At 41.9% G+C, this 72,089-nt stretch overlaps 2 protein-coding genes, 1 long non-coding RNA gene and 1 pseudogene across 8 annotated transcripts; 2 read left to right on the top strand and 2 right to left on the bottom strand.

Annotated features, from left to right (window-relative positions):
* Window positions 1-1,506: 1,506 nt before the first annotated feature.
* On the bottom strand, window positions 1,507-15,110 carry LOC129814072 (helicase POLQ-like; annotated as a pseudogene).
* Window positions 15,111-15,250: 140 nt separating this feature from the next.
* LOC129814077 (uncharacterized) lies at window positions 15,251-16,992 on the top strand. The gene is made up of 2 exons (XR_008753228.1): window positions 15,251-16,592; window positions 16,854-16,992. It is a non-coding gene; the product is annotated as an uncharacterized LOC129814077 (long non-coding RNA).
* A 71-nt stretch (window positions 16,993-17,063) lies between these two features.
* On the bottom strand, window positions 17,064-20,785 carry LOC129814000 (BRCA1-A complex subunit Abraxas 1). Its single transcript, XM_055866718.1, has 9 exons — window positions 20,316-20,785; window positions 20,065-20,155; window positions 19,948-19,984; window positions 19,740-19,806; window positions 19,360-19,556; window positions 18,254-18,373; window positions 18,062-18,146; window positions 17,841-17,949; window positions 17,064-17,757 (listed from the first exon to the last, which is right to left on the bottom strand). Exons 1-9 carry the CDS (start codon window positions 20,400-20,402, stop codon window positions 17,336-17,338), a joined length of 1,215 nt encoding a protein of 404 aa, XP_055722693.1. The 5' UTR covers window positions 20,403-20,785; the 3' UTR covers window positions 17,064-17,335.
* LOC129813952 (glycerol-3-phosphate acyltransferase 3-like) lies at window positions 20,083-31,769 on the top strand. Of its 6 annotated transcripts, none has more exons than XM_055866626.1 (14): window positions 20,083-20,172; window positions 21,912-22,106; window positions 22,321-22,519; window positions 22,906-22,978; window positions 24,735-25,029; window positions 25,221-25,295; window positions 25,472-25,561; window positions 25,668-25,761; window positions 25,880-25,995; window positions 26,232-26,287; window positions 26,579-26,664; window positions 27,050-27,178; window positions 27,366-27,445; window positions 30,139-31,769. In XM_055866626.1, the coding sequence occupies exons 3-14, from the start codon at window positions 22,352-22,354 to the stop codon at window positions 30,269-30,271; spliced, it is 1,395 nt and encodes a 464-aa protein (XP_055722601.1). In that variant the 5' UTR covers window positions 20,083-20,172; window positions 21,912-22,106; window positions 22,321-22,351; the 3' UTR covers window positions 30,272-31,769. The 6 variants fall into 6 exon arrangements, with proteins under 6 accessions (XP_055722601.1, XP_055722617.1, XP_055722609.1 ...); XM_055866642.1 differs by having other exon boundaries at window positions 21,912-22,028; window positions 22,319-22,519; XM_055866634.1 differs by having other exon boundaries at window positions 21,912-22,022.
* The last annotated feature ends 40,320 nt before the right edge of the window (window positions 31,770-72,089 follow it).

Below are 72,089 nucleotides of genomic sequence, written 5' to 3' on the forward strand. Positions count from 1 at the left end.
GGCTCGGGTGGTTGTTGTCCTGATGATCTTTTTGGCCTTCCTGTGACATCGGGTGCTGTAGATGTTCTGGAGGACAGGTAGTTTGCCCCCGGTGTTGCGTTGTGCAAACCGCACCACCCTCTGGAGAGCCTTGCAGTTGTGGGTCGTGCAGTTGCCATACCAGGTGGTGATACAGCCTGGGAGGATGCTCTCAATTGTGCATCTGTAAAAGTTTGTGAGGGTTTTAGCTGACAAACCAAATTTCTTCAGCCTCCGGTTGAAGAGGCGCTGTTGCTCCTTTTTCACCACACTATCTGTGTGGGTGGACCATTTCAGTTTGTCAGTGATGTGTACTCCGATGAACTTAACTTTCCACCTTCTCCACTGCTGTCCCATCGATGTGGATAGGGGGGTGCTCCCTCTGCCGTTTCCTTAAGTCCATGATCATCTCCTTTGTTTTGTTGACATTGAGTGAGAGGTTGTTTTCCAGGCACCACACTCCCAGAGCCCTCACCTCCTCCCTGTAGGCTGTCTTGTCATCGTTGGTAATCAAGCCTACTACTGCTGTGTCGTCTGCAAACTTAATAGAACATATCTACCGCTTCTTAGACTTGCTTTCACTGAGAATGACAGATCTATAACTCACATTTCTCTGAATTTTGTCAGGTCGCCCAAAAAGTTTCATACTGCAGCGTTAACAGAAAACGGTGAATGCAAAAGTGCAAAGTGGCTGTTTTCCAACTGGCCTATTTAGCATTCTCTTTTCATTTTCAAAGTGTATGCAAATATTGATTACTGGAGGTGTACACCAGGAGAGAGAAACAACACCACCATGCAGTGACGCATCCTAGCCATGATTTTAGACAGGGTTTGAACCTGGTGTCTTGTAAATCAGAACATATTAACCTGCTAAGCCATAGCCTAGGCAATTTAGCTTGGGGAGCCAATGAAATTTGTCTGGTCTCAGGCAATTACATGTGCGTGTCATCGGAACCTGCAAGTAAGTAGGGGCGGTCTCAATACACTGTAGGCTGCCTACTTTCCTATAAGGGAGCACTATTAATGCCCCGGGTGAAGCGGATTAACTCTGATGCATTCGTTTTAGAATCAAGATGCTTCCCAGACGTAGTGCCCCGCTTTAGCCAACGGCAGTCGGCTCAAAACAAAAGTGACGTAGGTTAAGCACGTGGAGTAATGAGTAGAATTCTGTGTTCACATGAAAAAGTGATTGCTTTTGTTAAAAAGCTTTTATCTTCATTTCCAATGAAAACTAGCACTAGAAGAACTCCCTATATGTCCGACTACTCACTGATCTTGGGTCAAGCACGTGGGAGCCTGTAGATAAATTATGGCAACGCTGTAATAGAATGTAATATTTCCCATCCCATCACTGGTGATCATTGATCACTGAGCTTGAATTCTTTCATGGTTTTGATGCACTGTTTCACATGAGCATCTTATTCATCTCTATGGGATGGAATTATTACTCTATTTTGAAGAAATCTACCACATTATCACAAAAAAATAGAGATTCACATTATGTTTTAATAGCACTCCGATAAACAATATGTTACACCAAACAATATTAACACACCAGGCCAAAAAAAAGTAATGTTTACTAAATAAATCCACCCCAGCAACATATTTACAAAGAGGGGAGATCAAGAGGCATCATTAACAAGTCATCCACCTCCTCCTGAAGTGCATCGGCTTTCTCATTCAGCAGCATCTGAAACAAAGGAAGACCACAAAAAAGCACAATGATTACAGAGTAAATGCTCAACACGTCTCATCACAATCCCATTTTCTACGATATTCAATGTTTTTATTTATTCTGTATGGATTTAGGATGTAAACAGCGCAATTGTGTGTGTGTGTGTGTGTGTGTGTGTGTGCGTGCTAAGCATTTGACAACAGTCATACTTTTGCAGAAGCAACAATCTGATTGGAGAACCTCTTCAAGAAACAAGCCAAAGTCTTGACAAGAACGTTTGGGTCAGCATTGGCCAGATGAGCCAGTGTCTTATATCCAGCGTTGTACAGCTGCTTGGCTCTTCCCTGTCAAAAGCAGATAAAGGGTTACAGCATGCAAAATACTACTGGAACAATGCCTGAATAACTTGGCTAGGACAATTGCTCTTATAATTGGATACCTAAGATGTGGATATGTTTTTGTGGGCCTTTTGTTGACAGGTAAGTAGGACATTGTCACCATTTTGAGGATGGTATAATGCCAATAAAATGAATAGAGATTTTTTTTAAAGTCTGACCTCCATGACTCCCGCTACCTCCATGAGAGGGATGAGCTCGGCCTGGACACAGTAGGTTAGCCTGCGGGTCAGCTCAGTCAGGAGAGCATTGAAGGGCCAGAACTCCTCCAGCTCCTGATAACAGAGAGAGGACACAGTGAGATCAGTGGGGTCAAAATGGAAGGCAAAGAAAAGAAAAAACTTAAGAGCTATTCTTAGTACTGAGAAGTGTTTGCAGTAACCCCAAGCTCTGTTACACTGAAGTGAAATCTCAATGTTCTTATGATAATCATGCATACGATATGGATCCATTTTCAAAGTGCCTCTATGAAAACACTGACACGAGGGACAAATAGTTATATTTAGCTTGCCTGGTCCCAAATGACATTAACTGAGTATACCAAACATCAGAATGGCGCCGGAGGGCATGACTGCCGTTTTACAGGCTCCTAACCAATTGTGCTATTTTGCCTGTTTTTTCGTGTTGTTTGTAACTTATTTTGTATATAAATGTTTCTGCCACCGTCTCTTATGACCGAAAAGAGCTTCTGGATATCAGAACAGCGACTACTCACATCGAACTGGAGAAAGATTTTTTCTTTAATGAGTCAGACGCGAAGGATTTACTGCTGATACCAGACCAGGCCCAAATTCATTGTTCGCAAAAAGAAGAGATGCCGATACAGAGGACGCAGATCCGGGTGCTTTGTGAGAATTTGGCGGCAAGTGGGTAATCCGCCTCTACCACCTGTCCTATTGGCCGCAGTGCAAATATTGGAGAATAAAATGGAGGAGCACCGTTCGAGACTATCCTACCAACAGGACATTTCACCGAGTTGTGGCTGAATGACGTCATAGATAATCTACAGTTGGATGGGTTTTCTGTGCATCGGCAAGACAGAACAGCTACCTCCAGTAAGACAAGGGGTGGTGGTCTGTCTATTTGTCAATAACAGTTGGTGCGCAAAATCTAATATTAAAAGAAGTCTCAAGGTTTTGCTTGCCTGAGGTAAGATTATCTCATGATAAGCTGTAGACCACACTAAATACCAAGAGAGTTCATCTAGATTTTTCGTAGCTGTCCATTTACCATCAAACCAATGCTGGCACTAAGACTGCATTCAACAAGATGCAAGCACGCCGACGAACCATCAAATAGGCAAAGCGTCAATACAGGACTAAGATTGAATCCTACAACACCGAGTCTGACGCTCATCGGATGTGGCAGGGCTTGCAAACTAAAAAAAACTCAGCACTGTCAACTGTGTTTATTTTCAACAAACTTAATGTGTAAATATTTGTATGAACATAACAAGATTCAACAACTGAGACAAACTGAACAAGTTCCACAGACATGTGACTAACAGAAATGGATTAATGTGTCCCTGAACAAAGGGGGAGGTCAAAATCAAAAGTAACACTCAGTATTGGTGTGGCCACCAGCTGCATTAAGTACTGCACCAGATTTGCCAGTTCTTGCTGTGAGATGTTACCCCACTCTTCCATCAAGGCACCTGCAAGTTCCCGGACATTTCTGGGGGGGGGGGGGGGGGATGGCCCTAGCCCTCATCTTCCGATCCGAAAGGTCCCAGACGTGCTCAATGGGATTGAGATCCGGGCTCTTCGCTGGCCATGGCAGGCCACTGACATTCCTGTCTTGCAGGAAATCACGCACAGGACGAGCAGTATGGCTGGTGGCAGTCATGCTGGAGGGTCATGTCAGGATGAGCCTGCAGGAAGGGTACCACATGAGGGAGGAGGATGTCTTCCCTGTAACGCACTGTGTTGAGATTGCCTGCAATGACAACAAGCTCAGTCCGATGATGCTGTGACACAACGCCCCAGACCATGACAGACCCTCCACCTCCAAATCAATCCCACTCCGGAGTACAGGCCTTGTGTAACGCTCATTCCTTCGATAAACGCGAATCCGACCATCACCCCTGGTGACACAAAACTGTGACTCGTCAGTGAAGAGCACTTTTTGCCAGTCCTGTCTGGTCCAGCAACTGTGGGTTTGTACCCATAGGCGACATTGTTGCCGGGGATGTCTGGTGAGGACCTGCCTTTACAACAGGCCTACAAGCCCTGAGTCCAGCCTCTCTCAGCCTATTGCGGACAGTCTGAGCACTGATGGAGGGATTGTGCGTTCCTGGTGTAACTCGGGCAGTTGTTGTTGCCATCATGTACCTGTCCTGCAGGTGTGATGTTCAGATGTACCAATCCTGTGCAGGTGTTGCTACACGTGGTCTGCCACTGCGAGGACGATCAGCTGTCCGTCCTGTCTACCTGTAGCGCTGTCTTAGGCGTCTCACAGTACGGACATTGCAATTTATTGCCCTGGCCACATCTGAAGTCCTCATGCCTCCTTGCAGCATGCCTAAGGCACGTTCACGTAGATGAGCAAGGACCATGGGCATCTTTCTTTTGGTGTTTTTCTGAGTCACTGGAAAGGCCTCTTCAGTGTCTTAAGTTTTCATAACTGTGACCTTAATTGCATACCGTCTGTAAGCTGTTAGTGTCTTAACGACATTTCCACAGGTGCATGTTAATTAATTGTTTAAGGTTCATTGAACAAGATTTGGAAACAGTGTTTAAACCCTTTACAATGAACATATGTGAAGTTATTTGGATTTTTATGAATTATCATTGAAAGGCAGGGTCCTGAAAAAAGGGATGTTACTTTTTTTGCTGAGTTTATTACAGACTACAAAAGGAAGCCCAGCTGCGAGCTGCTCAGTGACACGAATCTACCAGACAAGCTAAATTGCTTCTATGCACGCTTCGATGCAAGCAAAATTGAAGCATGCATTAGAGCACCAGCTGTTCCGGACGAATGTGTGATCATGCTCTCCATAGCTCATGTGAGTAAGACCTTTAAACAGGTCAACATTCACAAGGATGCAGGGCCAGACGGATTACCAGGACGTGTACCCAGTGCATGCGCTGACCAACTGGCAAGGTTTGTCACTGATATATTCAACCTGTCCCTGTCTGAGTCTGTTATACCTACAGTTGAAGTCAGAAGTTTACATACACCTTAGCCAAATACATTTAAACTTAGTTTTTCACAATTCCTGACTTTTAATCCTAGTAAAAATTCCCTGTCTTAGGTCAGTTAGGATCACCACTTTATTTTAAGAATGTGAAATGTCAGAATAATAGTAGAAAGCTTGAATTTCTTTCATCACATTCCCAGTGGGTCAGAAGTTTACATACACTCAATTAGTATTTGGTAACATTGCCTTTAAATGATGACCTGTAAACCTAGGGAAATATTACACTATTGTTATAACAGCATTTAAGATATCGAATATTCTTACCATCACATTCTGGCCAGCAGCCTTTCTAGCAACGAAACTCAGGCACTCCAACTGCTGCTCACTTTTTTTGCTCTGCAGCGGACAACTTTGTGAACTGGAATTTATGAGCAAAAACAAAAAAAAGATTTTACACAATAATTGTTATTCTAAACACTAGGGCTGTTACAATACCAGATATTCAGCGGTGTTGTGGCAAGGAAACAAAACATGAAGCGGACCAAATTTCCTGAGGAAAACAGTCCTAATGTTGGAAACAAGCTGGCTTATGTTGTTGTCACCCAGAATCAAAAGTTTATTTTCCAAGCTATAGCACACAAGATTTTACATACAGTAGGTTATGAAACCAACGAGTTTAGACTGCTTTGTGTTTTCCTTTGCGGTTTAAAATCAGGTATCGTAGTTTCGCCATACTGGTATCGTAAAAAGCCTACTAAATACTGCAGAAGAGAAACAATGACACAAAACAACATGTATTTCATTATTTCATAGATATTGTCAAACACAGCCAAAAATGCATAAAAAAAAAAAAATGTATGAGGTATTTTACCTACCAATCTCCATCTAATGTAGAAAACCAAGAAGCACATTGAAAAAATATATACACTACTGTTGAAAAGTGTGGGGTCACTTAGAAATGTCCTCGTTTTGAAAGAAAAGCAAATATTTTGTCCATTATAATAACATCAAATTGATCAGAAATACAGTGTGGACATTGTTAATGTTGTAAATGACTATTGTAGCTGGAAACGGCTGATTTTTTATGGAATATCTACATTGGCGTACAGAGGCCCATTCTCAGCAACCATCACTCCTGTGTTCCAATGGCACGTTGTGTTAGCTAATCCAAGTGTATCATTTTAAAAGGCTAATTGATCATTAGAAAACCCTTTTGCAATTACTTTAGCACAGCTGAAAACAGTTGTTCTGATTAATTAAAGAAGCAATAAAACTGGCCTTCTTTAGACTAGTTGAGTATCTGGAGCATCAGCATTTGTGGGTTCGATTACAGGCTCAAAATGGCCAGAAACAAATACCTTTCTTCTGAAACTCGTCAGTCTATTCTTGTTCTGAGAAATGAAGGCTATTCCATGTGAGAACTTGCCAAGAAACTTTAGATCTTGTACAACGCTGTGTACTACTCCCTTCACAGGACAGAGCAAACTGGCACTAACCAGAATAGAAAGAGGAGTGGGAGGCCCCGTTGCACAACTGAGCAAGAGGACAAGTACATTAGAGTGTCTAGTTTGAGAAACAGACACCTCACAAGTCCTCAACTGGCAGCTTCATTAAATAGTACCCGCAAAACACCCGTCTCAACGTCAACAGTGAAGAGGCAACTCAGGGATGCTGGCCTTCTTGGCAGAGTTCCTCTGTCTAGTGTCTGTGTTCTTTTACCCATCTGAATCTTTTCTTTTTATTGGCCAGTCTGAGATATGGCTTTTTCTTTGCAACTCAGCTTAGAAGGGCAGCATCCCGGAGTCGCCTCTTCACTGTTGACGTTGAGACTGGTGTTTTGCGGGTACTATTTAATGTACGAATATCCTACCAACAGAACATCAAAAACTGTAATATCCTAGGTGTCACGGAATCTTGTCTGAATGACGACATGGATATTCAGCTAGCGGGATACACGCTGCACCGGCAAGATAGAACAGCACACTCCGGTAAGAGGGGGGGGGGTCTGTGCATATTTGTAAACAACAGCTGGTGCATGAAATCTAAGGAAGTCTCTAGATTTTGCTCGCCTGAAGTAGAGTATATTGTGATAAATTGCAGGCCACACTACTTGCCAAGAGTTTTCAGCTATACTTTTCGTGGCTGTTTATTTACCACCACAGACAGATGCTGGCACTAAGACCAAACTCAGTCAGCTGTATAAGGAAATAAGCTAACAGGAAACCACTCACCCAATGGCGGCACTCCTAGTGGCCGGAGACTTTAATGCAGGGAAACTTAAATCAGTTCTACCAAATTTCCATCAACATGTTAAATGTGCAACCAGAGGGAAAAAATTCTAGATCACCTGTACTCCACACACAGAGACGCGTACAAAGCTCTCCCTCGCCCTCCATTTGGTAAATCCGACAACAACTCTATCCTCCTGATTCCTGTTTACAAGCAAAAATTAAAGCTGGAAGCACCAGTGACTCGGTCTATAAAAAAGTGGTCAGATGAAGCAGATGCTAAACTACAGGACTGTTTTTTTTTTTTATCACAGACTGGAACATGTTCCGGGATTCTTCTGATTAAAGAGTACACCACATTAGTCACATTAAAGGCATTAAAGAGTATACCACATCAGTCACTGGCTTTATCAATAGGTGCATTGAGGACGTCGTCCCCACAGTGACCGTACGTACATACCCCAACCAGAAGCCATGGATTACAGGCAACATTCACACTGAGCTAAAGGGTAGAGCTGCCGCTTTCACGGTGCGGGACTCTAACCCGGAAGCTTACAAGAAATCCTGCTATGCCCTGCGACGAACCATCAAACAGGCAAAGCGTCAATACAGGGCTAAGATTGAATCATACTACACCTGCTCCGACGCTCGTCTTATGTGGCAGGGCTTGCAAACTATTACAGACTACAAAGGGAAGCACAGCCGCGAGCTGCCCAGTGACACGAGCCTACCAGACGAGCTAAATCACACCTATGCTCGCTTTGAGGCAAGCAACACTGAGGCATGCATGAGAGCATCAGCTGTTCCAGGCGACTGTGTGATCACGCTCTCCGTAGCCGACGTGAGTAAGACCTTTAAACAGGTCAACATACACAAGGCTGTGGGGCCAGACAGATTACCAGGACATATGCTGACCAACTGGCAGGTGTCTTCACTGACATTTTCAACATGTCCCTGATTAAGTCTGTAATACCAACATGTTTCAAGCAGACCACCATAGTCCCTGTGCCCAAGAACAAAGGTAACCTGCCTAAATGACTACAGACCCGTAGCACTCACATCTGTAGCCATGAAGTTCTTTGAAAGGTTGGTAATGGCTCACATCAACACTATTACTCCAGAAACCCTAGACCCACTCCAATTTGCATACCGCCCAAACAGATCCACAGATGATGCAATCTCTATTGCACTCCACACTGCCCTTTCCCACATAGAAAAAAGAACACTTATGTGAGAATGCTAATCATTGACTGTTGTTTTATTTCTTTATCTACCTATTGTTCACCTAATACATTTTTTGCACTATTGGTTAGAGCCTGTAAGTAAGCATTTCACTGTAAGGTCCTGTTGTACTCGGCACACGTGACAAATAAACTTTGATTTGATTTCTCACATGGAATAGCCTTCATTTCTAAGAACAAGAATAGACTGACAAGTTTCAGAAGAAAGTCCTTTGTTTCTGGCCATTTTGAGCCAGTAATCGAACCCACAAATGCTGACTCTCCAGATACTCAACTAGTCTAAAGAAGGCCAGTTTTATTTCTTCTTTAAAATCAGAACAACAGTTTTCAGCTGTGCTCACAATTGCAAAAGGGTTTTCTAATGATCAATTACCTTTAAAATTTATAAACTTGGATTAGCTAACACAACGTGCCATTGGAACACAGGAGTGATGGTTGCTGATAATGGACCTCTGTACGCCTATGTAGATATTCCATAATTTGGAAATCTGCCGTTTCCAGCTTCAATAATCATTTACAACATTAACAATGTCTACACTGTATTTCTGATACATTTTGTTATTTTATTGGACCAAAAATGCTTTTCTTTCAAAAATAAGGACATTTCTAAGTGACCCCACACTTTTGAACGGTAGCGTATATATTATTATAAATAAAGAATTAAGAAGCACATAAAGGCTCTAACCTGTCTGAAGTAGATCATCCAATCAGGCCTGCACTGGGAGACCATGTCATAGGGTGTTACCAGGTAGACCAGGTGAAGGAAACTATCCAGCATCAGGCTCTCCAGGCCTTTAGACAGGTCTCTATACAGGACCCCAGAGTAGGTCAGATCCACTGAGCCTGAGGAGGAGAGGGCAGACACACTTAAGACTGTAGGATTGATTCATAGAAAAAACATGTCTCTGTAACAGGATTGAAATGGATTCCTAAGCATGAAACACACCGAGAAGCTCACTGTCAATAGACTGGTGATAGGTACTTATCACACTGGGAGGCCGTTCCTTCTCTCACTAAAACAAAAGAGGTACCTGCTGCTTGCCGAGTGAAGAAAATATAATTTCTACTTGTACAATCGCAATGCTCGTCAGTGGCCAACAACTTGACTTTGAGCTAAAACAAAAGCATGAAACCCCATGTGTGGGAGCAAATAGCAGTGACAACAAAAAGGAAAAAGAGGGCATTTTCTCCATACATCCATGGATGAGCCAGTCACACTTCATATGCGATGTAGGCTATGGGATGGTAGCTAGCTAAATGCACAGACGCAATGCATGCAACACTAAATACTTCCTCCAAGCTAGCTAACCAATGTAGCTTGTATTGATATTATAATTATTTAAAAACAGCTGTGGCCATCTGGCTAGTATCAACAAGGGCTTTCTACAAAATAGCAAGATTAGCACAGCTAGCTAGCTAGCTAACAATGTCCTGGTATGGGAATAGAAATGGAATTAACACCAGCTCTGGAGTGTTTGAGAGTAGTTCACCTTTGTAAGTAGCTCTTGCTAGCTTGGTGACCTGCAGAGTCCTATCCTGTGGCTCTGTGGACACAGTGACAAGGCCTTTCTCTTTCAACAGCTCAACACACTCCTGTGTCACCTCCCACAGGCTCCTGTCCAAGCACACCTGTTTCTTCTGGACAGACAACAACGTACCATCCATGAAGTCTATGACCTGCTCTAAGCTGTTCGTGATCTGAAGGGAGACAAAGAAAACAAACACAAAAACCATATAATCAATTCATTAATTAAGACCAAGTTCTTTGCTAAAAAGATACATTTAAAAAGGAAACTGGATTTTTCTGGAATTCACTTATGGATATTCTTCAAGACTGATAGGATGAGACTCAGAACACCCTTTACGTTATCATGCATTAGGTTGCTTTTACAGATCTCCATTGGTGCGGACACAAGCTTTTTGACCTGAAAATACAAAAAGGTGGACAGGAACAATGCATTAGATGAGTCTGTCAGAACATGCAAACATAAGGACCTGATGTAGTACTACATGCACATGTTTACAGTTGTTGCTCTTTACCATGACTTTGTCCTTGTCCTGTAGGATGAGGATGCTCTCTCTGTGAGTGTCTATCCCGGCCCGTCTAGCCCTCCCCACCATCTGCTTGTACTGGCTCCTCTTCAGGAAGTCTACTGCCATGTATGGAGAACGCAGAATCACCCTGGTTCAAACACACAATGATGGATCCAATTAAGTCTATAAGAACTGTCATTATCTAACACAGAGATGCAACTTATGTTATGACATGTCGCATGTGAGAACAGCTGTTCCTAGTAGCCTTAGTAGCAATAAAGTAGTCTGAGACAGGTTAGCTTCTTTGCTTTGGCTTACCTCCGAGTAGGTAGGTTGATCCCTGCAGCCAGCGTGGAGGTGCAGGTGAGGAGACAGAGAACCCCAGCAGAGTAAACCTCTTTCACCAGCTTCCTCTCCTCACTGGTCAACCCACTGTGGTGATAGGCCAGGCCGTACGGCACTGTCTTCTTGAGCACCGGACACAGGGAGCCGTTCCCACTACTCCTTAGCTCCCCCAGCAACACAGCCTTCTCTGCCTGCTTGCACTGGATAAAGTCCCTGGAGAATTGAAGAAGAAGTGGCATGTTGGATCAATCACAATCTACACAATCACAGCCACTGGACAGGCTTACCATTATTTGGAATACAGAGGGGAGGGATACAAAGATATGTCTCTTACTTTTTCAGGTATTTGCAGATCATCTCAGCCATGTTCTCACAATTTTTCTTGGTGGGACAGAAGACAATGCACGACTGGCTTGGAATGACCTCAGTTACCAAGGGAACAATATGATCCTGATCGATCTTCTGCATTGCACTGGAGTACTGGAAAACAGAAGGATTAGTCAGGTGTTAAGACTTCAAATACAATGTGTCAGCCTTCAACAGCCGACTGCCTGGTACTAGAGACAAGTATATATTTCATTACAAACCGGGTAGTTAGAGCCCTGAATGATGATTGGCTGAAAGCCGTGGTATATCAGATTGCTAACTCATTCTCCTCTTTATACAGCTGTCCTTATCATATCCTCACGTTTACTGCATTGATATCATAGTCTAACATCTTTCAACGGGTAAGACAAAGCATTTATTTTTACTGCTCTAATTATGTTTGTAACCAGTTTATAATAGTAATAAGGCACCTCGGTGTTTGTGGTATATTACCAATATACCACGGCTAAGGGCTGTAACCAGGCACTCCGTGTCATAAGAACAGCCATTAGCCGTAGTATATTGGCCATATACCACACCCCCCTCAGGCCATATAAAATATGACTCTTCAAAATAAAATGGATGAACATACCTTAAAGTTTAGGAGCCGAGAGAACCTGAAGCAATCCTCCTCTTTTGGGTCCACCTCATATATGCTGTCCTTCAGTTTAACATACTCCTTCAGCTCGACCTGAAACAGACACCATGGCTATCAGTGGCCTACAATCATAGAGACAAAGCAGTGCACAACCCGCAGTCTAACTTGTATCCATTTTAAGTAAGGTTTCAAAGAATATATATGTTGGTGATTTTCATGTTGCATGTAGACTCTCACAAACAAGAAGTAGGCATACCACAGAGGATAAAATGGCATTGCGTATATCAAGCCTATGGTTAGGAAATTACAAACCGGTCTGAAGTCATTAGTGTAGTTATCTGCGCTCAGAAACCCCTGAAGATCTTGGATATTGCCCAGAGTAGCACTCATTCCAATGATCTGAGTTGACTCTGTGTAAAGAGAAAATACATTTTTCAAAAGATCTCCAATATCCATGAACATGATAAGAGTAAGAATAGCAGTCACAATTACTGCTGACATAGAGCACTTTGGCTAGTCATCTCAATGATAGCTCCTCTGCTACCATCACCCAACATGTGGAGCTAATAAAAACAGGAATAATTAGACACTACTGTACAATATAATTGATTGCATCAAATACACAATGCATCAGAGGATTCATTTTTTGTGTTTAGTGAGTGGATATTCTATATTTGCCAATGATAATGTCTTAGATGTTTATGTAATAAGATATTTGCATACCTCGTCAACAACCACCAGCCCCACATTGTCCAGTCTGTTGGCCTCTATGAGGGAGTTGACCAGGCTGTGGGCCTTCTCAATGGTGGCGATGTACAGGGACCTCTTTCCCCTTCTCTTCACTGTAGGGAACCTGCCCTTACTGCCAGCATACTCCTCCACCATGAAGTCCAGCTCCAGGCCAAAACTGGCCAACCCTTGAACCTTGAAATGCATGCAATACAGCACTCAGATTTTCCATTGACATGAGTTTTGTGACAATTTCCTAACCCAAATGTGACCTTGAATACTAAAATGTTGGATTATAATCCCTGTGTAGCTGGATGAAATGGGAATTATAGATAATTTGTAAACATAATATAATGACCACAATACCTTCTCCTGCACTAGAGATATGTATTGCAGAATGAAAATGGCATCCCTCTTTCTGCATAGAAGCTCTTTGAGGATGAGAATCTCAGCCACCAGTCTTCCCACCTCTGGTGGGCAGAGAGTAGATGAGGTTTCTCCTCTGCTGAACTGAGTCCAGGTTTAGACAGTTCTTCTGCCATTCTGAAATAGAAGAGAGCATTGATTATGATCCTCTGTAATATGAAGCAGGGCAAGAAATCCAATTACTCAAGACAACCACACACTTTTAAAACATGGTAAAACATGGTAAAATTGACACAGAACTATAGTGAGGACATGCAATTAGACAGGGAAAAGGGGTCGAAAGCTATTCACCATATAAATCTTTGATTCCTTGAGATTACATATCAGCGCCTTCACGTTGGTGGGAAGACCGAAGAAAGGCCCAAGGTCCATTTTCTCCATGGAGACAGATTCCATAGCCTGCATGGCAACACTGATCTCCTCTGTAACTACGGCCTCCTTCTGCATTGCAGTCCGTGAGACACTAGAAGGAGCTGCTGCATTAACCAGCATGGCTCTCTTCAGATGATCTGACATGCTCTTCCTCGCCTTGGGGACCACACCTGCATTGTGCCTCTCATTTCCATCTTCAGTGCTGACAGACTCAGGACGTCTCGTAGGCATGGACGTTTTGTCCCCATCTGGACAGCAGATCCGCTCTGCTGTTTGGAGAGTCCTGTTGAAAGGCGAGTTGTGAGCTTTGCATGTCTCTGAAAAAGTCATTACTTCAGGATTGAGTCTGTCATTGAGTCATCACGTGATTTTTTCAGATAGTTGTCGGTTGAAGACTTCAGTGAGGTGAAGTCAGGGTACTCATGCTGCAGAACCACAGGGCATTGGTAGCTGGTTGCATGGTCAATGTCATACCATCTCATGTTCTGCTCCTCTCTATCCAGCTTGGCCAGGAAAGAACTGTCACCCACATTGCTGTCATAGTCCCCAAATAAATCCTCAGTGTCACTACAGTACTGCAAAAGAAATGTAAAACTGTTAATACATGTGTAACGCATTACTAGACAATATATGATCAGACCACAAACAGTGTACTGTACGATTGTTATGTTAGCTACCCACCTCACTGAACTTTGCATCCATAGATTGGCCCATAGCCCTGGGATGCTCCATTTCGCCTGTGCTGTTGTCAGGACATTGTCGTCCAGAAGCACTGGGTCTTTTCCTTACGGGCGTGAGATGACTTCTGAGCCCATCTCTGGACCTCTTCCTCGAGGACACTCGTTTTACTTTAATCTCGGCACTCATTGTCAAACCTGACTCTGTCTGACACCTAGCCTAAGCATATCAGTCATGTTGGCATGCTAGTTAAGTAAGTAACGTTGCATTCAATACAAACATGGTGGCTGACAGGTTGAGGTCCCCAATTACTTGGTAAATTAGTCAACTTGGGTGAGTGAGTTAACAAACTAGCTTTAAAAAATGTTTTACTAACTAACGTTGATTAACGTTAGATAACGAAATGTTAGCCAGAAAACTCTACGTCTTTCGTTACTTTACGTTAACTGAACGTAGCTAAATTAAATTGTTAGACACGGTTAAAGCTTAGCTTACTACCAAACGACTCAAAAAAGTACTGTATATACAGAGGAGAACTTATTTAAATTAGTTAAATGGCTACGGTACAGAGAATGCAATTTTAAACGGTTAGTGCTATCATGGATCCTTGGGGCGTCCATACCCGATTTTTAAACCCTATTCTACCCCAACCCGAAACCCTTACCTTAACCGTTTTAAATGTCAACTTCAATTGGGTGACGTTAGAGTTGGATCCGTTTAGATTTGTCTAATGCTTTACTAGTAAACATGAGTTTATTTAACGGATTAGCCCATCTGAGACGAGTAAATATATCAATCTAACTTCAAATTGAGTCCAGTGGAGTAAACAGACTGTATTTATTACGACCTATTGACAGTGATACAATTAGTTCATATTTGCAGTAACGTATTTTTATATTTTATATTCATTATATTTGTTATAAGGAATTATTAAGATGTGTTATATGGAAATTTAACAAACTATCACTTTGAAAATCCATTCATTTTGGGAAGAACTACTGATCATGCACCAACATTTAAACTTGAACCGGATGTGACGTCAATGTTGTTTTCTTCACAACAGCAGGTCACAAATGCTCGCTGTCCGAAGCGTTCGATCTTTAATTAAACATTTCGCGGCTTGGAGGCACATATAAGAATGCAGTTTTATTATTGTGTATACATTTCATTGCTAGGGATAAAAGCACAATCATACTGACGTTTGTAATGATTAAGATAACCTAGTATTAGCTAGCCAAATGGCTAACCTCTAACTGTAGCTATGCCATCCATTGTTAGCTAACGTTAACTAGCCACATGTGTCCTATAAACTAGCTAACTATCCAGCATCCTACCCGTTCACTTACAGCTACATTAGGGTCGGACATAATTCCCGTGTAGATTAAGAAACCACAGAGCCAGTGCTGTAATATTTGGGATGAGACTATTCGGAGTACAACGCATTTGTCATCCCTGGATTGATGTACATTCTCAAACCATATATTTTGCCAGTTCCGCGGTGTCTTAATCTATACAGGAATGCTGTCCGACCCTATGCAAAACAAACGGGTCGGATCCGCTGGCCAATAAACTAGCTAGCTGGCCAGAGTAAACTCTATATTTGATGTAAGCTAATGTCCTCTTTACTTTTTTTCGCAGAACAATGTCTCAGAAGTATCCCAGGCTCGTCTAATGTAGTCCAGAAGAAGGATGAAATTGTGAACGATTTAATATGCATATGTAACGTTACTATTAGCTAGCTATCCATCTAGTAAGAGTGCACAAAGAAAAACTATATGGATGGAATAATTGGATTTCGGATGACATTTGAAAATGCAAATATAACTTGATTCTTAGGTACTCTTAGTACTCAAGGAGTGACATTCCACATGACGAACATTACTGTTTTAAACAGGATTTGATCTATGGCAACTACATTGTTGGATGGATTCACATAAACATGTACATAAAGTTATCTCCCCAGCCATTATGGATGGAGAATCCATATGAACAACCACAGAAGGGCTGCATTCTGTGACATCAGTGGACTTCCAAGAATGTTCAGGTCTGTCAGACTACAGTACCTAATACTGTACTGATGAGCAGAGATGCAATTGAGCAATGTTTAATTATAAAATGCATACATTTCCTCCAAACTTCTTTCCAATAGCTGCTGTCCCTGTTTATAAACCGCCACACAGGAAGAATTTACAGTAGGCACGTAACATGTGAGAACTTGGTCAGATTAAGCTAAACATGTTCATATCACATCACCAGGCTGTCATGCCATATTAACAAGGTGTTTATTCCTTTCCAGGTCTGTGGTAAGAAACAGGGAGATTTCCAAAGCCATAAAGTTCATTCTATGGGTAAGTCATCAAATCACTAATTTTATTGACTAGTCTTGGGACAGAATATCATATGATCCAATACTCTTGGGTGAGCAGCATTAAGCCTTGAGGTTGCTCTGTGATAGTTTATCTTTGTAAATGTCAATGCACCATCTATCACAACTTACCAGAGGGTACAGATGACATTGTGTGCTACAGACCTGTCTATGGCTCAAAATGACCATGTTTTGATCATTTAGACCTTTTTGTAATAAATACTGATAATATTTTCCTCCGCAGGATTCATGTCTGGACCCACATTATGAAAGATCCAAACACTTTCGACAACCAGCACTTGGAGTAACTGTCAGCCTGTCTTGGGGAACTAGTGTAGGATAGATACTGTAATAATTGTATTAAAATAATTCTTAATGTGGAATATTGCTTGTTAATCTAGTCTTTGAGCTGATATGCTTGGGTTGAGCCATGAAACCAATAATCGTAACTCACTACACGTGAAAATAATTTAATGCAATTATGTACAAGTTCAATAACAGCTTGAATATTTAAAAAAATGTTGATAAACACTAAAGTTATTATAATCAAGAATTTGGACAGTCACTTCTAAATAAAACATGTTGCCCCTAAAAATAAGCTAAGTGAAGGCATCCCTGCAAACATATCAAGTTTTCAGTTATTGATAGAGGACTGTTACAGGGGAATGTCACAGAATTTCCTATAATCCATAAACAGTGACCATTCTTGAGTGGTCCATTGGGTCCTCAGAAGACCGGGGAGTTGGATATATCTAAATTATTTCCGTTCTGATTGGGTGGGATCAAATCCTCCTCGGTCTCTGACCCACTGACTGACAAAGACTCCTCAGTCTCCTCCAGCATGCCTTTCCTCCTCTTGGGCACCTCAGATGATTCACGAAGGGGACGTTTTCTCCAGGATGTACCTCCGCCTCTCCCAAGCCTCCCCTTCCGGGCTTTAGGGAGTGTATGACTCAGGATCAAAGGCAGTGTTGTGGCGATGTCTATGCCATGGTCAGTCCTGCAGCAGAACTCAGGCAATGGAAACCCCTGGAAGTTTAGAGCCTGCGTTTGGAGTAGAGATTCCCCAGGAAATAGTGTTTTGATGACCTCGCAGAGCAGCACATTCTCCTGGGGCTGTGCCGGGGTGGAGGCTCCATCTGCTGAGACTGGAAACACAAACGTAAATAAAATGTTTAATACACACAAGAATAAATCAAGACTGATTCATCAATAGAAACAAAGGTTATACTTTCTCTCAGCTCTTGTTTCCCATCATTGACCATCCTTCTTAGATCAGAAACGTCTGCAAGCAGCTTCTCGACCAATCGTTCACTCTCCTCCACTTTCTTACATGCCATCTGTGAAAAGAAATAAACAAATCCCAGGTGACACCATGTTTACCAATGGTTGTACTGTACAGTCTTTTGTACATGTTTTTTTTACATTTCTCTTGCCATCAATTCAAATTACCTTCAGTTCACCCTGCAAGGAGTTGTTCATGTCATTAATCTCATCCACCTCATGCAGAGATCCATCGGAGGAGAAGAATTTAGATCTACACAGGACAAAAAGTGTAAGACTAGTCATACAGGTACCAGACAAACACACATATTACATTTTTCAAAGTCAATAGTGCCCAGTGCTGAGGCCCAGTAGTAGTACCTGTGTTTCCTAACAGCATGGTTGTAGTTGACTGATGAACAAGATGCAGAGAGTCTCCAGTAGTCCTGCTCTTCCAACAAACCCAGGTTGCTGACCAAGACAGGAACACTGCAATACTGACTAATAATAATAACATTTAAAAAAGGGATTTCTTGAAAGGTGCTTTAAATCCAAGGACTGTACAGCAAGAGTAAAAAACAAAAACAAGGATAAAACTACAGTGTACAAGACATTAGGAATACCTGATGATGCCATTTTATTTGTATTTAACTAGGCAAGTAATTTAAGAACAAATTCTTATTTACAAGGAAGGCCAAAACCCTCCCCTAACCCGGACGATGCTGGGCCAATTGTGCGCAGCCCTATGTAGCTCCCGATAACGGCCGGTTGTGACAGCCTGGGAACGAACCAGGGTCTGTAGTGATGCCTCTAGCACTGCTGTGCCACCCAGGAGGCAAATAGACTGACCAGGTGAAAGCCATGATCCGTTATTGATGGCACTTGTTAAATCCACTTCTATCAGTGTAGATGAAGGGGAGGAGACACGTTAAAGATGGATTTTTTTTTGCCTTGAGACAATTGAGAAATGGATTGTGTATGTGTGCCATTCAGAGGGTGAATGGGCAAGACACAAGATTGAAGTGCCTTTGAACAGGGTATGGTAGTTTGTGCCAGTCGCAACAGTTTGAGTGTCAAGAACTGCAACACTGCTGGGTTTTCCTCACAACAATTTCCAGTGTGTATTAAGAATATTCCATCACCCAAAGGACATCCAGCCAACTATGTGAAGCATTGGAATCAACATGGGCCAGCATCTGTGGAACGCTTGACACCTTGTAGAGTCCATGCCCCGACTAATTGAGGTTGTTCCCGAGAGCAAAGGGGGTGCAACTCAATATTAGGAAGGTGTTCCAAATGTTTTGTACTCGGCGTAGAATACATTTTATTTTTTTAACTGCTTAAGCTAGAGCTGAGTAAGGGCTGAGCTAAGCAGAAAACCATACTGAACAGATCGGTTTTTAGTGAAGGCAGTGACAGACTACTCACAGTGCAACACCGTTTGATTCAAAACAGCGTGAAGGCCATCAAAATGTGAATGTACTGACCTGCCATGTGATCTGTAGACTGCATACTCCAGTTTGTGAGTGGAGCCTGATGTTGTGATCTCACTGGGTGTCAGTAGCAGAAAGATCAGCTCGTGATTCGAGAGTGCTCTCTTCAGGTTCTCGTGGACTACTTGCTCTCTGAAGGTAATTTGTTGATCTGTGTTTCTCCGCTGTTTATACCAACCAATCACATTCTCCTGGATAGGAAAGTCAAATAGAAGAAAGAGGGTGAATAAAAGTGTGCTTTGTTTGCTATCAAACAAGATAGGAAAGAAACGCAAACAACTTGCCTAATGGCACAGGATCCTTTACTTCCTGGACTTAGTTGCAATACCACCATCTGTGACATCAATATTAACACGCTATCTTCTTCCACTTACCTCCTTATAGTTGGATAAAATGTGCATTATTTCATCCTGGTTCACCTCCCCTATTCTATTATAGAAGCTAAGGGAGGTGGAGAGAAATAGATTTGTTTAAGTGACATGCTTCCAGAAATAATCTATGATAGTAAGTGATATACTGTTGAAATAGTTACACACACAGCTGAATCACAATTTTAAGAAACCTTTAGTCACTGCAGTTTACCTATTGAGCTTGCGACATGATATGTGTTTCTGAATGTCTGGAACAGAAAGCAGGGTGAGACAGTCAGTACACACCAAGATTATGTTATAAAATGTAGGTACACAGCTGATGACTCACTTATTGTATGCTCAAACTGTATGTTGTCGATTTGAGAGTCAGTGATGTTGCTTCGCTCTTCAGCTTTGGTCTCCCCGAGAATGAGACCTTCCTGCAAAATGTTATGAGGTAACGTTACATACATGTGTACGGTCAGTTTAATAAAATAACTAGTATCTGAATGAGTAAGCTATTTGGTCAGACGTATCTGTTGTGGTGTTAGCCAACTAGCTAACGTAGCTAGTTAGCTAGCGATCTAGCCAACTACTTACCACATCAGAATCACTGTTCAAGTGCTGAAACATCAATGAACCAAGAACAAATCCGGAGACGCGAATATAAGAGTTTGAATCCTCCATGCTTCTTTTTGTCAGAAAGACAACATCAAAAGTGTTACCACACAAACATAAGGAGTAACCCAGACACGTCACAGGGGCTATAAAGCTGAAGCATCCGTTTAGAACGTTTTCTCGCCACCAAATATGGTAGTGAGAGGAAGTTCAGTCGCGGGTAGCGGGAGAGGATGTAACTACGTGAAACTGGACTGACATTCTGCTAATTTTATCATCGATGAAACATCTGATCTCCAATACATTGTTCTGTTCCCAAAACGAAAATATGTTACGAACACAGTGCACTAAGTTGAATAGACTTGACGCTTTGCCAAAGTTTTAAAAATGGCGTTGTTTAGAAGGAGTGCAATGTCGAATTGCGTTAATGCACACGCGCATTTCATAGAGAAGACGTTCCCTAACTGAAATATGCAAATATATGCCAATAGGATCTCGCTAGCTCGTGCTTAGCTTTGCCCACCTCCTTGCTTGTTCTGCCCACTATGCTTAATTTCCTTCCACTGTAAACGTCACAGATAAACTATCTCGGGTTAGTTATAAATATATTTGGTGTTACGATTGCGTAAAAACAGCGCTACCTGCAATGGCAGGCGCATCACTTTTTCTGCGCAGCTGAATATGCACGAAAGCTGAACTTTTTTCGAGCAACTCGCCAGTGCGGGGAGTAGTTTTATTATTTCCACTAGTTACCACAGCCATAAAGTCAAAATGGCTATATCGTAAAAATTCATGTAAAAAAATGCTTTTGGTCTTAATTTATGGTTAGGGTTAGGCATAAGGTTAGCTGTTTGGTTAATGTTAGAGTTCGGTTTAAAATCACTTTTTTAGGAAGATACAGTGGTGTAAATTACTTAAGTAAAAACACTTGAAAGTACTACCTAAGTCGTTTTTTTTGTGTATCTGTACTTAAGTTTACTATTTATGTTTGACTACTTTTACTTTTACATTACTACATTCCTAAATACAAGTATGCAGTTTTTACTCCATACATTTTCCATTACACCCAAAAGTACATTTTGAATGGTTAGCAGGACAGGACAATTGTCTAATTCACACACGTATCAACAACCCTGGTCAACCCTACTGCCTCTGATCTGGCGGACTCACTAACACAAATGCTTAGTTTGTAAATTATGTGTTGGAGAGTGCTCCTGGCTATGCGTAAATTTAAAAAAAAAGAAAAAAAAGAAATCTATGCCATCTGGTTTGCTTTATATAAGGAATTTGAAATGTATTTATACTTTTACTTAAGTATATTTTAGCAATGACATTTACTTTTAATACTTAAGTATATTTAAAACCAAATACTTTTAGACTTTTACGCAAGTATTATTTTACTGGGTGACTTTCAATGTTACTTGAGTTATTTTCTATTAAGGTATCTTTACTTTTACTCAAGTATGAAAATGGGGTATTTTCTTCACCACTGAGAAGATGCATTGTCTTGTAGAAATAGGCGCGGTTTATGACTTTGTGAATGTGGTAACTAGTGACGTCCTGGTTTTATTTTTACAGCAGATCTTGTGCACTGTCCTGTTGCTGACTACACTGTTGGGTTGCAACCTGCAACCACTACCGCTACAGCGAGGTACAGAAGAATGGAAAACTCGCTAAAACAACGAAGAGGTCTTCAGATTACTATTTCTCTTTAATACATTTGGAAACATTTCATGTTCTGCAGTCAAACTCGGATATGGTAGACTCAATAATGTAAGCTATTTCTAGTGGTTCTCTTCTCGGCTATTTCGGCTATTTCGGTGTTCATATCCCGTTTCAGATCCTGTTTACCTAGCTAACTTTACATAGCTAACTACCTAGCTAGGCCCAAGTCAAAAATATGAATTCAGTCTCCTCTATTATAACAACAAAATATAATGCTTATTTGGAATGAATAGCTAATAAACGTTATGTCTCTCTTCTGTAGATAACTTGAACCCTATGTGCCATACCAGTGGATGACAGATCTCTGTGAGGTAGGGATGGATGACCTGTGGAGTGTAACGACTTTGTTGCTGCAGGTGTGGTTCTCCGTGATGATTGGGCTCATCATGATACCTGCTATGTTTGGCCTCTCCCTGGGGGTCACTTCGGTCTACATTCAGATTCTGGTCAAGATATTGGAGGTAACTGCTGGAGGTTCTGGAAGAGCTCAAATTCTGAAATTTCGGGATAGCTCACTATTTCTTATTTTATTCTGAAACATTTTATTGAAGCAGAACTTCATATAGCATTTAATAAAGAACTGTTATTCTGTTTGCGAACAGATGATTTATGAAAAGATACATATTTTTTGTATAAATGCATTAATCGGATATTAATGGATTTATATTCACTACTATATGTAGGATTTTGTGCTCTGTATACTGTATTCATGTTGCCCCCTGATCCCTTAGAACAGACGGACATAGTTAATGTTCAATGCGGGAAACGCGGGGCAGTTGGGCAAGATGCAGTATGTAGAAAGCATTGTGTGTGAGGTCAGCTGAAAATAACTTTGTTCTTTGGGCAGTGGGCCACCCTGCGGATCCAGAGAGGACACAGGGATCGACCCACTTTGCCAGTGCCTGCTCCGCTACCCAATGGTGAGTGACATTACACTCAGTACCCATCGATGAATGAGTTCATGCTGAGGTCTGGAGGGACCCTGTTTGTGTAACTTATTGTGGATGACTATCAAACTGTAGCCTAATCTTTATTTTATTCATTAACTTTTGTACTAAGCAATTGTTTTCTATTGTTCCTTCACTATGCTGAATGATACCATTTGAATCAATACTCTTTAGTTTGTATTTGCCCCTAACTGAAATGTGAATAGCCTTGTGATAATTATTAGACTAATTACACAGTAATAAGGTAATTATACATCCAGTAAGTTGAGTTGAGTTCTGATGGTCTATAGGAGGAGTATATGAATTCAGCAGAACTGCATTTCCAACATCCCATTGGAATATGGAGTCCTTGGTTCTGCTCTTAGAGCATATTGTTCTGTAGTATGAAGGGTTGAATTCAGCTCTTATCTGGAAGGAGTAGAGTAGACCCTGTACATGTGACTGTGTGTCGGTGTGGTGGCATATGATTGGTCAGCTTATGATTGGTCAGCTCAGCTGATGTGGGGTTGCGGAGTGGTCATCACGAGCTTCTATACCCACAATATCATAAATAAAGTCTGCCCATTTCTACAATTTATCTTCTTAAAAGTATATTTTAAAAGTAACCCTAACCTTAACCACACCGCTAACCTTACGCCTAACCCTAACCTTAAATTAAGACCAAAAAGCATTTTTTTGTAGCCAAGTTTTACTTTGTGGCTATGGAATCTGACTTTGGGGATATGGAAGCTAGTGGAAACCGTGCAGAGTGGAGCAGCCGTGTCCCACTCTGATGATGCAATAGAGGATTGCATAACTTCAAGCAGAAAACTGAATCTGTGTGTAGCTTAACCCTCAACCCATGCTGTGAAATACTGTATGCCCCCTTCATCTTCTCTTCCTGGAAATATACTGTACAACGTTTGAAAGACGTCACATCACCGTCTTCAGTGGAGCTATGTTGAGTTAAATTTGCTATTTATTAGACATGTATATCATATTCTATTTTGAACTGCCTTGAAGATTCCAGAAGATCGGATTTATACTGGGGACTTTTTGTGGTGTCTCTATAAGTTGTCTATCTGCAATCCTACCTTATGTTGTTGAATTAACACTCAATCATCTTTTGATCACAGAAACATTGGTATTCTAAATCAGGGTTGACAGGAAACTTAAAAAAGGACAGTTTTTTTGTATGGAAGGACAACAAGGTAAAGTCAATGCAATGTTATTATGCAATAAGATTTAGCAAACCATTCAGCAGCAGAGATGACAAAACCCACCATGCTTTTGTCTAAAACTCTTCTTCTGTGAACATAATACTGAAGCATATATAACTGTATAATCATGACACAAGCAAATTGTTAACCAGTAAGTTATTAGAAAAGTATTCACGTTTTACTGGAACGGTAAAATACAGTACATCAATGCTGAGTACAGAGAAAAGAAATGCAAGCTCAGTGCTCTCAGTGGTACCTGGTACAGATAGGCTAGGCCACAACAGTCCCCCCATCGCATTCCTCATCTGCATTTCCTTCTCTGGGATCTCTTTATACCAATAGAGGAAGATCATAGATAGATACAGTGCCTTAATTAGTAGGTGTATATTTTACTCTTTACATACAATCCTTCTTATACATCCCTCACTCTACAGGCGTATCCATCATATTTAATGTCCTACATCTGAAAATCTCTGACTATGCTACCCACTGAGTGATTTATCTGTGCTGTTCCTCTCTTCTCTTCCCAGGACTCATCCAGAGGGAGGGTGGCTCTATGGAACACGAGATGGGGGAGCTGCGTCGGTATCGTACCCAGTCCATATCGAGGGGAGAGTTTGCGCTGAGCGACTCATTCTACTTCTACAGAAAGGGCCTGGAGAGCATCGTGGATGACCAAGTGACTCAGCGCTTCTCCTCTGAGGAGCTGGTCTCCTGGAACCTCCTGACCCGCACCAACCACAACTTTCACTACATCAGCCTGCGCCTCACCGTCATCTGGGGCCTGGGCGTGATCATACGTTACTGCGTGCTTTTCCCTCTCAGGTGGGTCTGACCACACCTCCCCTTAACTCTATCCATCTCAGACCAATCAACAGTCCATTTGTTCAGTTCAGGTTCTGTCAACTGATGTGGATTTATTGGATAGAGTGCAATTATTACTAATAATATTATTATTATTAAACACAATTTTAATGTTATTTTATTTTTTACATTTGTTTTGATCGTTCTTTCAGGATAACCCTGGCAATCATAGGGTTGAGCTGGCTGGTGATCGGGACAAGTTTGGTGGGGTTTCTACCTAACAGGAGGTAACGATGTACACAACAAAGGTTTTAAAGAATGTTTTAGAACTTTCATAAACTGTGGTGATAGGAACATTGAATGTTTCTATCTCTTATAACAGCTAGCTAGCTCGAGAGTTGATATACAGCTTGAGAGAATAGAATTTCCCTGGCTGTTACCGAACATTGCTCTTGTGTTCTAGAGTGAAGAACTGGCTCAGTGAGTTAGTCCATCTGATGTGCTACAGGATCTGTGCCAGAGGCCTCTCTGCCACCATCCAATACCACAACAAGTTAGTATACAGCCCAACCTACCTAAAATAAACATTTGGGAAGTAATATTAGTATCAATGTTTTCAATGTCATGATGTCATTGAAATAAATACTTATTTTTCACAGAAATAATAAACCACAAAAAGGAGGAATATGCGTAGCAAACCACACCTCACCTATTGACATTGTCATTTTGGCCAATGATGGATGCTACGCTATGGTGGGTAACATGAACATGGCTGTGTCAACATATCACTGATTTTTGATATCGTATACATCACTTTTGGTTCTCAGCAGACTAGAGTTGTCATGCTCACTGTGTCCGGGTTTATTCCCAGGTGGGTCAAAGTCACAGTGGGCTGATGGGGGTCATCCAGAGATCAATGGTGAGGTCCTGCCCCCATGTGTGGTTTGAGAGGTCGGAGATGAGAGACCGACATGCTGTTACCAGTAGGTGAGACAGCAAGTAAATGGGAAAAGATGGCAGGAGACGCATTTAGTATGTCTTTTTCATCTATACATTTACTCAGTTGTCTTCTGTGAAGTGAATAAATCGCTTGCCAATGTCGATTTATTGCTTGTATAACGATATACATTACCATTACTGCCACTCAATCATCTCATACATTGTATTGTTTTCATCGTGATTAGTTTTGTCCTGGTTATTAATCTCCCTCCATCCTCTTCTAGATTGAGGGCTCATGTTGCAGCGAAGAGCAATCTACCCATTTTGATTTTCCCAGAGGGTAAGTCTCTATACTTAATTGTAGTCTTTATACTTTATTGTAGTCCTTATACTATGATTTTATTGTAGTCTTTATATTAGGTGTCTCGTCCACCTTTATCTGCTGTCTGGAAGGTGTAGTTGGGGTCAATTCCATTTAATTTCAGTCAATCCATAAAGTCAACTCGTATACAATTTTTATGATAAAATGTCAGTCTACTTCCTGAATTGACTTGAATTGAAATGCAATTGACTCCAATGCTCCTGGAAGTTTGTGGTTGTGGTGGTCTCGTGACCTTTTTATCTCCTGCAGGAACCTGCATCAACAACACATCGGTCATGATGTTCAAGAAGGGAAGCTTTGAGATTGGAGGGACAATATACCCAGTTGCAATCAAGGTACTCTGCAGTCTTCAGTAAATTGTCCATTGTCTGAATCTCTGAAATGCCTCTCTTGTGTTCTAACCCTGGCTCTGTCATCAATCAGCAGTTACTGTATGACATTAAACATTGTTACATATTGACCTTCACTCGTTATGTGTTGACTTTGTCGGCTATTGTTTTATTTCATTTCCATGTAAAAGCCTTTTGATCAGTGGAGGCTGAAGGGAGAACAGCTCATAATATTGTCCGGAACGGAGCAAATGGAATGGCATCAAACACCTGGAAACCATTCCACTAATTCCGCTTCAGTCATTCACCACGAGCCCATTCTCCCCAATTAAGGTGCCACCAACCTCCTGTGCTTTTGATTAATATACATTTGGATCTCCTTCCCTGTTAGTATGACCCACGCTTTGGAGATGCCTTCTGGAACAGTGCCAAGTACAACATGGTGAGCTACCTACTGAGAATGATGACCAGCTGGGCCATCGTGGTCAATGTGTGGTACCTGCCCCCAATGACCAGACAGGTAGGGTGTCACAGTCTATATACGGTATTACTGCTACTCCCTCCCATGACCAACCTGTCAGACCTTATGTTGTGTTTTATTCCCAAACCTTCATAGAGTGCACACTCCTCTTACCCCCAGGACCATAGACTCCTCTTTATATATATATTTTTTAAATCATATCCTTCTTCATTACCGCTTTGAATAGGAAGGGGAAGATGCTACCAAGTTTGCCAACCGAGTGAAGTCTGCTATCGCACATCAGGGAGGGCTGTTGGACATGGCGTGGTAAGGAAGCCCTCAGCAAACTTTCTTTTTCACTGCTTTATTCTCACTAAAGATCCCTTAAAACATGTCATTCTATCATAATAGAGTTCTCTGATCAAAAGAAAATGTGCTGGGAACTAGAGGTCGACCGATTAATCGGAATGGCCGATTAATTAGGGCCGATTTCAAGTTTTCATAACAATCGAAAATCTGTATTTTTGGTCGCCGATTTAATTTATTTTTATATATATATACCTTTATGTAAATAGGCAAGTCAGTTAAGAACACATTCTTATTTTCAATGACGACCTAGGAACGAACGGTGGGTTAATTGCCTTGTTCAGGGGCAGAACGACAGATTTTCACCTTGTCAGCTCGGGGGACCCAATCTTGCAACCTTACAGTTAACTAGTCCAACGCAATAACGACCTGCCTCTCTCTCGTTGCACTCCATAAGTTACGGGAATGCAGTAAGCCAAGGTAAGTTGCTAGCTAGCATTAAACTTATCTTATAAAAAACAATCAATCATAACCACTAGTTAACTACACATGGATGATGATATTACTAGATATTATCTAGCGTGTCCTGCGTTGCATATAATCTGACTGAGCATACAAGTATCTAAGTATCTGACTGAGCGGTGGTAGGCAGAAGCAGGAGTGTAAACATTCATTCAAACAGCACTTTCGTGCGTTTTGCCAGCAGCTCTTCGTTGTGCGTCAAGCATTGCGCTGTTTATGACTTCAAGCCTATCAACTCCCGAGATGAGGCTGGTGTAACCGAAGTGAAATGGCTAGCTAGTTAGCGCGCGCTAATAGTGTTTCAAACGTCACTCGCTCTGAGCCTTCTAGTAGTTGTTCCCCTTGCTCTGCATGGGTAACACTGCTTCGATGGTGGCTGTTTTCGTTGTGTTGCTGGTTCGAGCCCAGGGAGGAGCGAGGAGAGGGACGGAAGCTATACTGTTACACTTGCAATACTAAAGTACCTATAAGAACATCCAATAGTCAAAGGTTAATGAAATACAAATGGTATAGAGGGAAATAGTCCTATAATTCCTATAATAACTACAACCTAAAACTTCCTACCTGGGAATATTGAAGACTCGTGTTAAAAGGAACCACCAGTTTTCATATGTTCTCATGTTCTGAGCAAGGAACTGAAACGTTAGCTTTCTTACATAGCACATATTGCACTTTTACTTTCTTCTCCAACACTTTGTTTTTGCATTATTTAAACCAAATTGAACATGTTTCATTATTTACTTGAGGCTAAATTGATTTTATTGATGTATTATATTAAGTTAAAATAAGTGTTCATTCAGTATTGTTGTAATTGTCATTATTACAAACCAAAATAAAAAAATCGGCTGATTAATCGGTATCGGCTTTATTGGTCCTCCAATAATCGGTATCGGCGTTGAAAAATCATAATCGGTCGACCTCTACTGTTAATCATACTGTTCTATAATAATGTGTTACTAGTTACAAGCTGGAGACTCTTACCTCCCTCACTAGCTTTAAGCACCAGCTGTCAGAACAGCTCACAGATCACTGCACCTGTACATAGCTCATCTACAAATAGCCCATCTAATCTACCTCATCCCCCATACTGTATTTATTTATTTATCTTGCTCCTTTGCACCCCAGTATCTCAACTTGCACATTCATCCTCTGCAAATCCTACCATTCCAGTGTTTAATTGCTATATTGTAATTACTTTGCCACCATGGCCTATTTATTGCCTTACCTCTCTTATCCTACCTCATTTGCACATGCTGTATATAGATTTTCCTATTGTATTATTGATTGTATGTTTGTTTATTCCATGTGTAACTCTGTGTTGTTGTATGTGTCGAACTGCTTTGCTTTATCTTGGCCAGGTCGCAGTTGCAAATGAGAACTTGTTCTCAACTAGCCTACCTGGTTAAATAAAGGTGAAATAAAAAATAAAATAAACAAGTAGGCCGCAGCTAAAGTCTGAATTGCAGTACACAGCACATGAAAGTAAACATATCTCGAGGTGCTTAAAAAGCTAAACAAACGTCAATAAAAAAAAAATGAATGACATGAGTATAGGTCTAGACTACAATGTTCTGAGTAGGCTACTTCAATGTTCTGAGTAAGCTACTTCAATGTTCTGAGTAGCGTACTTCAAGTTCTGGGTAGGCTACTTCAAACCTCCAACAGATGGAGCGACAGTCAATAGCACAAGGCTTGAACAGAGGGAGGTGCATGTGGTCAACAGGGAGAGCTGAGCAGCCAAATCAGGTCGTCCGGGGGCAGGTACCTGAAGCTGGGTGTCTTGCCTTCCGCGTCTTCTCCGTGCTGTAGGACACTGCCGTTGGTTTTTTATCTTCCCATGCACTCACTCAGGATACAGTATACTCAACTTTGAAGGAATGCTCTTGAGCAATGAATTCCTCACTGCCAACTCAGCACTGCATTGTAGTCTTGGATCAAGGAGACCGTAGAAACATCCCAATGTAGGCCGACCGAATTCAAGTCAAAATAGCTGAAAAGCTGTTTTGCCGTTCATTCTCGGGCAGGAAAACAAGTAAGATTTAATCCAGACTAAATCTATATTCATTTGGCTATTCAAAAACAAAAATAAAAAAAACATACATTTATGAAATATTTACTAAATATACAGGATCTCTCTGCCAAGGCTGCCAAAAGGGCGCCATGGCAACTGTAGAATGTCTGTCTCTCTACAGGGATGGGAGCTTGAAGAGAGACAAGGTGAAAGAAGAATTTAAAGAGCATCAACAGAAGATGTACAGCAGTATGGTTGTGGGAAAGAAAGCTAGAACCTCACAAGAGCCTCACACAGAGAGCACCAAGAGTTAATGACATTGGAATTAACACTGGACAATCTCTGACAGTGGGCGATAACTTCAAAGTATTTTACAAACTACAATGCATACGGACTGGAGTAATTCCAAATCAATGGCCTTTGTTATTGAATACGGATTCATTATTATTGTGTGGTATCAGACTCTGATACGCAACATATAGTGTATCAGTTTTTAATGCATGAAATGCCTCTTTTTTTAAAGAATTGTTTTATAGAAACATAAACATATCAAACTTAACTGCAAGTAGTACTAATCTGTATGATATTAAATGATCTCTGATAATGTTACAGTAATACTACGTTTTCAGATTGCACTTAACTTAACATTATTCAAGAATGTGTTTACGTTGACACAGAGTTTGTACTGGTATTAGTATTCATTTGTGCAATTTTCCTTCTTATGTTACGTTATGCTCCTTACAATGCAACTCCTTACCCTAAATAGCCCCCTACAATATACACTGAGTGTACAAAACATTAAGGACATCTGCTCTTTCCATGACTTAGACTGAACAGGTGAATCCAGGTGAAAACTATGATCCCTTATTGATGTCACTTGTTAAATCCACTTCAAGCAGTGTAGATGAAGTGAAGAAGACAGGTTAAAGAAGCATTTTTAATCCTTGAGACAATTGAGACATGGAATGTGTATGTATGCCATTCAAAGGGTGAATGGGCAAGACAAAATATTTAAGTGCCTTTGAACAGGGTATGGTAGTAGGTGCCAGGTGCACCGGTTTGTGTCAAGAACTATGACGCTGCTGGGTTTTTCAACAGTTTCCCGTGTGTATTAAGAATGGTCCACCACCATAGGGACATCCAGCTAACTTGACACAACTGTGGGAAGCATTGGAGTCAACATGGGCCAGCATCCCTGTGGAACGCTTTTGACATCCTGTAGAGTCCATGCCCCGACAAATTGAGGCTGTTCTGAGGGCAAAAGGGGTGGAGTGGGGGGGACACAACTCAATAATAGGAAGGTGTCCATAATGTTTCTTCACTCAGTGTATACTGTTCACCCATGGTCATGTTTGAAGGTGTTTTGATCAAAGTCCAAAACAAAGACTGGGGGTTTATTGTTAATTATTTACATAATTTAAATGTTATGAAATCTACATTTTGGCCTGGTCCAGAAACAACCACTTGCCCTGCTCTAACCCTTAGCCACTTATGCAGATCTGAGAGGGTAGATGTATAAAGAATATGGAGATGCCTATTTGACATTTCCATGTTAGTCATTTAGCAGATGCTCTTATCCAGAGCGACTTACAGGAGCAGTTAAGGTTAAGTGCCTTGCTCAAGCGCACATCGACAGATTTTTCACATATTCGGCTCGGTTACTGGCCAAACGCTTTTAATCGCTGAGCTACCTGCTGCCTACAGAGGCTAATTAGAGGTTGTCTCTGGACCTATACTGAACAAAAATATAAACGCAACATGTAAAGTGTTTATACAGTGTTTCATGAGCTGAAATAAAATATTCCAGAAATATTCCATAAATACATGAAGCTTATTTCTCTCAAATTTTGTGCACATATTTGTTTACATTCCCGTTAGTGAGCATTTCTGCTGACAGTTGTGGCATATCAAGAAGCTGATTAATCAGCATTATCATTATACAGGTGCACCTTGTGCTGGGGACAATAAAAGGCCACTCTAAAATGTGTAGTTTTGTCAACCAACACAATGCCACAGATGTATGAAGTTTTTAAGGAGCATGCAATTGGCACACCGACTGCAGGAATGTTCACCTGAGCTGTTGCCAGATAATGTAATGTTAATTTCTCTACCATAAGCCGTCTCTAACGTCATTTTAGAGAATTTGGCAGTACGTCCAACCGGCCTCACAACTACAGACCACATATATGGAGTCTTGTGGGTAAGCGGTTTGCTGATGTCACGTTGTGAACAGAGTGCCCCATCGTGGCGGTGAGGTTATGGTATGGGCAGGCATAAGCTACAGACAATGAACACAATTGCATTTTATCAATGACAATTTGAATGCACAGTGATACCGTGACAAGATCCTAAGGCCCATTGTTGTGCCATTCATCCGCCACCATCACCTCATGTTTCAGCGTTGTAATGCACAGCCTTATGTCGCAAGGATCTGTACACAATTCCTAGAAGCTGAAACCTTCCCAGTTCTTTCATTGCCTGCATACTCACCAGACATGTCACCCATTGAGCATGTTTGGGATGCTCTGGATCGATGCGTACGACAGCGTGTTCCAGTTCCCGCCAATATCCAGCAACTTCGCACCGCCATTGAAGAGGAATGGGACAACATTCAACAGGCCACAATTAACAGCCTGATCAACTCTATGCAAAGGAGATGTGTCGCGCTGCACTGACTGGTTTTCTGATCCACACTCCTACTTTTTAAAAAAGATATCTGTGACCAACAGATGCATATCTATATTTTCCAATCATATGAAATCCATAGATTAGTGCCTAATGAACTTATTTAAATTGACTGATTTCATTATATGAATTGTAACTCAGTGAAATTGTTCAAATTGTTGCATGTTACATTTGTAATTTTGTTTAGTAGTTTTCAAATTCTGCTTGTACTGTCGTAAATGAAACACTAGGAGTCAGTGTTTGCAAACAAATAACAATCATGTCACCAACTTACGGTCAACGATCAGACGGATCCACTCACACAAAAATATCTCACTACCTTGACTAAATATCAACACCTCATTTACAATCCAAAAGTTTCAATATAAGAAAGAAAGATATGCTATTAAGTTGAATAGTATGGGGTGTGGGGATAATGTTAGACGGTGGCTGATTAAAACTAGTTTACCATAAAGCTTTGGTTTTACTCATACAAAACACAAACAAACTATATTTGATTTAATTTATTTAAATGTATTTAAATTTATACAAATGTTATATAATGATGACCTAAATATTTACTAAATAAGCTGAGGTCTTGGTGTGTAAAAGTAATACATTGCTGTTCTGTTACTTTGTGAAAGGATGATGGGAATGGTGGTTGACCGCGTGATAATATTACTTATTTTACTAATAGCCTGATACATATAACAATATGACACCTATCATCTAACCAGGTTCACTTTTTTGGGACAAGGTTTCTTGTCTGTGAGAACCTGTATGTGCCCTGTGAGTGAGTTAGGGAGGGGGGAAGAGAGAGTGAGGGGGTTAGATGATCCCAAATAAAAAGGCTGTACAGATAAAAGTGGGTAAGACATTTTTACTGTGCCGGTGCTTTAATAAAGAAAGCAGATACTGTGAAATAGCATGGAGTTATTCTTCCGCACACAGCGAGCTGGAGCCAGCTTAAATTTCACAGCCTCTCCTCCGTCGCAGACCCACACCGAGACCATCTCCCTGCACGGCTCAAGCACCCGGCTATAATAACAATCCCACAACTTAAATTGCTTGAACAGAAATGTTTGTTCTCTTCTAACAGGATTGTGAATTATTAATCGGATCTAAAGACGATTTTATAACCTGATTGTTGAGATGGGACTCTTGGCAAGTGATGCTGCACCACACCATTTACTGTGATGAATGTGTGTGCACATCTTTATATCCAAATTAATGTGATTCGGATAGATTTTGAAGGGACATCATATAGAAAGCATGGGAGTGACCCATGCAGGACCTATATGATTGTAGACTCCATACAACTGCCCAATATGTCTTAATATGTTGATTAGATTTTCTCCATTTCATTTTTACTTTGAAGTGATCTATACAAATGTAATGCAGGTACACTCAGTAAATATGAATACATTGTCAAATTGAATCATTTCCTCCAGAGAATGTAGTTCATGGAGGACATCATTTTAAATCGAAGTTTGTCTGGAACTGAGCATCTTGACCAGTCAGGAGGTTAAATGACTCAAGCTCTGTCTAAGACCTGACATTAGTTAGAGCATAATGTCTTTAAAAACATTCTTCTGCCATCCCTTCTATGCTTCGAGTGGAACTCCTACGCGAATGTAGGGCTATTTTATGTTGAAGAACAATGTGACTCACAGAGAGAAATCAATATAGAGGCATTTGTATTTGTATTTATTATGGATCCCCATTAGTTCCTGCCAAGGCAGCAACCTACTCTTACTGGGTTCCAGCAAAATTAAGGCAGTTATACTGTACAATTTCAAAAACATTACAATACATTTATTACAGAATTCACAACACCGAGAGTAATATCTGGAAAGACTATTCATTCTAGACCCATGATGCACCTCAATGAAAATAGTATTCTTTTTTTTAATCTCTGCCCACCCTAATGTTATTGCATTAAATTCATCACAAACTCCCCCTTAGTGCATTTTGGGTTTAGTCATAAGATGACAGTCGGATACATGGATGGGCAGAGTATTCTGATGAGCTGGAGTGTGTGTCCTACCTCCAGCAGTCATCCGTCGCTTAAATCCCACTTCTTCAGACTGTGTTTCTGACTGAGAGAGATCAGTAATTATTCATCAACAAGACAATTTATTGTTTGCTTATTGTGTGATTTGACTTCATTCTTCATAAGAAGAAGAAGTAAATTACAATGTATTCAATACCTGCTTTATTCCATCGCATACTTAATCAGACTGATAGTTATCAAATATGATATGTTTTGGGGAAAAGTCATTGTATTTATTATTTTTGTTGCACAGCACCAGTGAAAACCTGACTATTTATAAAAATAAAAAAAAGAGATTCCTGCTACAATTGGAATGAAGGATGTCTGTCTGTCTGGCCGATAAATAATACAATGTGACAATCCTTCAGTGTTGTGGACAGTGTGTCTGCTGTTCCTAGGCATGGCTTAGACTGGACCCTAGCTCCAGTCACAGGGTGAGCGTGATGCTGTGACATGTCACATTATAGCCAGGACCAAATCAGGCTGAACACAGGTCAAAGCAAGCCTGTCACATACATACAGACAGTATTTCCAGGGTTTTTGGTTCTTAACAAACAGCACAAAACATAAAGTGTGAAAAAAAAACATCTTCAACAAAGTTGTGCAAAGTTTCAAGGATTTCCATCTCCAGATGTTTTTAGTGTGTTAATGTGTGTGTGTTCATTCCCTCTATACAGTGACTTGGTGGCCAGTAGGGGGAATATATGATTTGCCTACACTAATGAAACAGGCTATAATTGGTCCACATTGATCTATTTGATTGAGCTGCAATGGAGTCTGAAGTTGTTCAAGTGGAAAGCTGATTGATTTGTGGTTAAATTCAAGATCATTTAGTTTGGGAAATAATTATGTTCTTATCTAGTTATCTTCAGATGCTGGAAGGTATCGTTTTGACTAGATTGTATGGTTGACTTGAAGGAATGTTCTCCTTTTCCCTCCACTATTTGCAAATCTATTGGTGAAAATGGCATAAAGGAATATTATTTTGCATAAGATAACTTGTATAGTAATTTAGCAGATGCTCTTGTTCAGAGCAACTTACAGTAGCGAGTGCATACATTTTCATACTTTTTTCATACTGGTCCCCCGTGGGAATCAATCCCACATCCCTGGCATTGCAAGACTCATGCTCTACCAACTGAGCCACACAGGACCACAATGTAGCCATGTTATATGAGGAAAAGGTGTTGCCTTATAACAATATCATAACCATGAATATAACATTTTAATACATCTAACAGTGAAGCAAAGTTTTGTTGTGCCCAGTAATTTTCATCATAATCCTAAAACACAGTTTAGAGAGTCCACAGATTTTTTTCCCTCATTTTGACAAAAAATAAATAAATGCATTGTGTTGGGGGGAAACAGAAAATGGTGAGGTACATGACAAATGTCCTTTGGTGAGGTACATGAAGGTGTGTAATTGCAGACTACACTTTGCCCTCAGCCCTGTGCCTCAAAAGGTATTTCTTCTATTATTGACAGAGTTGGAGCTGGGCTGGCAGTGGCTCCCTGCGTCCACCCCCCTCCCTCTGATTGCTTTTGTTTCCAGGTCACCTCCTATCTATTGCAGCAACTTTTCCAATTTCTTAGGACTTGTTATATGAGGATAAAAGACATGGCCACTAGTTGCTGAAGGCAGACTGAGACCACTCTCTGGAAATGTACATAAACCTATAACGAAACAATACCCCAAAAAACGGATTCAACACTCCTCACTTTCATGCTCACTGAGCAATGGAGATGATCTAATCTAAGAATGGGATTCAATGAAACTCACTGTGGTGCAAGTTCATCAAATAAATAATCGAATAAAAAATGTTGTACATTAATATACAATTATCTTTAGCCTTGATGATTAATTGCATTAAACTTATGAAAGTATGTTTTGTACAAATCAAAGGAGGGGGGGAAATGATGGATGAGGAGGAAGGGTATGATGAATGAAGAAAGCAACAGAACTAAATTGAAAGTGTACTCATCCATTCTCTCTTTCACAACTAATGATAAATTGAGCATGTCACATTGAACAATACATGTTCAGGTTTTAACATCGTCTCCTCCATAGAGCAGTAATGTGGACTGACGGCAAGGCAAGCAGGTAGCTCAATCTGACGGAACTCTTCACACTTCTCAGATGGTTTTCCCATTGCAGGCAGGGCGTAGAGTAAGAGAAACGCTACTTGGCATTGATTTGCAGGGAATATTTGAGTGCCTTTGATGAACGTCATATCCTTTGTGTACGCACAAGAGTTATGGCCTGTGGGAGACCAGTATTCAGAAGTAGATTTAGACCTGATTCAGGATCTGATCCTTAACTACATTTAATTCATCAACATGAATAATATGTATTCATATACAGGTAACTGCCAAAATGATAGAAACACTTGAGTAAATGAGGGAAACAAAGTATATTGAAAGCAGATGCTTCCACACAGGTGTGGTTCCTGAGTTAATTACGTCACATCATGCTTATCATTTATAAAACTGCTGGGCAGAATTAGTTTGTCTACCATGGCTAGGATGACAATGCCCCATCCACAGGGCATGAATGGTCACTGAATGGTTTGATGAGCATGAAAACGATGTAAACCACATGCCATGGCGGTCTCAGTCATCAGATCTCAACCCAATTGAGCACATGGGAGATTCTGGAGCAGCAAGTGAGACAGCGTTTTCCAACACCGTCAACAAAACACCAAATTATGGAATGGTGTCACATTTCCCCAATAGAGTTACAGACACCTGTAGAATCTATGCCAAGGTCCATTGAAGTGTTCTGGCTTGTGGTGGCCCAACACCCTATTAAAGACATGCTCTGGAACTTTGGCGACTCTTCCCTAATGTGAGCCAGCCCCTAAGAATTTGAATTCAACCAATGAGCTTCAGCCCCTTGCAATTTGAGTAACAGCTAGCAAGATGCAAATCATGCACACACAGCAAAGTGAGAGAGAGAGGGCAATGACGTGGTGCACATCTCCTCACATATGTGAAGTTGTACACAATTTACGGGGACCACTTTTGGCTCGTGAGCTCTTTCAAAACTACTGGCTAAAAAGTATGTAATGGTACTGTCACGTTCCTGACCTGTTTTCTGTTGTTTGGTTGTGTTTATTGGTCAGGACGTGAGTTTTGGGTGGGCAGTCTATGTTTTCTGTTTCTATGTTGGTTTTGGGTTGCCTGGTATGGCTCTCAATTAGAGGCAGGTGTTTGACGTTTCCTCTAATTGAGAGTCATATTAAGGTAGGTTGTTCTTACTGTTTGTTTGTGGGTGATTGTCTCCTGTGTCAGTGTCTGTATGTTACGCCACACGGGACTGTTCCGGTTTTTGTTAGTTTGTTCGTTTTATGTAGTCTGTTTTCCTGGTTCATGCGTTCTTCACGTTGTATGTAAGTTCGTGTCCAGGTCTGTCTACATTCGTTTATTTGTTTTGTAATTATTCAAGTGTTCGTCGTGTTCTTCAGTTTTGTTTATTAAATCATTATGTATTCACAACCCGCTGCAGTTTGGTCGAATCACTTCTACAGTACCTGTAACGGGCTTCCTCCTCCTCTTCATACGAAGAGGAGGAGGAAGCCCGTTACAGATACTGTAGAATCTCTTTAAGACACTGTATGTTGGTGTTTACTTTATTAAGGTAGTTACCTATATCTCTAATGTAAACAAGTAGCATATACTGTGTACTTATTCACTTGATTTATGCAATTCCCATTTCCTGTGGAGATTTTGTATTTGTGTGTGTAACTTTCTCTTTCCAGGCTTTTCACAGAAGTCTCAACCTTTCACTTTGTCTTCCCAGAAAAGTTGAAACAAGTCAAAAGAACTGGGTGCTGCCATATTGTTTGCTTTGCTTTGTTAAAAAACTAACTAATTGACACACAGCCAAAGTTACAGATGATCAAATTCCTATTAAGATTGCATCTGGCTTGGCTCCAGGCGACAGCCTATATTGTAAATAATATTGCCATCTGTGAGATGGTGACAGCTGGGAAATTAAGAAGACACGACGAGGATGGAATTAATATGGAGAAAATAAGGATGGTTTCTTGGGATCTCTATAAACATGCAGTAATGCAACTTAAATTACATTACTCTTAGTTATTAATTTTCAAATAAACACAATTTAATAATCATTTGCTAACCATACACATTGCTGCATAGTATGGATATCTCTGCTACAGATAACAAATGAACAAAAGCTATGTCAAGGCTTAGTCCCCAAAAATGAAAATGTTAATCTTTCCATCCCAGCAAATGTGTGAATAACATTTCCCCCTGCTTTAAACAATTATTATAGTCACAGTAAATACATATTTTATTGAGCATATACAGTAGTAAAAGCAGGGATGGACTGACATACCGGACCATTTTTCTCTTTGAGGCCCCCACACCGGACCATTTTTTCCGTGACGCCTCCATTGTTTGTACGATAATTATAATTTTTGAAGAAAAAACAAACAATTAGACAGGCCCATTGGGCAAAAAATGGACCAGCCCATCCAGTTGCGTGAAGCAGTTTCGTGGGGCCCCGCACAAGGATCGAGCAAGCCCCCAGCTCGTGCTAGGGTGTGTACTATGCCAGTGAGCCCATCTGCCATTTATGGCCAGTCCGCCCCTGAGTAAAAGTCCAAACTAACATTTCCCATCATTCCTACAGAATGTGACCTAACATACTGTATGTAGCCTATCCTGATCATAAGGAATCTCTCATAATAGGTCTCTTAGACATTTGGGGGATTCATCTCCATTTTTTTCTCTAGCAGTACCATAATCCACAAATCCACTGCTGTAATTTCATTCTCTAAAGCAGCTCTGCAAATATCAGTTAATCGGAGCATTTTGCAACTTCTAAGCGAAATGTATACTTTTTAATTTATCTGCCTGGGATGGCCCGAGGCCCCAGGACAATGTTGATGGATGATATTTTAATGCTGATGAATGTTATTTGTACTGAACATGGGAAACTATAAATGTTACTTCATTGGCAATGATCGTGCCCTATGCATAAAAGTGTGGCGGGTGTGCGTTGCTCATGAATAATTGCCTTTAGCAGCAGATGTTACTTTGCAGAAACCAATTCCTCGGATAAGATTTGCAAAGATTAATTGTCTACAGCTGTTTCATGGCCCGGTGCAATCTTAATACATTTATGATAAGTTTAAAAGCTCACTAGAGGCAATGGAGGCTCCCATGTGAGACTGCAGAGAGAAAAGGCTGCTTTATTCCTGCATCTGGATTCATATCCTCTGTCATATTCATCATTAGCCTTTATGCAAGCCGATCCAAGGCGCTGTGGGTCATTATTGTGCAAGGTGCAACAGTGTCCTCCCCCTTCCCCCTCTTTTTTATTTCTTTATCCTTCCTCTCTTTCTCACTCATCATCCCATCATATTTCTATTTTTTGTGAGCGAATTATTCAAATTTGTGCAAATGAGTTGTTTCCATTTTTCTCCTCTCCGAGTGGAAATTGAAAGTGACCTGGAGTGACCCACATCTATTACTGGTTCTAAATTGCAGGGGATGTGCCGTCCGTATCACTCTAATGGCACAGGGCTGCGCCAGAGATTCGTTAACGACTGAGATATGACCCTTCCCATGAATAGCACCTGCAGTAGTTAGGAACAATCAGAGTGTTATGGCCCATACTCCAGGCTTTATAAAGCACTATTTGAATATTCCACAGAGAACCCCGGCAATCATGTTCACTATGCCAATCGTGTGTCAGGGGTCGCACTCAACAGGACAGTCATTTAAAAAGGAGAGTTTTAAAGAATCATTTCATGTTTAAAAGTTCTTGACACAACCAGCAGGAACACAGATTGTCTGTGGATTTCATTTGCTCTGTGTTTAACCCTGTGCAGCTAGTACCTCTAAGTCATTGTGTGCTTTTCATTCCACATTAGCTCATATAATAGCATGGCAGGGTTTTCTCTCCCAGATGACACAGCTGCCAATAGATTGTCTGCATCCATTATTTATATGTGAATCCTCAAAACACTGTGACCTGTGAGTTTCATTACTCTCCTGCACTGTGACCTGTGAGTTACATTACTCTCCTGCACTGTGACCTGTGAGTTACATTACTCTCCTGCACTGTGACCTGTGAGTTTCATTACTCTCCTGCACTGTGACCTGTGAGTTACGTTACTCTCCTGCACTGTGACCTGTGAGTTACGTTACTCTCCTGCACTGTGACCTGTGAGTTACATTACTCTCCTGCACTGTGACCTGTGAGTTACGTTACTCTCCTGCACTGTGACCTGTGAGTTACGTTACTCTCCTGCACTGTGACCTGTGAGTTACATTACTCTCCTACACTGTGCCACTATCCACATGTTTATTTATGCCACAGATATAATTCTCTTGATTTCTCTTGATTTCCTCAAAATTATATAACCTCACCTGTACTATACCATATCTCACCTATAGTGTTATTGCATAATGTGCACATTTTGTCACTGTCTGTAGATAATGTATCACAGTCGTGGTTCAGTTAAATCTAGGGCCTATTGTTGATGACCATTTTCAAATAAGAAATGTTTTTACAGGTGTACAACAGTTTGAAATGTAATTGAGGCTTATGTCTAAAGCCCTTTTACCTAACCAAAGAGCCAGTGTGTTTCCAACCTATCAACCCAATGCAGATATTTCAGGTGAGGACATTGTAATGACCCGGATGTTGTTCATGCGAGAGTAATCAGTGTGTGTTAGAGGCTATGTGTAACCTGTAGCGTCTGTCTGTGATGATCTTTGTTAATGCCCTCACCTTCCCCTATAGCACATTTAAGTGCAATAAAAGCCAGCTTAGTATTAATTGACAGGTAATGTCCCGACTTCCACCGAAGGTGGCTCCCCTGCCTGTTTGGGCGGTACTCGGCGGTCGTCATCGGCGGTCTACTAGCCGCCACCGATCCCTTTTTCCTTTTCTGTTAGTTTAGTCTTATTAGTTGCACCTGTTCCTTTTTGTGTTTCTTGATTTTGGTCTATTTAAGCCTGTTAGGCCCGCTTAGGTTTGTGCGGGATTATTTTGTGTTCTCTGTCGATTGTGGATGTGTTTTGTTCTCTGGATCGTTTGCCCTGTGTTCTGGGTTGGTCAGTGTGTATGCACCCTGTGTTTGGCGTGACCGTTTTTTCCGGATAATTAAATTATACAAATCATGGAACCCTCTGCTCTGCGCCTGACTCCTACCTTCCACTCCTAGTAACCCGTGACAGGTAAGCCATGAATAACGCTGGCTAACCTTGGGTATTGCTTCATTTCCACACCAGCTCCTACATCGAACATTACTTAATATACTGCAATAAAACTAAACCTTCAGTTCATACATTTGCATGATTTATATGTGGAATATTAAATTAATTTAGCGTAATAAATATTCAACAACATGAAAACGATGTAGCTGCATAATGTTAATTTATTCTAATATGATGATGGCCATGGGACTTAATTAGTAATTAGCAGTGGTGGAAAGTATTGTCATGCTTGTCATACTTGATTGAAAGTAAAGTTACCTTAATAGAAAATTACTCAAGTAAAAGTGAGTCATCCAGTAAAATACTACTTGAGTAAAAGTCTAAAAGTATTTGTTCTTAAATATACTTAGGTATCAAAAGTAAAAGTATAAATAATTTCAAATTAATCATATTAAGCAAAGCAGACGGCACAATTTTCTTGTTTTTAAAATGTATCGATAGTCAGGGGCACACTGTAACTCTCAGACATAATTTACAAATGAAGCATTTGTGTTTAGTGAGTCCACCAGATCAGAGGCGAAAGGGATGACCAGGGTTGTTCTCTTGATTAGTATGTGAATGTGTCACGATCGTGTGGTGGATTGACGGACCAAAACGCAGCTTTAGGAAAATAAGCCATCTCCTTTTTATTTACGAAGAAGGCAAACGAAACAAAAACACTTAAACACTAAACAAAACAAGAAAACGATCGTGAAGCTAAAACAACGATGTGCACACACTGGCTACAAACGTATCACATAGACAACTACTCACAACAAATGAAAGCCTATGGCTACCCTAAATAAGGCTCCCAATCAGAGACAACCGAAATCAGCTGTCTCTAATTGGGAACTCATTCAGGTAACCATAGACTCTCCTAGACAACTAAACATACATAGACAACGCTAGACACATGTACTCAACACAAACCCATATACTACACCAACAACCCCATTACCATAGAAACACCCAAAACCAACAAAACACAAACATTCCCCATGTCACACCCTGACCTAACTAAAATAATAAAGAAAACAAAAAATACTAAGGCCAGGGCGTGACATAACCCCCCCCTTAAGGTGCGAACTCCGGGCGCACCATAAACCAGTCTAGGGGAGGGTCTGGGTGGGCTTCCATCCACGGTGGCGGCTCCGGCTCTGGTCGTGGTCCCCACGTCACCACAGTCCCTAACCGCCTCCTTAGCTTCCTCCAAAAGACCCCCCTCCACATTAACCACACTGCATTAAGGGGCAGTTCCGTACTAAGGGGCAGTACCAGGGTAAGGGGCAGTACCAGGGTCAGGGGCAGCTCCGAACAAAGGGCCAGTACCAGGGTAAGGGGCAGTACCAGGGTAAGGGGCAGTACCAGGGTAAGGGGCAGTACCAGGGTAATGGGCAGCACCAGGCTGAGGGACTGCAGCACCGGACTGAGGGACTGCAGCTCCGGACTGAGGGACGGCCCATGGCTGGCTGACGGATCTGGCTGCTCATGGCTGGCTGACGGATCTGGCTGCTCATGGCTAGCTGACGGATCTGGCTGCTCATGGCTAGCTGACGGATCTGGCTGCTCATGGCTAGCTGACGGATCTGGCTGCTCATGGCTAGCTGACGGATCTGGCTGCTCATGGCTAGCTGACGGATCTGGCTGCTCATGGCTAGCTGACGGATCTGGCTGCTCATGGCTGGCTGACGGATCTGGCTGCTCATGGCTGGCTGACGGATCTGGCTGCTCATGGCTGGCTGACGGATCTGGCTGCTCATGGCTGGCTGACGGATCTGGCTGCTCATGGCTGGCTGACGGATCTGGCTGCTCATGGCTGGCTGACGGATCTGGCTGCTCATGGCTGGCTGACGGATCTGGCTGCTCATGGCTGGCTGACGGATCTGGCTGCTCATGGCTGGCTGACGGATCTGGCTGCTCATGGCTGGCTGACGGATCTGGCTGCTCATGGCTGGCTGACGGATCTGGCTGCTCATGGCTGGCTGACGGATCTGGCTGCTCATGGCTGGCTGGCGGCTCTGGCTGCTCATGGCTGGCTGGCGGCTCTGGCTGCTCATGGCTGGCTGGCGGCTCTGGCTGCTCATGGCGGGCTGGCGGCTCTGGCTGCTCATGGCGGGCTGGCGGCTCTGGCAGATCCTGTCTGGTTGGCGGCTCTGGCAGATCCTGTCTGGCGGGCGGCTCTAGCGGCTCCTGTCTGGCGGGCGGCTCTAGCGGCTCCTGTCTGGCGGGCGGCTCTAGCGGCTCCTGTCTGGCGGGCGGCTCTGTAGGCTCATGGCAGACGGGCGGCTTTGCAGGCTCATGGCAGACGGGCGGCTTTGCAGGCTCATGGCAGACGGATGGCTCAGACGGCGCTGGGGAGACGGATGGCTCAGATGGCGCTGGGGAGACGGATGGCTCAGATGGCGCTGGGGAGACGGATGGCTCAGATGGCGCTGGGGAGACGGGCAGTTCAGGCATCGCTGTGCAGACGGCAGACTCCTGCCGGCTGAGGCGCACTGTAGGCCTGGTGCGTGGTGCCGGGACTGGTGGCACCGGGCTGGGGACACGCATCTCAGGGCTAGTGCGGGGAGCAGCAACAGGACGCACAGGACTCTGGGGACACACAGGAGGCTTGGTGCGTGGTTTAGGCACTGGTGGTAAAGGGCTGGAGACACGCACCATATAGCTAGTGCGTGGAGGAGGCACTGGTGGTACTGGGTTGGGGCGGGGAGGTGGCGCCGGAAATACCGGACCGTGCAGGCGTACTGGCTCCCTTGAGCGCCGAGCCTGCCCAACCCTACTTGGTTGCATGCTCCCCGTCGCCTGACCAGTGCGGGGAGGTGGAATAACCCGCACCGGCCTATGTAGGCGAACCGGGGACACCATGCGTAAGGCTGGTGCCATGTACGCCGGCCCGAGGAGACGCACTGGTGACCAGATGCGTTGGGCCGGCTTCATGACATACGGCTCAACGCTCAGTCTAGCCCGGCCGATATGTGGAGCTGAAATGTACCGAACCGGGCTATGCACGCGTACAGGAGACACCGTGCGCTCTACTGCGTAACACGGTGTCTGCCCGTACTCTCGCTCTCCACGGTAAGTACAGGGAGTAGGCGCAGGTTTCCTACCTGACTTCGCCACACTCCCTTTAAGGCCCCCCCCAAGAAATTTTTGGGTTGTACTCACGGGCTTCCAGCCTTGTCTCCGTGCTGCCTCCTCATATCGCCTCCTCTCGGCTTTAGCTGCCTCCAGCTCTTCACGAGGACGGCGATGTTCTCCCGGTTGTGCCCACGGCCCCTTACCATCCAGTATCTCCTCCCATGTCCACGAATCCTGTGTAGGTGGGTCCTGTTGCCGCTTTCCATGCCGCTTGGTCCTGTAATGGTGAGTAGTTCTGTCACGATCGTGTGGTGGATTGACGGACCAAAACGCAGCTTTAGGAAAATAAGCCATCTCCTTTTTATTTACGAAGAAGGCAAACGAAACAAAAACACTTAAACACTAAACAAAACAAGAAAACGATCGTGAAGCTAAAACAACGATGTGCACACACTGGCTACAAACGTATCACATAGACAACTACTCACAACAAATGAAAGCCTATGGCTACCCTAAATAAGGCTCCCAATCAGAGACAACCGAAATCAGCTGTCTCTAATTGGGAACTCATTCAGGTAACCATAGACTCTCCTAGACAACTAAACATACATAGACAACGCTAGACACATGTACTCAACACAAACCCATATACTACACCAACAACCCCATTACCATAGAAACACCCAAAACCAACAAAACACAAACATTCCCCATGTCACACCCTGACCTAACTAAAATAATAAAGAAAACAAAAAATACTAAGGCCAGGGCGTGACAGAATGGACCATTTTCCTGTCCTGCTAAGCATTCAAAATGTAACAAGTACTTTTGGGTGTCAGGGAAATGTATGGAGTGAAAAGTACATTATTTTCTTTAGGAATGTAGTGAAGTTAAAAGTTGTCAAAAGTTGTAAAGTACAGATACCTCAAAAAACGGCATACAGTAAGTAGTACTTTAAGGTATATTTTTACTTAAGTACTTTACACCACTGGTAATTGGTTCCTCTTTCTTTCTCCGCTTTCTGTTCATTATCTAAAATAATTAACTCAATGAATGTAATATTTGCCTCTACCTTTTATTATGTTTGCAAGTAAGTAGAACCTGGTGTATGTGCTGAGGATGGATGAAGGTGCTTTACAGTAACTGATGTGTAACATCACGGTAGAGGGCATCATCACCATAATGTGTACACAACAAAGGGTGTGCCGACATGGCCATACTCGTATTCATAAATAGAAAAAACTAAAGTGGTGGCAGGTACCCTAGTGGTTAGAGAGTTGGACTTGTAACCGAAAGGTTGCTAGATCAAATCCCAGAACTGACAAGGTAAAAATCTGTTGTTCTGCCCCTGAACAAGGCAGTTAACCCACTGTTCCTAGGCCATCATTGAAAATAGGAATTTGTTCTTAACTGACTTGCCTTGTTAAATAAAGGTAAAATGACATTCTAAAAAATGTAATATGCCTAAGTAGATGTTAGCTAAATTCCTCCCTGCACATTCTCACTGCAAAAAAAAACCCTTCAGATTAGGAGCAGCGTGCAGAGGGGTGTCTGTGTGTGTGTCCTGAATTTGTAGTGGGCAACCAAGTTTGCTGGCACTCAGTCAGAATGCTCATCAGCATTTCATAATTTTTCCATACCCTTGCCCCGCTTGTTAGATATTATACACATTGATAGCAAACGTCCTCGCCATGTGATTTATCATAATAGCAGACAGCAGCAATCTAAATGATCAGACCGAAAATATGCAAAGAAAACTGATCGGGTGAAATTATTAAACGAGTGGACGGAGAGATACAGATTCAATATATCCATTCAGAACAGCAGAATCAAAGTACAGCCCACCCTTCTCTTTACAGACATTCAAACTAGCCAGTTGATTTATTTAGACCATGTAGAACCTCGCACATGACTGACTGATTGACTGACATGAGAAAGATGCATGCTGGCACCTGATTTTTTTTTTCTTTCCGATCATAAATAATAATACAAAAATACTTGGATTATAATCGTATCCAGAAAATTGTCCATATCCTGTTACGATACTCGTTTTGTCTGACTACTCGGCACATCCCTATACACAAAATGTTTAACCATTTGGTTGCCATTGAGCAAAGCAAGGATGACCAGGGACCTGGAGAATACTAACCCTTTGGTCCTCTACCAGTGATGCCTTGGATAGTTTGACCAGGGACATGGAGAATACTAACCCTTTGGTCCTCTACCAGTGATGCCTTGGATAGTTTGACCAGGGACATGGAGAATACTAACCCTTTGGTCCTCTACCAGTAATGCCTTGGATGGTTTGGCCACCCAAAAGGGGAAAAAAAGAAACAATGTATTATTCCTCTGAGGTGTTGACTATCCTCTCTGTCCTGAGAGAACACAGCTTTCCCAGGTCCCTGTAGTATACAGTTTACCTTCCACTCAACCCCTCTCCTCTCCTCTAATAGATTTATATGAAAAGAGCAAAGTGGGGGCGATGCCACCAGCGTTACGGTGACCCCATACATCACGCCTCGTGTGAGCACATATTAAGTGCTTTTCTCATCCTCGCACCCATTAAAAGTAAATAATCTGCAAAGAATGAGGCATTTGTTAAGGAGGCATCCAATTCCTTTTATACGCCGGGAAGGTGAGCAGGCAGAGGAGGAAGGGAGGCACAGGGGAATGATGATGTTAACTGTTCCAGGGAGAGGATACGCATTCATGTCCAGATCTACTCTGGCTTCTTTCACTGCTATTCATATACTGTAGGTAGAGGACCAAAGGGTTAGTATTCTCCAGGTCCCTGGTCAAACCATCCAAGGCATTATTGGTAGAGGACCAAAGGGTTAGTATTCTCCAGGTCCCTGGCCAAACCATCCAAGGCATTATTGGTAGAGGACCAAAGGGTTAGTATTCTCCAGGTTCCTGGCCAAACCATCCAAGGCATTATTGGTAGAGGACCAAAGGGTTAGTATTCTCCAGGTCCCTGGCCAAACCATCCAAGGCATTATTGGTAGAGGACCAAAGGGTTAGTATTCTCCAGGTCCCTGGCCAATGCATGTGTTTCGTCAGTTGTGGTCACATTCTTGAGAAGGGATTTTTGTGAGAACCAAAAATATCTAAAAGGGGACATTTATTTGCAATTTGCTAATAATATTAACATTAAATAGCTGAATATTATCAACAAGACATCATAGAGGCATTAATACTATCTTATTAATGACTAGGTTCACCTAAACCCTTTATAACTACTTGCCCCACTGCTTCCATTCATTCATCTCTGAACTCTTAACGATCAAAAGTATTAATTCCCACAGTATTCTATTATTAATATCCTGAACAGAGATAAAAGTAATATTAACATAAAGACATAGTCATTACTTTATCCCTGTCACCATTTGTCTTATTTAAATATCAAAAGATAACACTTTATAACAAGAAAAAAAAGACATTAAATTTATTACATTTTTTGTGCCAAATAATCAAAATAATGTTTTGCAGAGAGCTAATCAAAACTTGTAAAGTTCTTTTATAAATCTTCTGAAAGATATGGATCATTTATACCATGAATGTTTTGAAGTCATCTAATTTCTCTTTAGTCCAACCTGAGTGGGCAGAGAAAGCATCCTTAAAACAGTCATCACAGCTGATTTGATCCAATATGAATATGTACAGCAATAAAACGTGTTTTTGCATGAAATCAACAATTTAATTTGTCAACATTTCAATTTTTAATCTGACACTTAATTTAGTCATATTTTACAACAAATTACATTTGTTGGAGCTTCTGATACATAAAGGTCAAATATTATAATGTCTTTGAGGTCCCACGGGTAGCTACGTCAAATTAGAAAATAATACAATTTATTTTATCTTTCTGTTTTAGTTCAGATTTAATTGAGAAAATACTATTGTTTCCTTAGCTGTGTTTGTGTGGAAAGACAACTAGTAAAAATCCAATTTCTTCAACACAATGCCATCTGAGAGGGAAAAAGCTACCAGTAACACACTCACTCTCAGACTTTGATCAGAGCCTTGGCAAAGATGTAAATCTTGTTCTGCTGTATTCTTCAGCTTTAATGTCTAACACACACACAGACTCTCTGTATTGTATGCGCTTTGCGGTTTCCTTATAAATTCGTCTCTCTACAGAAACATTTTTGACAATGTATTTTGCTACACTGTCTGCCCTAATCTTGACTGTCTTTATTATAAATTGCAGGGTTGAGGTCAATTGACGTAATCATTTAATTAGGAACATCTGCTTAAAGAGTTAACTGTTGATTGCTGATTTTGGAATATTAATGTTTTTCCTTTTTATTCTCAAAATCCACATTTTGAGTCTGAAATCGAAAAGGCATACAGACAGACTCCAGACAGTGTACTGTACGCTTTATGAGAAGTGTACTGTACTCTCACAGAGGGGACCTCAACTGGATTGAGAGGCATTTTGGCTGGCTGGTTGGCTGACTGGTTCTCTAGCTGGCTGTCTGACTCGTTGTCTGTATGACTTGCTGGTTGCTCGTCTCTCTGACTGGTTGGTTGTCTGGCTGACTGGTGGGTTGTCTAGCTGGATGACTGGCTGGTTGTCTGGTTTTTGTTGTGTGTAGAGTGAGCTGAACAGTGTTTCATAAGCAGGGGGACTAGAGGGTACTGGGTGGGTGCTACACTTGCTGATGGGGAGAGTGAGGATGAATCACTAGATAAGGGATGGGCATCTTTCAAAAAATCTGAACTCAATGTGAGGGGCCTCAGTGGCTCGCAGGTCTGCGTACCCACATCCATGACCACACATGCAGTCAGTTGCTTCAGTTCTACGTATTTTGCCATGGAGTTTCGAGAAGGTTTTGTAATTTTAAAGCAAGTTTGCTTCAATTCTACACATGTTGGAATTGGGAACAGAGAAGATTTTTCCATTTTATAACTCAGTTCATGCAATTCTACAAATTTTGCCATAAGGTGGAGAGAAATATGTGCAGCTTTTAATATTATATCTGAGTGTGAGTGACTAACAAAATCAATGTGGGCCCCCCGGTTGGTAATTCCACCATGATTACTACAAGTTTAGAAAGCTGGCTAGACAAATTTACCCATCAAAAAAAATTTACTGACATGGGCGAGTCACTGACGTAACAAGAGAAACTGCTGATGCACAAACAAATTTCAAAATTGCACCTTGTGTATTCTACTATTCTAACTGTCAACAATAAGTTGAAACCCTGAGTTCCAAAAATGATACACTTTATTTTCTTTAAAAAAATATATATATTTGTCCGCGGGCCTACAAAAGGGCCGCCAGTTGCCCATCCCTGCACAAGATCATGTGCCGAGCCATGCACTCAGAAAATGAGAATAGAGGCCTCAGCCAACACCACCTTCAATGAAAGGAAGGTGAAAGCCAATGAAACATTACAAGTGCAGAGTAGACTGACTAAACAGCTAAACATATATATTTTTTTAACGGGGTTACTCTCTGGACCCCAGGAGGAGAGCAGGTAGTCTTTAGTTAAGATGATCCCATATCCAACAGCAATTTATAGTCTATTGACTGGAGACAGTGTCTTTTCAGATGTACGGAAATTATCTTACATTTCAGATGAGATGCTTTGCTTGACACCGGATTTTCGGGCCACGGCAAGAGCAAATACTGTATCACATTAGATGTCCGGGAGAGGGAGAGATTATATCACAGTGAGATTCTTGTCTGGACAGACACTGGCTCATATCCGCCCATCTCCAAAACACAATTTGCACCCACCCTCGCTTGCGCTCACACACACACGCGTGCGTGCGCACACACATAAACACAAAATACCACTTGAAGCCAGACAATCCCACTGATTGGTAGGAGAAACAATGCCCTTTGTGACACCTATCATATTGTTAAGGGCCGCTGAGACTTTATGCTCAAGTTGCGTTTCTCATTACCTCTCAGGCAGAGCTGTTTTGACAGGGGGATCCTTGACTGCCACTCAAGTCTATCAATGTCAGGAAAGGGCTTAGCGGCATACCCATATATTTGGATTAAATAGTCAGAGTTATTACGCCGAATGTTATTGACCTTTTAAGATACGACTTTAATAGCTTTTATTTCCCCTCTCTGTCTGTTTGCTTCTGAAACATGAGAGGCTACAGTGCTTATGAAGTCCCTCTCTGTCTGTTTGCTTCTGAAACATGAGAGGCTACAGTGCTTATGAAGTCCCTCTCTGTCTGTTTGCTTCTGAAACATGAGAGGCTACAGTGCTTATGAAGTCCCTCTCTGTCTGTTTGCTTCTGAAACATGAGAGGCTACAGTGCTTATGAAGTCCCTCTCTGTCTGTTTGCTTCTGAAACATGAGAGGCTACAGTGCTTATGAAGTCCCTCTCTGGGTTTTGTTGGAATTGGACTCAAATGCTGTAGATCCCCTCTTCCTTGTGGCTCATTCCAAGGGCTTTGTTGCTGAAAAAGGAGAAATGAAACCGCACCACAGTGGGAAAGAGGAACCGGCGATCAGGATTACACGACAGGCTACTCATTTTCCAGTAGTTAGCCAAGCTAGACAAAGCCTGGCTAGGACCACATCAATGGGTTTTCAATATTGTGCAGTTGAGCCATCTATAAAATAAATATTCAAATTGAAAGTGGTCAACCTCTTTGATCAGGAAAAATATGATTTTAATTCAGTACAACGCTACACCATGAATTCATTGGATTCAAATTAACTTTGTTGCACTGTGGTTTGTTTTGCATTCCTAAAAGGGTGTGTGTGCGTGTGCATTTGTTTGCGTATGAGAGAGAAAAGGTTCTGTGAGGTTAATATCCTGCCCTGTCAGAACTTACATTTTTCATTTCAGGTGTGTTTATCTTAAGTGGATGGTTCTGGAGGATGACTAATATGGGATGGTGATAGTCGCTGTGAACCAAAACACAGAGTACACTATGTGATTTATCATGGCTAACATGAGCTATGTACTATTTCATATAGCCTCTCACTACATCACAGTAAAAGATAGATAAACAAAAACTTTCTCTGAAGTTATTCTGTTCTCAAACTACTCTTACTCCTACAGACTGTTGTTTGATATAATATTTCACAACTGTTAGACTGTTTAAAACTATTTGGTCCCAACGACATGTATCCCTTTTTCACTATCATTTTACAATCACTTCACCTGTGTTCCATACATTCGCCATTTCACCATCTGTCCATCTGTCCATAGCAGAACAATAATATTCACTTGTCTGTCTCTTTTCCACCATTTTACCTGTCCTGACTTCTGTCAAAGCCTGTCCTGTTATTCACTGTCACCAGCCATCAGCTTTTTACAATATCAGGCCCAGGGAAGTCGCAGCTCTTTGTACAAGCACCTACAGTAATTGAATTTGCTGCAGAAATAGTGAGCTGGAAAATGTCATTTTCTCTGTATGAGGGGAGGCAGGAGCAGGTGGGTCATAGCCCCTCCTTCTTAACTTATCTATCCTCTCTTCCATGTCCCACTCTCTCTCCTTTCTCACATATACCCATCCCACTCCATCCTACTCTCTCTCAAAATCTCCTCTGTCCTCCCACTCCATCCTACTCTCTCCCAAAACTTCCTCTGTCATCCCAATCCATTCTACTCCCTCCCAAAACCTCCTCTGTCATCCGCAGGTAACCTAGTGGTTAGAGTGTTGGACCAGTAACTGGAAGGCTGCCGGATCAAATCCCCGAGCTGACAAGGTAAAAATCTGTCGTTCTGCCCCTGAGCAAGGCAGTTAACCCACTGTTCCTTTGGTGCCGAAGACATGGATGTCAATTATGGCAGCCCCCCGCACCTCTCTGATTCAGAGGGGTTGTGTTTAATGCAGAAGACACATTTCAGTTGAATACATTCACTTGGACAACTCAAAATCAAAACTAATTTTATTTGTCACATACACATGGTTAGCAGATGTTAATGCGAGTGTAGCGAAATGCTTGTGCTTCTAGTTCCGACAGTGCAGTAATAACCAACGAGTAATCTAACCTAACAATTTCACAACTACTACCTTATGCACACAGTGTAAAGGAATGAAAGAATATGTACATAAAAATATATGAATGAGTGATGGTACAGAACGGCATAGGCAAGATGCAGTAGATGGTATCGAGTACAGTATATACATATGAGATGAGTAATGTAGTGTGTCACGCCCTGACCTTAGAGAATCCTTTTATGTCTCTATTATGGTTTGGTCAGGGCGTGAGTTGGGGTGGGCATTCTATGTTTTGTGTTCTATGTTTTCTATTTCTGTGTGTTTGGCCGGGTGTGGTTCTCAATCAGAGGCAGCTGTCTATCGTTGTCTCTGATTGAGAACCATACTTAGGTATCCTTTTCCCACCTGGGTAGTTGTTTTCTGTTTTGTGTTGCTGCACCTGACAGGACTGTTTCGTTTTCGTTCATTCTCTTTGTTATTTTGTTTAGTGTTCTGTTTAAATAAAAATAACATGATCACTTACCACGCTGCGCTTTGGTCCACACCTAATTCAACAGACGATCGTTACAGTAGGGTATGTAAACATTATATGAAGTGGCATTGTTTAAAGTGGCTCGTGATACATTTTTCATAATTTTTACATTATTAAAGTGGCTGGAGTTGAGTCAGTATGTTGGCAGCAGCCACTCAATCTTAGTGGTGGCTGTTTAACAGTCTGATGGCCTTGAGATAGAAGCTGTTTTTCACTCTCTCGGTCCCTGTGATGCACCTGTACTGACCTCGCCTTCTGGATGATAGCGGGGTGAACAGGCAGTGGCTCGGGTGGTTGTTGTCCTTGATGATCTTTATGGCCTTCCTGTGACATCGGGTGGTGTAGGTGTCCTGGAGGGCAGGTAGTTTGCCCCCGGTGATGCGTTGTGCAGACCTCACTACCCTCTGGAGAGCCTTACGGTTGTGGGTGGAGCAGTTGTCGTACCAGGCGGTGATACAGCCCGACAGGATGCTCTCGATTGTGCATCTGCAGAAGTTTGTGAGTTCTTTTGGTGACAAGCCGAATTTCTTCAGCCTCCTGAGGTTGAAGAGGCGCTGCTGCGCCTTCTTCACCACGCTGTCTGTGTGGGTGGACCAATTCCGAGGAACTTAAAACTTACTACCCTCTCCACTACTGTCCCGTCGATGTGGATAGGAGGGTGCTCCTTCTGCTGTTTCCTGAAGTCCACGATCATCTCCTTTGTTTTGTTGACGTTGAGTGTGAGGTTATTTTCCTGACACCACACTCCGAGGGCCCTCACCTCCTCCCTGTAGGCCGTCTCGTCGTTGTTGGTAATCAAGCCTAGCACTGTAGTGTCGTCTGCAAACTTGATGATTGAGTTGGAGGCGACGATGGCCATGCAGTCGTGGGTGAACAGGGAGTACAGGAGAGGGCTCAGAACGCACCCTTGTGGGGCCCCAGTGTTGAGGATCAGCGGGGTTGAGATGTTGTTACTGACTAGGTATCTCCATTTCTCTCCCAAAACTCCCTCTGTCCTCACACTACATCCTACTCTCTTCCAAAACCTTCTCTGCCATTCTACTCTTTCCCAAAACCCACTCCATCCTACTCTCCTTTCTTCTTCCAACCTCTCTGTCCTCTTGCCTGCCCCCTCTCTGCCTCTCCCATCCCTCCGAACCCCTCTTCCCTGATATAGAAACCTCTCTGGCAATTTTCACCCAAATACATTCCACAAACAATAGTTTAAAGAATGAGCATTAACAGGGTTGATCACACGAAATGGCCCTTTTAATTTACATCGGGATTCTATGGATCACAGGGGGCGTAGATTAAAGCGTTCAATGAAGCCAGTGATGAGGTATTAACCAGCTAGAGCCCCTCGGGTGCCTGAGGGAGCAGGAGGCTGGCCAGAGCTCTGCCTGCTGTGTACAGTTATTCCCCTGTAATGAAGTGCCTCTATGCGGCGGCACGGAGCAGAGGCAGGAAAAATAGATTGAAGATGATGAGCTCTTCAAAGTCATTTCTCGCTCTCTCATTCCACCTCATGCCCGGCCTGCTCCTCTTGTCCCGAGCTCTCGTCTCCCCAAAATGCCTGGGATTTACTTAGCTAGCTGAACAGACCGATGCAATTTTTATGACCTTATTGCTTTTTTTACCCTGGTAATAGTTTTGAATCAATTTATCAATCTGCAGGAACCATCAGGCATGTTGCCCTCAAAGATCAAGTCCAGGTCATTCCATCAATGCACTCAGGTGCACTGAGATGGAAAGGGAAAGGGGGAAAAATGTTCCTCCCCCACAGACCCCCATCTCTGGTGTCGCCCATATGAGAATGTGCTTCAAAAGGCTTAGCAAACATGCTCTTACCAGTTTAACCCCTCATCCCAAACCCCCACAATCATGCTGTCTTTAAAATCAGTTGGAGGTGAGGTCGGGAGCACTGGGATTTCTTAATATCTGTAGCCTGGGACTGGAAAATAACAAAATAAGGGACCTTCCCACTCCTTCTACTCTGACAAAGAGCATCTCTTTCAATTCTGTTTTTGTATAAATGGGGTTTACCGTGATACTACTAGAATCGCACAAGATAATATTGATTTAAATTCATTCCCATAAATATAGAGGAATTTGAGCACTTTCATTCAATTAGGATGAATTGTCTGAGGGACTGGCTACTGGACACCAAATAGTGGTAGCTCAATAATGTGATAATTGCAACTTGCTTTGTTTTGCATTACTCTAGATTCATTCTCCCTCCCACTGCTTCCAAGATACACTGATATGTTACCTGTAACTATGATATCATGTCTACTATTTTGCTTAACAATATTTTAATGATATTTTAAGTTAAAAAAAATGTAAATACAATTGTTTTTTTGGCAATACATTCAGAGTCAGAGTTTTTGCTAATTCATTTGGTTGTCCGCACATCTTATGTCAACTGCGTCTACGAACATTAACTAGCACATGATGCATATTTATATTTGAAATATTTTATAACTGCTGCAATATGTCCTGCATAAACAAAAACTGTGTGAGCATGTGTGAAACTGTAGCTATATCATGCATGTCTCTGTTCCCTCTACAAGTTCTAGAAGTGTGTTCATACATTGTTGTGTCTGTGGTATGTCTCCATGTGCGTACGTGTGTCCCTGTTTCTCTCTCAGAACCTGTGGAGGACCCTGAGCCACACAGACTGTACTGGGAGAGGCTTCTCAGTCGGGGCGCTCTATATTTAGCCTATCCTTTGAAAGCCATCTGCCCTCCCTGTATCCCTGTCCTTTTGCCTCCCTCACAAAGGACCCATACATCTCAGACCTTCTAGGCAAATCACACACTAATGAGCCTCTTTAAGGCTCTTTGAATTTCTAATGAATAACACTGTGCAGGAAAATAAACACATTGCTATTGATCATGCCACAAAGATTTAGACTAATTTAATAAGTGGACCAGAGCTTGGCTGGGGCTTTGACTGGCCTGTTGTCTGGGCACCCTGTTCCTCGCTCCTCAGCCACACCACGGGGTGCTGCTGTCTCTGTTGTTAATGTACTGATCTGATCATCAGGCTAGATGGTTAGAGACCAAACCCCACTGTTCAGGAAGACTCTCTTTGTGGGAATTGTGATGTATAGCTACAGTATACTATAATGTAGACAAAATAAACCTGCAAGATGAAATGTTTTCTGTGGCATAATTTCTGCTCTGTATTATCATGGGGTAGCGAGGGGTTGGTGTCCCACCCTCTTGAACTGATCTAATACCGATATATATGTATACAGTAACTTAGCTCCCGAGTGGCGCAGTGATCTAAGGCACTGCATTTCAGTGTAAGAGGTGTCACTACAGTCCCTGGTTTGAATCCAGGCTGTGTCACATCTGGCCGTGATTGGGAGTTCCATAGGGCGGCGCACAATTTGCCCAGCGTCATCTGGGTTTGGCCGGGGTAGGCTGTCATTGTAAATAAGAATTTGTTCTTAACTGACTTGCCTAGGTAAATAAAGGTAAAATATATGATCTTGGATACAGTTACCTTTTTGTTTTCTATTGACTGGTGGGCAGTTTGGTATCAAAGGTTGTGAGATACAGTATGATCCTCATTAGCTAGGCCACTGAATTCATCTGGTCCTGAGCTGCTTCCTGAGCTGCATTCTGTAAAACCAAAGGAGCCCAACCACCTTGTGGTCCCTATTAATTCTCTCCTAATATATTGAAATATTATGCAACATGTTTAAGTCATAGATGAGAAAGGTGGAGGCAGGTGATTGATTATTTGATGACACTTGCTGGTAGTTTTTAACTCATCCTTTTAAGGCAGTGGTTCTGGGCCACTGGGGTATTGGGCAGAGGACAGTGGTCATTATGTAGGGCAAAGCCTGATGAATATTGAAAATGTATCTTACATGCAACTGTGCCAAGGATGCTCATAGTAGACCCTGTAGTGGTGAATACTGGAGCTACCAGACATGTAGTTGTAGAGCTGTTTATATTGAAAAATTAAGTAGGCTAGATTTCCAACGGCAACAATCTATTGATAGCGATCAGTTATCAATATATATTTTTCTTGTTACTCCATAGTTACATTTAGACAATTGTATACCATCTCAATTGACTGATAAACATTCTGTATACCTCAGCATGTTATCCACAGTTCATATGATGCAACACGTGAAGGAGTGGAATCACTTGTTTACTGAAGTGGTCATATAATTGAATGTCATCTAGTAAATATGGACCGGCCCTTTGAGGTCCAGTGACTTTGTTGATGGGCTACAGTACATTACAGTATGTCTGATGAGGAGGCTAGTGATGATTGGGTCGGCATCCAAAGCCCTCTTCCTGACCTACACCATTCCCAGAAAGAGGCCCTGTTCTCTGGCCAATATTAGACTAATCGCCCCTCTCTCTCTCTCTTCTTGGAGGTCAGCCTTAAAAAGAGCATTAAGCGAGGAGCTAATGGAATTCAGGGTATAATAATAAAGGGATATGGTGAGACAATTCTATTAACAAGATATAAATCATGTTGAGTGTGAGGTAAGTGTTTTTTAATTGATTGATGGAAACAGAAATCCATAGGTTTTCTGAAGACTAACAGTCATTTACCATAACCTGCACAGTAAAAGAGGCAAAAAGGGAGCAATAAGGAAATTACAGTGTGCTGGGGATAAATTATTCAGAAAAGATAATCATTTTGTGCTGACATTACTAATGTGAAGAAGCATTTCATCTCCCTCCTGTGGAATGGAATAGGGACCGAGGTGAAGGTTTTCATAAAGATGACAACTGCATCCTGAACACTGCTACATGATTATCCACAGAATTAGTACCTTTCTGCTGTAATCAACAGAGTTTGCAGGGATGGAGGAAAAGTGGATTCCCCAAAACAAACACATACTGTAGACCTACATACATATCCCTTCCATGTTCAGATAAAGTGTTTTAATTAGTATCATTAGTACAGTTGTTGAGAAGTGTACGTTTAGAGTTGACTGACAAGGAGACTAATGTTAAGGCAGCAATAATGATAACATGCAAGTCAACAGAAAGAACAGATCTGTCTGAACATCGACACCAGCCATCTTGAATCTTGAATCAACAGATGTCCAATATGTTCAATCACCGACACCTAGACACTTTCATTGGAATAACACGAGTCACACATACACACACAATTGTGAACACCAAAATACCTCATAAACCAATATGTGGTGTCAGCCCAGACCCGTTGTTTCAGTGCACATTATTTGCAGGTCTTCATGTTCCCCTCCTCTCTCTCCCCCTATATTTTACCATGCTCCTTTTCAGAGGGTGAATTAACAAAGGAACAACACTGGTTGCTCAGAATGACAAGAGAAAGCAGCCCCCTGATAACCATCAAGTGGAACAAATTACAAGTGTTACAAAATAAGAAGACAAAGGGGGGTGGTGGGGAGTTGTAGTGTAAGTTAACAAGGTTGTGATCAATAGCAGACAGCAGGACCCTGTCTGTCTGTGCCTGCCTGCCTAGTGTTATCTCCCCTTCATGTTCATTACATTCAGCCTCTTGTTCCCTCAGCCCAGATGCTGACATTGATCGACAGCTCCTATTAAGAGCCTTTCCCTTGCAGCTGGCAAGAGCAGATACATGAAATCAAACAGTTATTGCTTGTCATTGGGCCTGGCAAGTAAAATATGGCCACTAAATAGTTGTTGCCATCAGATGCGGTTTGATACAAGGTTTTAATTTGGGAGACTGCTCCATTACACTGATGCAATTGACACCAGCCTTTTGTTTGGGGGCGATATGATTGTGTACATGATCCCTGGGTTTTGATAGGCTGTTTCCTCAGGGGCTTTGTTTTGCTTTTTATATGTTTTTCTGCCAGTCAGAATACGCTCCCTGCCTGAACAGGGGATGTTATCACCGTCCTTCTTCTCCTCTTCCCCTCCTCTTTCAGCCCTCTGTCCTTGTCCCCTTATCAGGAGGTGTCTCGGTGTAGCAACCCTAAGCTCTCGCCTGGCTACAAGATAAGACATTCCTTACGAGCAGTAGGTATGGTGACACAACAATAGCCGAGGTTGTCAGGCTCAAATTACAGCTCTCGTCTCTTCCTGTGCCAGGACAATATCTAACCTCCCCTTCTTTGAATTACAACCGTGAAATGGGCCCTAAACGCTCATCTAATAAGGATGTATTAGTAACACCCCCCTGCTGTCACACAAACACACACTCCCCCCTAAGACTCTATGCTGAACACGATCACCGTGGCGACGTCAGGACAGGAACAGGACAGCTGTGTGAGGACGGGCAGCGGGTGGTGTGGGTGGTGTCCTGTTCCCTGCTTTGTGTGCTGCATATTAAAAGTTTAATGGAGGCAATTAAATGTGTGCTTACTGGCGAGGAGTTGGCAGAATAGATGTACAATTGAATTAGTAGTTATGATGGGCCACATTTCAAGATTAAGTAAATGCAATTACCTCTGACGTTGTCTCTCTCCTCCCAAAAGGTTAGGCTGCACCATGTGACTTAATTACCCTTGTCACATACACTTTTCCACTGATGTCATTTCACAGCAGCTAGAAGGAAGTGTGGCTAAAGTAGAGAGGCTGGCCTGTCTCCTCTGTTATGTGTGGAGAGTGAAGAGAGCCATTGATATTCCTCTCTGGGCCTTTTTTACATGTGATGCATTGAAGCTGACTCATCCCAATAATAAGAGCTTTGCAAAGACACCTCTGCAGAGAGATTCCTGGGCTTGTCTCTGGCTTTGCAGGTTAACTAAATTACATTATGGGGATAATGCTAAGTTATAGTATTGGACGTACACTGGGACTAGACAGGGCAATATGACGCTGGATGGTCCACATAGTGTCAGACTTCAAATCAATTCAAATTTTATTGGTCACATACACATGGTTAGCAGATGTTAATGTGAGTGAAGCGAAATGTTTGTGCTTCTAGTCCGACAATGCAGTAATATCTAAAAAGTAATCTAACAAATTCACAACGACTAACTTATACACACAAATGTAAGGGGATGGAATAAGAATATGTACATTTAAATATATGGATGCACGATGGCCGTGCGGCATAGGCAAGATGCAATAGATGGTATAAAATACAGTATATTAAGTTGAAGTCAGAAGTTTACATACACTTAGGTTGGCGTCATTAAAACTCGTTTTTCAATCACTCCACAAATTTCTTGTTAACAAACTATAGTTTTGGCAAGTCGGTTAGGACATCTACTTTGTGCATCACACAAGTAATTTTTCCAACAATTGTTTACATAAGGATTATTTCACTTATAATTCACTGTATCACAATTCCAGTGGGTCAGAAGTTTACATACATTAAGTTGACTGTGCCTTCAAACAGCTTGAAAAATTTCAGCAAATGATGTCATGGCTTGAGAAGCCTCTGATAGGCTAATTGACATCATTTGAGTCAATTGGAGGTGTACCAGTGGATGTATTTTAGGGCCTACCTTCAAACTCAGCTATTCTTTCCTTGACATCATGGGAAAATCAAAAGAAATCAGCCAAGACCTCAGAAAAAATATATAGACGTCCACAAGTCTGGTTCATCCTTGGGAGCAATTTCCAAATGCCTGTAGGTACCACGTTCATCTGTACAGACAACAGTACGCAAGTATAAACACCATGGGACCACGCAGCCGTCATACCGCTCAGGAAAGAGACGCGTTCTGTCTCCTAGAGATGAGCGTACTTTGGTTCGAAAAGTGCAAATCAATCCCAGAACAACAGCAAAGGACCTTGTGAAGATGCTGGAGGAAACAGGTACAAAAGTATCTATATCCACAGTAAAATTAGTCCTATATTGACATAACCTGAAAGGCCGCCCAGCAAGGAAGAAGTCACTGCTCCAAAACCGCCTTAAAAAAGCCAGACTACGGTTTGCAACAGCACATGGGGACAAAGATCGTACTTTTTGGAGAAATATCTTCTGGTCTGATGAAACCAAAATAGAAGTGTTTGGCCATAATGACTATCATTATGTTTGGAGGAAAAAGGGGGAGGCTTGCAAACCGAAGAAAACCATCCAAACCGTGAAGCACGGGGGTGGCAGCATCAAGTTGTGGGGGTACCTTGCTGCAGGAGGGAATGGTGCCCTTCACAAAATTATGTAGATATATTGAAGCAACATCTCAAGACATCAGTCAGGAAGTTTAAAGCTTGATCGCAAATGGGTCTTCCAAATGGACAATGACCCCAAGCATACTTCCAAAGTTGTGGCAAAATGGCTTAAGGACAACAAAGTCAAGGTATTGGAGTGGCCATCACAAAGCCCTGACCTCAAACCAATAGAAAATTTTTGGGCAGAACTGAAAAAGCGTGTGCGAGCAAGGAGGCCTACAAACCTGACTCAGTTACACCAGCTCTGTCAGGAGGAATGGGCCAACATTCACCCAACTTATTGTGGGAAGCTTGTGGAAGGCTACACGAAACGTTTGACCCAAGTTAAACCATTTAAAGGCAATGTTACCAAGTACTGATTGAGTGTATGTAAATTTCTGACCCACTGGGAATGTGATGAAAGAAATAAAATCTGAAATAAATCATTCTCTCTACTATTATTCTGAGATTTCACGTTCTTAAAATAAAGTGGTGATCCTAACTGACCTGACAGGGAATTTTTACTAGGATTAAATGTCAGGAATTGTGAAAAACTGAGTTTAAATGTATTTGGCTGAGGTGTATTAAAACTTCCGACTTCAACTGTACATATAAGATGAGTAATGTAGGATATGTAAACATTATTAAAGTGGCATTATTTAAAGTGACTAGTGATACCATTATTAAATCAATTTATTAAAGTGGCCAGTGATTTGAGTCTGTATGTTGGCAGCAGCCTCTCTATGTTAGTGATGGCTGTTTAACTTCTTTGGGATAGGGGGCAGCATTTTCACGTTTGGATGAAAAGCGTGCCCAGAGTAAACTGCCTGCTACTTCGGCCCAGTTGCTAATATATGCATACTATTAGTAGATTTGGATATAAAACACTCTGAAGTTTCTAAAACTGTTTGAATGATGTCTGTGAGTATAACAGAACTCATATGACAGGCAAACCTGAGAAAAATCCAACCAGGAAGTGGGAAATCTGAGGTTTGTAGTTTTTCAACTCATCGCCTATCGAATATACAGTGTCTATGGGGTCATATTGCACTTCCTAAGGCTTCCACTAGATGTCAACAGGCTTTAGATCCTTGTTTGATGCTTATACTGTAAAGGAGGGGGGAATGGGAGCTGAATGAGTCAGAGGTCTGCCAGAGTGGCATGAGCTGACCACGCACGTTCACGTGAGAGCGACCTGCGTTCCATTGCAATTCTAAAGACAAAGGAATTCACCGGTTGGAACATTATTAAAGATTTATGTTAAAAACATCCTAAAGATTGATTCTATACATCGTTTGACATGTTTCTACGGACTGTAACGGAACTTTTTGACTTTTCGCCTGGACCTAGTGATCGCGCGTCATGAATTTGGATTTGTGAACTCAAGTTGCGAACAACAAGGAGGTGTTTGGACATAAATGATGGACTTTATCGAACTAAACAAACATTTATTGTGGAACTGGTATTCCTGGGAGTGCATTCTGATGAAGATCATCAAAGGTAAGTGAATATTTATAATGCTATTTCTGACTTCTGTTGATTCTGCAACATGGCGGGTATATGTTTGGCTTGTTTTGGTCTCTGAACGCCGTACTCAGATTATTGCATGGTTTGCTTTTTCTGTAAAGTTTTTTTGAATTATGACAAAGCGGTTGCATTAAGGAGAAGAATATCTATAATTCTATGCATAATACTTGTATCTTTTATCAAAGTTTATTATGAGTATTTCTGTAAATTGATGTGGCTCTGTGCAAATTCACGGGATGTTTTGGAGGCAAAGCCAAATGTAAACTGAGGTTTTTGGATATAAATATGAACTTGATCGAACAAAACATACATGTATTGTGTAACATGTTGTCCCGGGAGTGTCATCTGATGAAGAATATCAAAGGTTAGTGATTAATTTGATCTATCTTTCTGCGTTTTGTGACTCCCCTCTTTGGTTGGAAAATGGCTGTATGCTTTCTGTGACTAGCTGCTGATCTAACATTATGATATGCTGTGCTTTCACCGAAAAGCCTTTTTGAAATCGGACACTGTGGTTGGATTAACGAGAAGTTTATCTTTAAAATGGTGCCTAATACTTTTATGTTTGAGAACTTTGAATTATGAGATTTCTGTTGATTGAATTTGGCGCCCTGCAATTTCAATGGCTGTTGGCGAGGGGTTCCGCTAGTTCCCAGACAGGTTAACTTCTCTGCGCTACGGATCCCTTTTACCGGATCACTTTCCTAAACAACCGCTGAATTGCAGGGCGCAAAATATTACTAAAAATATTTATAATCATGCAATCACAAGTGAAATATACCAAAACACAGTTTAGCTTGTTGTTAATCCACCTATCGTGTCAGATTTTGAAAATATGCTTTACAGAGAAAGAAATCCAAGCTTTTGTGAGTGTATCAATCAATGCTAGAACAGCTAGCCCCAAAATAGCATGGTCAGAAAAGCAATAAAATTAATCGCTTACCTTTGATAATCTTCGGATGTTTGCACTCACGAGACTCCCAGTTACACAACAAATGTTCTTTTTGTTCGATAAATATTACTTTTATAACAAAATAACGCCATTTGGGTTGCGCGTTATGTTCAGAAAACCAAAGCCTCGTTCCGTTCGCCGAAAATTCCAAAAAGTATCCGTAATGGTCGTAGAAACATGTCAAATGTTTTTTATAATCAATCCTTAGGTTGTTTTTAACAAACATAATCGATAATATTTCAACCGGACCGTAACCTACTCAATAAGAGAGAAAAAGAAAATGGAGAGCTACCCTCTCTTGCACAGGAACTAATCTGAGGACACCTGACTACGTTTGAAAAATCTCGCTAATTTTTCAAAATAAAAGCCTGAAACTATGTTTAAAGCCTGGTTACAGCCTGAGGAAGCCATTGGAAAAGGAATCTGGTTGATACTCTTTAAATGGAAGAAAGACGGGCCAGGAAACACAGATCATTTATTTTTTTAATCACTTCCGGGTTAGATTTTCTCAGGTTTTTGCCTGCAGAATCAGTTTTGTTATACTCACAGATAATATTTTGACAGTTTTGGAAACTTTGGAGTGTTTTCTATCCTAATCTGTAAATTATATGCATATTCTACAATCTGGAGCTGAGAAATAGTCCCTTTACCTTGGGAACGTTATTTTAAAAAAAAATAATAATAATAATCTGACCCCTAGCGTCAAGAGGTTAACAGTCTGATGGCGTTGAGATAGAAGCTGTTTTTCAGTCTCTCGGTCCCAGCTTTGATGCACTTGTACTGACCTCGCCTTCTGGATGATAACGGGGTGAACAGGCAGTGGCTCGGTAGGTTGTTGTCCTTGATGATCTTTTTGGCCTTCCTGTGACATCGGGTGCTGTAGGTGTCCTGGAGGGCTGGTAGTTTGCCCCCGGTGATGCGTTGTGCAGACCACACTACCCTCTGGAGAGCTTTGCGATTGAGGGCGGTGCAGTTGCCGTGCCAGGCGGTGGTACAGCCCGACAGGATGCTCTCGATTGTGCATCTGTAACGGTTTGGGAGGGTTTTCGGTGACAAGCCAAATTTCTTCAGCCTCTTGAGGTTGAAGAGGCTCTGTTGCGCCTTTTTCACCACGCTTTCTGTGTGGGTGGACCATTTCAGTTTGGCCGTAATGTGTACGCCGAGTAACTTAAAACTTTCCACATTCTCCACTACTGTCCCGTCGATGTGGATAGGGGGGTGCTACCACTGCTGTCCACGATCATCTCCTGTGTTTTGGTGACGTTGAGTAAGAGGTTATTTTCCTTACACCACACTCCGAGGGCCCTCACCTCACCCCCTGTAGGATGTCTCGTCGTTGTTGGTAATCAAGCCTACCACTGTAGAGTCGTCTGCAAACTTAATGATTGAGTTGGAGGCGTGCATGGCCACACAGTCATAGGTGAACAGGGAGTACAGGAGAGGGCTAAGAACTCACCCTTGTGGGGCAACACTGTTGAGGATCAGCGGGGTGGAAATTTTGTTTCCTACCTTCACCACCTGGGGGCGACCCGTCAGAAAGTCCAGGACCAAGTGGCACAGGGCAGGGTCGAGACCCAGGGTCCCAAGCTTAATGATACGTTTGGAGGGTACTATGGTGTTGAATGCTGAGCTGTAGTCGATGAACAGCATTCTTACATAGGTATTCCTCTTGTCCAGATGGGATATGGCAGTGTGCAGTGTGATGGCGATTGCATCGTCTGTGGACCTATTGGGGTGGTAAGCAAATTGGAGTGGGTCTAGGCTATCAGGTAGCGTGGAGGTGATATGATCCTTGACTAGTCTCTCAAAGCTCTTCACGATGACAGAAGTGAGTGCTACGGGGCGGTAGTCATTTAGTTCAGTTACCTTAGCTTTCTTGGGAACAGGAACAATGGTGGTCATCTTGAAGCATGTGGGGACAGCAGACTGGGATAAGGTTTGATTGAATATGTCCGTAAACACACTAGCCAACTGGTCTGCGCATGCCCTGAGGACGCGGCTAGGGAGGCCGTCTGGGCAGGCAGCCTTGCGAGGGTTAACACGTTTAAATGTTTTACTCACGTTGGCCATGTTGAAGGAGAGCCCACAGTCTTTGGTAGCAGGCCATGTCGGTGGAACTGTATTGTCCTCAAAGCGCACAAAGAAGTTGTTTAATTTGTTTGGGAGCGAGACATCGATGTCCGCGACGGGGCTGGTTTTCTTGTCATCCATGATTATCTGCAGATCCTGCCACATACGTCTCGTGTTTGAGGCGTTGAATTGTGACTCTACTTTGTCTCTATACTGACGCTTTGCTTGTTTGATTGCCTTGTGGAGGGAATAGCTACACTGTTTGTATTTGCTCATGTTTCCAGTCGCCTTACCATGATTAAATGGAGTGGTTCGCGCTTTCAGTTTTGTGTGAATGGTGCCATCAATCCACGGTTTCTGGTTAGGTAAGGTTTTAATAGTCACAATGGGTACAACATCTCCAATGCACTTCCTAATAAACTCACTCACAGAGTCAGCGTATACGTCGATGTTATTGTCTGAGGCTACCCGGAACATATCCCAGTCCACGTGATTGAAGCAATCTTGATGCGTGGAATCCAATTGGTCAGAGTAGTGTTGGATAGACCTAAGCATGGGTGCAACCTGTTTTAGTTTCTGCCTATAAGAGGGGAGCAACAAGATGGAGTCATGGTCAGATTTGCCAAAGGGAGGGCGGGGCAGGGCCTTGTATGCATCGCGGAAATTAGAGTAGCAGTGGTCCAATGTTTTGTTCGAGCGGGTGCAACAATCAATGTGCTGGTAGAATTTGTGTAACCTTGTTCTCAAATTAGCTTTGTTAAAATCCCCAGCTACAATAAATGCAGCCTCAGGGTATATGGTTTCCAGTTTACATAGAGTCCAGTGAAGTTCTTTCCGGGCCGTTGAGGTATCTGCTTGGGGGGATATACACGGCTGTGACTATAATTGAAGAGAATTCTCTTGGAACATAATGCGGTCAGCATTTCATTGTAAGGTATTCTAAGTCAGGTGAACAAAAGGACTTGAGTTCCTGTATGTTGTTATGATTACACCATGAGTCGTTAATCATGATGCATACACCACCGCCCTTCTTCTTACCAGAGAGATGTTTGATTCTGTCGGCACCACGCATGAAGAAACCCGGTGGGTGTATCGACTCTGACAACATATCCCGAGTGAGCCATATTTCTGTGAAACAGAATGTTAAAATCTTTGATGTCTCTCTGGAAGACAACTCGTGCCCTAATTTCATCACCTTGTTGTCTAGAGACTGGACATTGGCGAGTAGTATGCTCGGAAGTGGTAGATGGTGTGCTCGCCTTCTATGTCTGACCAGGAGGCCGCTCCGTTTGCCTCTCCTGCAGCGACAACGTTGTTTTGGGTCGACCTCTGGGATTAGAACCAATGTCCAGGGTGGAGATTTGAACAAAGGATCCGCTTCGGGAAAGTCGTATTCCTGGTTGTAATGTTGGTAAGTTGACGTCGCTCTTATATCCAGTAGTTCTTCCCGGCTGTATGTAATAACACTTAAGATTTTCTGGGCAAACAATGTAAGAAATAATACATTAAAACTAATTTCTACATAGTTTCCTAAGGACGTGAAGCGAGGTGACCATCTCTGTCGGCGCCATCTTGCAAGGAAACACCAAGGAAAATGGCCCTGAAAAAAGTGTATATGGAACTTTTTACGGCTTACTTTGGCCTTGGTTGTGGAGAGTAAAAATTATTCCAGATTGCATCTCTTTCGTCCGTTCCACAGAAGCCCACTGATCATTAGATCTCAATATGACTGTTTGACAGAGTGGGAAATATATAAAGTGATGATGAACTTTGTGAGTAACAGTTTGTAATTTTCTCTCTGAGAGGTCTGAGGTCACTCTCCAGAGTACTGAAGCAATACATCAAAGCAATTCTCTAACTCCCAGGCCGTTGACAGCGATAAGTGACCCTTGTATCAATACAAAATCGAAACCTATATGAAGCTGCCTCATATGATCTCTCTCTCAAAAGTATTTTTTTCTCCCTCACAGAGCAGTTTACATGGCCTCCCTCCCTCTCCCTTTCCCTCATCTTCACTCCCTCAGAAACAGTTGATTAGTACTGAGCTCTTAGGCATCGTCATTTGCCAGTGATAGAAGCTCAGCAGCCAGTGTGAATCTGGTGTCCTTGCAGATTTAGTGGTCACTTCCCTCAACTTTGGCCATTAACCTGAGTACAGCAGGCAGTTGGCCCCCCTCTGAGCACCATGGGCACATTTATTACCCAGGGACACTCTAATGGATCCCAGTTAAGGTGTGTTAACAATTTTTCTATCGATTAATAGAAGGAGAATGATAGCCAGACTAACTTAGCCCAGACGATTTAGTGGCTTTTAAGGTAGTAGCGATGAATATAATGCTTTCGAAAGAGCTTCTGGACGTTATATATATGACACCTGCTACATTAAGCTACATTAAGGTTTAATACATCTTCATTACTGGCACTTTGCCCAACCCCTTCAAGGTTGAAATAGAGATCCAGCTTTCATTAGACTACCCATCATCACTCTATGGAGAGATATTAAATAATAATGTAATTATTGAAACAGTTCTGCCTTAGATCTTATTGTTAATCGATGTATTAAATATTAAACATTTCCATAACAGGAGTTTGAGCCGCTCCCACCAGGACGATGCAGGAAAATGCTGCTGCAGCATCAGGCTAATCTAGGCTCTCTCTCTCTTCCTGTAATTAGGCAAAGTAGAGGATGATGACAAACCCTGACCCCTGGCCTGCTACTTCTGGCTGCTACTCCCTGGGAGAACCAGAGAGGAAAGAGCTGTAAAGTAGCTGTTGAATCAGAGGTACTAGAACTCATGTAGAAGCACATTTCAATTGGTCATTTTAGACTTACCTTATAAGACTCAGCATCCCTGCTACTGTAGTTATTTTGAATGGTCACTGTGTTAGCCTCAGTTTGGAGTGCCTGAAAATGTACAGTGACTACAATTTATGGGAATGGCTAATAAATTAATTCACACATCCAGTCTACCTTTTGATAATGTGTTGAAGAGGCAATGAAAATCATGTAACATTTGTATCATGTCATCCCTAAAGCATGCAAGCATCATTATTTGACTCTGTGTTGACATTTGTACTCGTCTTTCATAAGAATTATAGATTTGCAAATATGTGTTCAACCTCAAACAAACACTCAATTCTATATGGACAGAGGGCAAGAAACTCTCAGAGAGAAGAGCTAAAGAGAAAATCCACCCCAGAACATTAAAAGTAGCAGACCAAACCATGTTGGATGAGAGAGTAGTTTTGGCTGCCGCACACGACGCAGCAAAAATAAACGGCACAGTGAGCTTACATCAGACTGGCTTGTGCGGGGGTGTTCAGCGGTGCCCTGTGTGTAGAGCGAAAACAGCCTGACCTACAGGAGGCCTGGGACCGGCCCAGCCGCCCAGATATTCAACCCCAGAGCACTATTGCTTTTCCCGGCAAAGCACCAAAAAGTTCCATGTTTGGTTTGCAAATCTTTTGATGAGAGTGTCTCCTTCAATTATTTTTTTGTCTCACAAAGTCAGACCAATGAGTATTATTATGTGGTGGTAGATGTTTGATTAACTCACCTGTCTATTATTGGCCAGTTTATTTGGCTTTGGAGTATTTTTGTTGCGGTGAGGGGATGGGGGGAGAAAAGTCACAAACATGCCAAAAATGTGAAGAGAAAGTTTTAAAATGCCACTACTGACTATGATGGGTTGGAGCAATTATAGAAGGAATAGCATTTCATTCATTTATTGTTCAATGTCACATTAGCAATCTGCAACGTTTCGGAATCGTTGCCAATAGAGGCTGCTCTGGGCAGATGGGCAGGCCCGTAAGAAGGATCCATTGCCACATAAATTCCCTGTTGCCACCAAAAGAGAAAGGAGAAACAACACTAACAGTGGTTTATGGCTGGGCTAGGATGATGCCAAAAGCAACAGTTCATACTTTTTCCCCCAATCAGACATGTGAGTGATCGATATAGATGTTCTCTCATTCCCATTATTAAACAGAGGAAATAGATGGTATGTGGTATGCATGATCATGATACAAAAAACACTGGTCAAAGGTATATCTTAACAATTCAGATGATTACATTACTGAGGAACTAGGTGGGTAGGTATATTGGATTGTTAATTTTGCTGTTGTATTGCTGTTGTCTCTCAACCATGAGCATCCAAATTCTAATGTTCAATGCTTGACTAGATTAAAAAGCCAACATTTTTTGTAAAGCTTTTTACATTTATTTTTTTTTTTTTTTATTTTTTACTGACCCCCATTCTTACCCCTCACCTGTCAGAATATTAGATTGCATTTTAATATCCAAAATAGCCTTTGTTTGAGTTTAAATGTGAATGTTTGTATTTCCACATAATTTGTGTATGTAAATGGTTGCTAGAGTCCTGGCAAACAGAAGTTGAGGAGGCCACATTCAGATCTGCAGCACCTACTTATTTAAACAGAGGCCTGTTGATTCCTGGGTCTCGCCTGTTTTCTTTCCAGAGGCACCTTGCTGCATTGCTGAAGTTGTGGTCCTGTGTGTGGTAGGTCCAGCATGTCCCATTATCTATAGACCCATGAGGACACTTTGAAGGTATGGCCAAGTTAGCGTTTGTTTTTGGGCGAGAAGTCCAGCTATGAGAACCCTATGATAGAGAGGCAATGAGGATTTACTTTTATGGTGGTATGGTATGCTTTCTTATAGCTCATAGCTTAGCTTAAACTACACTTGAATCATTTTGTTATTTTACAACTAGAAACTCATAATTCATACCTGTTTAAATTGAAGTATAATGTTTTGGGGGAAAAGATACTCCTTAGCCACATAAACAAATGCACATTGATGTAATAATAATAATGTCACAGTGAATAGCTGACATGCACCACCTTAAAAAACAAACCATTTAAATTGTTTTGTTCAAACGCTATATATCCATTTTCAGAAATATTGGTTAATTGGCTTAATTGTTAAAAGAAATGATGAAAGAGATTGGTGTGTTTCTTCAGTGTCTAATTATGGCATGGGGTTGTTCAATGACAGTATTTGTTTAAAATCAATTGATTGTTTCATTTCAGAGAGACAAATAATCATGATTTTTGCTAAATGTGGTATATATCCTCCTCACTCTCAGAGAAATACATATTACAGACAAATATACAGGATTCGATCATTACATTACAGCCATAACATTTATATACAGTGTTTTGTTAAAAAACAAAAACATTTTCATGCATATCTAAAATCTGTGGAAAAAACATCTGAGAACAGTAATATTTTACACACACAGGAAGGTGCCCATAAGCAATCATTTCTGATGAAAAAACACAGATGTACATTTTTTGTGTGGATATAGCATTTTGGAAATAAACTCTTCAATTATAGGTTATCCTGATCCCTTTGTTTTCAACAGTGAGATGCTGTGAAAAGCAATCGTTCAACCACAAGTAGCATAATATTATCCAGACCGTTGTCAGACCCCAGCCCAGCAGCATAGCGGCAGCAGCCAGGCACCATAACAAGTGTATCTATTGCAAGCAGACATTTACAGAGACTGCGCTTCATTCACTGTCCTCAATCTTCACAATTGACTTGTCATGTATTTTCCAGCTAATTAGGTCTTTTAAAATGGGGGCTATGTAAAGCCTGCATTGATCAGAGCATGCTGCTAAATTGACCGTAAATGCTGCCATTCAATCAGGGACAATTACCTCCCTATAGCAAGAATTAGGATTCATTAATGATACTTATTGTAAACAGGAGAGTGACAGAAGGGCGACATGTATGTATTCATGTGAGATATCAGCAACCTGTTTCACAGCGGTAAGGTTGACCTTTTCTTCATGCTCACAGGCTGAGTTAAATAGAGAGAGGTCAAGGGTGAGAGTGCAATGAGAGGGTGTGGGTGGGGCAAAGGCTTCCATACATTTGTTTTTCTTTATCTGCCTTTTCCCCTATGCTAGACACATCTGGTATTTAGAACATCCTCCACATTATTTAAGCAATCAGGCTCGTGGATTATCGTAAATAACACTTGGTTAAGTTCTTAGGCATG

The sequence above is a fragment of the Salvelinus fontinalis genome, chromosome 2 (assembly GCF_029448725.1).
Source record: "Salvelinus fontinalis isolate EN_2023a chromosome 2, ASM2944872v1, whole genome shotgun sequence".
NCBI lineage: Eukaryota > Metazoa > Chordata > Actinopteri > Salmoniformes > Salmonidae > Salvelinus > Salvelinus fontinalis.

Excerpts from the sequence above, each read along its gene's own strand:
- LOC129814000 (XM_055866718.1), bottom strand. The coding sequence starts at position 20,402 with ATGGAGGATTCAAACTCTTATATTCGCGTCTCCGGATTTGTTCTTGGT. Across the intron at positions 19,985-20,064 it reads ACAGTTTGAGCATACAATAA|ACATTCAGAAACACATATCA; the intron begins GTGAGTCATCAG and ends TTTCTGTTCCAG. Across the intron at positions 17,950-18,061 it reads CCTTGCAGGGTGAACTGAAG|ATGGCATGTAAGAAAGTGGA; the intron begins GTAATTTGAATT and ends TTCTTTTCACAG.
- LOC129813952 (XM_055866626.1), top strand. The coding sequence starts at position 22,352 with ATGACAGATCTCTGTGAGGTAGGGATGGATGACCTGTGGAGTGTAACG. Across the intron at positions 22,979-24,734 it reads GCCTGCTCCGCTACCCAATG|GACTCATCCAGAGGGAGGGT; the intron begins GTGAGTGACATT and ends TTCTCTTCCCAG. Across the intron at positions 25,562-25,667 it reads ACCATCCAATACCACAACAA|AAATAATAAACCACAAAAAG; the intron begins GTTAGTATACAG and ends TATTTTTCACAG.